Source organism: Tripterygium wilfordii, chromosome 11, assembly GCF_013401445.1.
Source record: "Tripterygium wilfordii isolate XIE 37 chromosome 11, ASM1340144v1, whole genome shotgun sequence".
Taxonomy (NCBI): Eukaryota; Viridiplantae; Streptophyta; class Magnoliopsida; order Celastrales; family Celastraceae; genus Tripterygium; species Tripterygium wilfordii.
In genome coordinates, this window is record NC_052242.1 from 5,391,349 (window position 1) to 5,463,437 (window position 72,089).

General features: G+C 37.1%; 4 protein-coding genes and 1 pseudogene across 9 annotated transcripts; 3 read left to right on the forward strand and 2 right to left on the reverse strand.

Moving 5' to 3' along the window:
* Positions 1–1,806: 1,806 nt before the first annotated feature.
* On the reverse strand, positions 1,807–4,662 carry LOC120008469 (B2 protein). 4 transcript variants are annotated; one of them, XM_038858793.1, is made up of 6 exons: positions 4,495–4,662; positions 3,177–3,742; positions 2,775–2,875; positions 2,529–2,612; positions 2,337–2,447; positions 1,807–2,226 (listed from the first exon to the last, which is right to left on the reverse strand). In XM_038858793.1, the coding sequence occupies exons 2-6, from the start codon at positions 3,739–3,741 to the stop codon at positions 2,176–2,178; spliced, it is 912 nt and encodes a 303-aa protein (XP_038714721.1). In that variant the 5' UTR covers position 3,742; positions 4,495–4,662; the 3' UTR covers positions 1,807–2,175. The 4 variants fall into 4 exon arrangements, with proteins under 4 accessions (XP_038714721.1, XP_038714720.1, XP_038714723.1 ...); XM_038858792.1 differs by having other exon boundaries at positions 3,177–3,752; XM_038858795.1 differs by having other exon boundaries at positions 3,177–3,752; positions 4,512–4,653.
* A 14,678-nt stretch (positions 4,663–19,340) lies between these two features.
* Positions 19,341–21,414, forward strand: LOC120009719. Its single transcript, XM_038860409.1, has 2 exons — positions 19,341–21,025; positions 21,355–21,414. Exons 1-2 carry the CDS (start codon positions 19,361–19,363, stop codon positions 21,367–21,369), a joined length of 1,680 nt encoding a protein of 559 aa, XP_038716337.1. The 5' UTR covers positions 19,341–19,360; the 3' UTR covers positions 21,370–21,414.
* A 440-nt stretch (positions 21,415–21,854) lies between these two features.
* LOC120008719 lies at positions 21,855–30,935 on the forward strand (annotated as a pseudogene).
* Positions 30,936–36,907: 5,972 nt separating this feature from the next.
* LOC120008720 lies at positions 36,908–41,499 on the reverse strand. Its single transcript, XM_038859100.1, has 4 exons — positions 41,359–41,499; positions 37,579–37,618; positions 37,158–37,249; positions 36,908–36,988 (listed from the first exon to the last, which is right to left on the reverse strand). The coding sequence occupies exons 1-4, from the start codon at positions 41,497–41,499 to the stop codon at positions 36,908–36,910; spliced, it is 354 nt and encodes a 117-aa protein (XP_038715028.1).
* Positions 41,500–53,862: 12,363 nt separating this feature from the next.
* LOC120008523 lies at positions 53,863–59,289 on the forward strand. Of its 3 annotated transcripts, none has more exons than XM_038858870.1 (9): positions 53,864–54,163; positions 54,296–54,353; positions 55,223–55,290; positions 56,572–56,751; positions 57,085–57,181; positions 57,735–57,844; positions 57,948–58,081; positions 58,162–58,352; positions 58,974–59,289. In XM_038858870.1, exons 1-8 carry the CDS (start codon positions 53,933–53,935, stop codon positions 58,295–58,297), a joined length of 1,014 nt encoding a protein of 337 aa, XP_038714798.1. In that variant the 5' UTR covers positions 53,864–53,932; the 3' UTR covers positions 58,298–58,352; positions 58,974–59,289. The 3 variants fall into 3 exon arrangements, with proteins under 3 accessions (XP_038714799.1, XP_038714798.1, XP_038714797.1); XM_038858869.1 differs by lacking the exon at positions 58,974–59,289 and adding an exon at positions 58,525–58,782 and having other exon boundaries at positions 53,865–54,163; XM_038858871.1 differs by lacking the exon at positions 58,974–59,289 and having other exon boundaries at positions 53,863–54,163; positions 57,946–58,081; positions 58,162–58,322.
* Positions 59,290–72,089: the final 12,800 nt, after the last annotated feature.

The following is a 72,089-nucleotide window of genomic DNA, read 5'->3' on the forward strand; positions in this document are numbered from 1 at the left end:
CAACAACTGGATAGGGTTTGTGATAACTCTGGCCAACCAATCTATCTAGGGCCGTGGCCATATAACTCTTGAACTAACTGTCTGAGAGTCTCTAGATCAACAGGTGGTATTTGTGGTGGTATAATAAGTTGAACCCTACAAGCAGCACCCATCCCTGTAGTGACGTTGCCTCCTGGTCCAACAGGTTCAGCGGTTGCATAGGCAGTTGGATTGTTCATAGGATTAGTATTTCCATATGCAACAGGCCTGAAACTCTGACCATTACCAGATGGAGAGCGCATTGGAGGAGGAGTGTACTTGCTGTAATCACCATCTGCCTGGTAGTTTGTTCCTTTCTGTGATGGGCATTGCCCCCTCGGTAGTCATATCTTCCAACTTCTGCTCCAATTGTCGCTCAACCTGCTTCATGGCATCTTCAATTGTTTGGTTAGAACGTACCTCCAGATTTTTTATGGTTTTAACCAAATGTTCAAACAAAATGGCGGCTTCATCAGATAAGCCAGCTGGTCATTTAATGAGCTCTTACTTTTCTTCAGTGCTACCATCATTAACAGCATCTTCCATCTCTACCAGTGGGTTTTCCTCCTGCGTATTCTCCCCAGTGATTGGTTCTTTTCCTGACAAGCAAGTGCGCGATGCCATGGTAGTATTCAAATTATTCTTCTTCGGTCCCATCGGGTGTGCCAAAAAAGATTGTTATCACCAAAAAGTGGCCCAAGGTGGTGATGAATTGCAGGTGTGCCAAGACTTATAGTTTCCTACACTAATTTGAATGAAATGCACCGAATGTAAATAAGACTTCTATCTAGATGATTGAACGAACTATCTTGGGACCTCAATAGTTCTATGTTTCCCAACTCCACTGAAGTGCGTTTTGTTGAGATTAAAATAAAGAAAAATATATAGACACCACGAATAATTTACACAACAATGGTTGGCATTGAAACTTGACAAGGAATAAATACAAAAGGAATTTAGAATGAACAACATGATATTTGCTCGAAATTGACAAGGATTTGGAAATTAATTAGAATGCTAGAATGCTCAGAAGCTTGAAAGTGTCTTTGGACTTGAGTTTTTGTCTGTCTGTTTGTTTGACTGTTTTTTGTGTTTTGTCCCTTCCTCTTTTCTGTCTATCTACCAGCTTTTATAAACCCTGTCTTGCACGAAATTCTCCCTCCATAAACCATGATTTTGTTGCAATTATCCCCTCATTTGTGCCATGTTCTATCAGTTAGAAGCCATTACCACCTCTTCATATAAGCTTTTCCCTTACTTCTCTCATAGGCTGCCACGTGGACCACCTTGTTGTAACTGCCACAACCTCTTCCACTTTACACGGGCTATTTCCAACACACTCCTTCTTGGGTCATGCTTCTCAACAATTGGGATTCTCTTTCTTTCCAATATGGGCTTATAGGCTGTAATATTCCAAATAATAATAGGCTGCACCATAGGCTTTGCACATGTTCTAAGCCCATTAGACCCAACATATTTTTGGTGCCAACAATTAGTAAGATTTTATTGGCTCAAAATATATTGACAATAGGTAAGGCTTGAAAGAACTTTTCACACGCACATTCAAAATTTATACATTTTGAAGTTTGTTTTAAAAAAATGATAAAAGGCAATTTTGTTGTTTAAAACTCATCAATTTTATGATACTAAAATTAATAAAAGACCAATTGCATCGATATATTAAAACATGACTTAGGAATTTTGTCTTTTGTGATAATTAGCCTTATCTTTATAAATATTTATTTTTCTTATAACTATGATGTATTCAAATTCCATTGGACAATAAAATCAACTAAATGAAATACCAGCATTATAACAGAGATAAACACAGTACAAACAATGGACAAAAATGGGTAAGGAAGTCCGGTTACATGCACAAAATAGACACCATGAAGGTCTTCATCCTTTGATGAACCCAACTTTCAATAACTTACATATTACACAAGATTACAGCACTACAACACGTTACACACACACTCTCAACCATCTACAATGCACACATGTACTGATTTAATTGTTTCAAAAGCACTCTCTTCTCTCAAGATTATTCACCACAAACAACTTTAAACTTCAAGCTTGCGCTCTATGGAATTTCTTTCAATAGCAGGAAGGCAACAGTGGGAGATACACCACGTATCCCACCATTTTGCTGGCCATTCACTTCTCCGCAATGCCCGCTTGTTCACAAAGGTCCATTAGATTTAGGGTCTGCATTTCACATTAAACTCATTAGCATTCTTTTGCAAATTTATGCAGTAAAAAATTTAATGTGCGTTTGTGTGTGTGAGAGAGTTTTTCTATAAGATAACAAATTGCACCTCAGGAACTGTCAACTCAAGACGGAACTTTGGTCCATCATAATGATGCAATACAGGCCTAAAAGAATCTTCTTCCAGCGCCTTGCATAGTTTCCTGATCCGGATTCTTACCTACACGATAGAAACATGGTTGTAGAAAATCACAGGAGAAACATAGTTGTAGAAAATCGAAAATATCAATTCATGTATTACCTGAGCCGGAAACCTAGATTCGCCTTTACATTTTTTGTCCTCCCAAGCAGTAGGATCAATGTTAGAACCCCCAAAGCTTACAGCCTGTGAAAAAAATTGGATTATAAAAACTAAAGATATATAACTACAACACCGATAAAGAAAGAAGGAAAAGAAGAGCTTCCTTTTTTTCTCTTTTAAATAGAAGAGCTTAAGAGTACTACTGCAAGGCTAAAAGTTATACAATAGTTGAGTTAATGAACAAACCTCAAAAACTCCATGCAACTGGTGGGTAATGTAGTTATAGAGAAACAGAGGTAAGCCAGGTGTTATTGCCCGAACAGAATCCCTATACCTCGGCGGTAAACCTACCAAATGAGAGTAACAATCAATACATAAGAACAAACGACATTGTAGTGGGAGGCTAAATCCAAAATATGATCATGTCTAGGCTTTGAATTTTGTGTTGAACTGCCCATTTATAATACAATCATCACAACATTTCTAATAACCCTGATGGTTTAGATGCAGCAGAGTAGATATGCATATTGTGTGCACAACCAAGTACTCCATGTTAAAGATGACATCTAAACTAGAGGGACCAAACTAACATGAGTAACTAAGTAGACCATGATCAAGAATAAAGTGAAGGAAGGAAGCATTCATTACCAAATAGCTGGCGCTTTAGATCTTCTTGCATTGTATCGTTATTACAAACAAAGATGTATCCTCCAAGGACCTCATTCCGTGGGAGTGTCTCTGTTGCAGGCAAAGTCTTGTACCTTTTGTCAATAACATTTGTTGCATTGTTGTGTTCAATGTTGTTACTGTTGCTGTTGGGGTCTTTATTAGCGTGATTATTGCCCCTATACTTGTTAACAGTCAGGTTTCCTATATTGCTCCCAACGTTTTTTGGGTAGACTGCATTCATATTGTAGATACTGCTCCTGAGAGAACTTTTGCTTTCATTTTCCATCAGCTTGCTCTCCAAGTTCAACATGTTAAAGCTGAGGTTGATGCCTTCAAATTTGTTATCTTCCTGAGATGCAAACTTTTCCCTTGGCCTAATTTCTGAGAGACCCTGTGAAAGATCAAGGTTATTTATTCGTTCACCCTTCAATCTTGTCTGCTGGGCTAATTTCGAAGCAGCCATCAACCATTTGTGATCATCTGAGACTTTCGATTGTCCTCGAAGGTCATCACCCAGTTGCCAAAAGCTGTGCATGCTATCCATCCTGTAAAATTCTAATCAGAAGACACATAGAACCAATAAGAACGTACAGAGAGATGAGTGAAGCAATCCTTCTTTTTTATGAGGGCACATTTAGATAGATGAAAATATTACAGCATACTAGCATGTACCAGACTAATGAGAAAAATAAGGAAAAAAGCCATATGTAGCAGCAAGAACAACTCAAACAACATCGCTATAAAGACTGCTGGACACCGCTGCGGGCATTACAGCTCAAATCTGTAGAGATATATGAAACCCCAATGTAATGCCCCAATTCAATCTTGACTAACATTAAACCAGTATTTCAACCAGAAGCTGTTTTTGAATGCAAAATTAAGGCACACAACAACACCAAATTACTGGTAGACAAAGGCATGTCTCGAATGGAAAAAATAGATCCAAAACTAGCAAGAATGAAAACAACATAAAGAACTCATTTTCAATGTCATGAAAAAATCCAAGACCCCTTAAAAACTAATTTCACACACTCAATCGCTTCAAGCGACAGACAGACGGATAATAAAAACAATGTTCATTTTCTCCAATACTGAACAGGTATTCGAAAAAAAGCAAGTATACATCATAAGTCAACCTAATTCAGCAACACTAAGTCACTAACCACAATAGAAACTTGAAAAATGAACAATCGGAACCCGGAATCAACACCCAAAATGCAAACTAACTTGATACTATCTTATCTCATCAAATCAAGAACATCAAGTCGCAGATTCAGAAGGAAAAATAATGACGGACCTAATCAGTACGCAGACCTTGAACTCAGCCCGACAGAAGTTCAGTGTGGCTAGATCTGCAAAATTGGGAAAGTGATTAAGAAACCCTGGATTTGGGGATCCGAGAGTGGAGAGAGAGAGTGTAAACGAGCTTTTTGCCTTGCTTCGTTGACCCGACGAGCAGATATAGAAAGAGAGACGGTGAGGGAGGATATATGTATTAATTCGGTGTAAACTAAATACCCTTGTAACGTTCGAGTAATTGCACTCATGCCACTTTGGTTTAGATTTTTTTCCCTTTTTAATATATGATGGTAGTAGTAAATGATAGCATATATGACATCCGTTTGGTGCACAATTTTATCAATAGCATATATTACAGATAATAAATTATTGTAATAAATGGTAATATAAATGGTTACTGAAATGTCATTAGGTGTTTGGTTACTCTTTTGCTGGAACAATATAAAATCTTAATATTGTTGTATAAATTACATAGAGGGGCATAACTTTTAAAAGTTATAATAGTTTTTAATAAATTATAAACACAACATAACTCATTAAAAAAATAATAACATTTTTTTAAAAAAAATTGTAAAAATACCCTAACCCTAGATTTGCTCAGTGTGTCATTTTGTTGATTGATTTCAAGATCTGATTGGATTTACGGCTTGGGTTTTCTACATTGAAGAAAACCCATGAAGGAATCGATCTCAAGTACCGAGCCGATAGGGCAAAACTTGATAAAGCTAGTAAGCAACTTTTGATTCTCAGTGTTTATGTTATCGGTGCTAATATTCATTGTGATTGCCATCACCTACTAGCCTCTAAACCCTTGGCTGGAGTCAGCTTCAGCCCTAACGAAGCTATTCATTGAAAATGCCACCTTCAATATTGAAGGTTCTATTCTACAAACCGGCGAGGATTTGGTTGTTGTCTCTCCTGTGTCGGCCCCTGCTGTTGCATCTCAAGAAATTATCACTGAGGCCGTGATTGAGAAGTCTAAAGAGACAATCATAGATGAAGTGGCCGCCGTTGCCGGTCGATCGTGCAGGTCCAGATCTTACGATGGAGATGAAAGCGCAGCTGCAGAGGAGGTTGATATGTCGTGTGCTTTTGGAGTAAATGCGATGACAGGAGTTGTAATTTAAGCAACTGTTCAGGGTATTTCATTCGGCATGAATCCGAATTGTCTTGAAATGGTGCAAAGCTTCACCATTTCGAGAAGGGCATTATATTGTCTTGGTTTTTGTACCCAAAAACATCTGTTTGGTGACTGAATACAATAAATGGTTAAGTGACAATTTATGGTGGCTCCAAAATGGTTTTGTTATATTTTTGTTGGTAGCATATTGGTGTTAAAATTGTTGTGAAAAATTACATGCAGGGGTATTATACAATTAAGTTTTAAGAAATTAAAATAAATAGAAAATAGTTTATAATAATAATAAACATTTAAATAAATTTAACCTAATCAACCAGATCTACTTCTGATATCTCTCCATCTTCAATCGCATCACCATCATCTTTACACCTCATTTTCTTTAATTTCTCTCTCTGTCGTTTCGATTGCAGTCAGATTTGTGGTATGAACGACGACCTCTCTTTATCTCCGTCATTTCGAGTGAAGGTGGAAGGCATTGGTGCTTCTTCTACGGGTGAGTCGATGGGGAAGTCTTTCCTCCCTCATGGTCGGCGCCAAGAATGTGTTGAAGGAGGAAGAGAGAGAATGTTAGAGAGAAGTTGAGGGTATTTAGGGTAGTACAATGAAAAGTTGAGGATAGTTTTGTAAGAAAATGTGAAATGTTAAAAAATGGTCACAAAATTGTTCATTTTAGAACAATTTGGAAATGACCATATTATTGTTCTGAAATTGTCTTGGAATATGGACCCACAAATGGCCGTTTGGTAGAGCATAGTAATTTATTGTTCAAAGACAATAAAATGTTGCCCAAAACGGTCCATCAAACGGCTCCTTAATATCTTAAATAATTTCTTTTGAATTTTAAAAATATTAATTGAATCAATGATTTCATTTCATTTAAATTTTTAGAAATATTGAGTGTGTTTGGTGGAAGTTTAAAAACAATTTTCTGTTTCTGAAACTAAAAATGACTATGAAAATTTGTTTGGCACATGTTTTTACCATCTTGTTTTGAAAAAATTGAAAACTACTTTTTGTTTTTAAAAAGCAAAAAACCAAAACAACTGAAGCATGTTTTGTAAAATTTTGGTCAATAAGTCAAAGATCAATGGCAATTTTATAAATAAAATCATCTTCATCATCTCTCCTCAATGTCCTCCTCTCCTCTCTCGCCCCGTGCACCACCACCTTACCACGCCACATCGTCGTCCAGCCACCGATTTGGAGCACTGGACCACCGAAATGAAGCTTTGGACTTCCACCATCCATTTTCAACGAAGCCCATCCATTAAAAGTGACCATGCTCGTCGAAAATTCCTTCGCAAGGTCAAGACCCACCGTAGCTTCAAACGTCGATCCATATGCTATATGAGTCATCAATGGTCACTACCACACCAGAAAAGGTTGCTCGGTCAGAGCACTACACATTCCATGCCTTGACCGGTCAGAACAGCCACCGGAGGCCGGAGATCCGGCATTGACTTGAACCGGGTCAAAATGACCCATATTTCTGTATTTGGATCTTGTGGTTTCAACAAGAATGAGCCTTTTTGAGAACAAGTCTTGGGTAACAATAATGGGCCTTGGCCACAACAAATTGGGCAAAAAATTGAAACCAAAATTTGTTTTCAAAATCCTTTTTAAAAACTAAAAAAGGAAATAGTTCCAAACACACTCATTATTTTTTTTTTAAAAAAAAAAACACTAGTTGAATCTACTTAATTTTATCTAATAGATTTTGAATGGTATGGGCTATACATTTATTCAACCCATCTAAGCTCAAAACTTTAAAATATTGATTTTTTTTTATTAAAGTGAAGGTGATGGGGTGACTTGAACTCGAGATCTCTATAATATACCACACACATGAATACCATTGGAGCTACTTGTGGTTCTCACAATATTGGTTTTTAGTCTATTATTAATCAATTAAATTTTGATATGGATAAGTATGGTTTTAGACTTTTGGTAGTTGTACTTCAATTTTTTTTGTCAAAATAGCCTTTTACTTTATTTTATCTAAGAGAGTGGTATTGACACTCCATAAATTAGTATTTGCACTCCACTTTATTTTTAGAGTTTGTGACTTGGAATATGTGACCAAATGAGACAAAATGACACATATCTCAAGCTCATCCTATCATTGTCTCAATTTATGTTGTTTTCCCCATAATTTTTTGGAGGGAGTATCAAGTTTCAACTCCAAAATGATAGGAAGCAACATCAAATCTAGGGCACCGGTGGAGCTAGCATCAAGATTGAACAAAGGAAGAAAACGGACAGGGGAGATCGACGGAGGAAAAATTCGACAAAGACAATTGAAAACAGTTGCTTTGGGGGTTTTGGTCTTTAATTGCGATTTTTTGGATCAAATGCAAAACTACGGCCTCACCTAGAAAAAGAAAAACCAAGGGAAAGGCAATCTAAAAAATGCATATAAATAAAGCAGAAACGAAAAAATATATGATAGCTTGATAGGAACGATAAACTAAATAGTAAAAATACACTCGATTGGAATTTCTCCCATTTTTTGTTTGACAATGGTGACGTGGTGATATATGATAGGGGTTGTCAACCTATCATAGAGATTTTGTTTAGTGAAAATTTGAGACGAGATGGCACATATCTCAAGCTCAATATAGTATAATTTATGGGACGCCAATATCCCCTCCCTTCTTCTAAAAGAAACTCTCGTACTATCCGTTTTGGTTCAAAGTAGTCTTTACTGTCAACAAGCGTTAGTTTGTGTGCTGATGTGGCTGCATATAATAGACTTGGCTTTTGTTTTATAATAATGTTGAAACATGTGAAAAATGGATAAATATGGTTTAGTCCTTGTAATTTGAAATTTTTTTAAAAATAAGGCTATGTGCATTATTTGATTCAAAAGCAGCCTTTGTACTATTATAGTTTTGATCCAAAGTAGCCTTTACCATCAACAATGTGCAATTGAATTAGGTAAATACATCCTGCTTCCCTACAGGCTATAGATGAAATCTGTCCAACAATTTGATCTTTATGTATTTGAAATGTATAGATTTATCCAATGCTGCCAAGGCGTTTGAAAAAATCTATGCTAGGAACATATTTCTTGAAATAATATGCTCGCTGGTATGCTAAATTCGGAAGGATAAAGGATATAGAAAGTTGTTTGATAAAATGCTAAAGAGGGATGATGTTTCTTATAACGGGGCGGGGCGGGGACAGGGGGAAAACGTTGCCCCGAAATACGGGGCGGGGTTGGGGCACACCCATGGAGGTGTGGGACAGCCATGATCGACCCCCGCCCCGTTGCCATGCTAAGTGGTAATTCAGTTGAGGGGATCGAGGGGTATGTCATGTCCACATTTTCTGGACAACCCCTCCTATGTTGATTGTTTGGTAGCACGTCTTTCTATTTTGGAGCCGGTAGGTGAGGTGACTACACCAATCCCAGTTGTGGAAGGTTATATGGATGTATTTTCAGAAGAATTATCAGGTTTGCTATCGATGAGGGAGATAGAGTTTGTGATTGATATCCATCCGAGTACTAACCCGATTTTAATTCCTCTATAAGGAACATTTGAGGATTTTTTTGCACACTTTGAGGGAGTATCAGTTGTATGCAAAGTTTAGCAAATGTGAGTTTTGGGTAACTGTGGTGAAATTCTTTGTTCACGTGATTTCTCAAGAGGGAGTAGTAGTTGATTCATCTAAGTGGGGCAGTGTTGAAATGGAAGAGGCCTAAGAATTTCACTGAGATATGTAGCTTCTTGGGATTAACAAGTTTCATTTGTGATTTCTCACGGGTTATAGCTCCTTTGACTCTCTTACGCAAAAGGGAGTTCCTTTCATGTGGCAAGAGAGTTGTGAGCAGGCTTTTCAGGAGTTGAAGATGAAGCTCACATCTTCCCCGGTGTTTGTAGTTATGGATAGAGATGTATGCTATCAGGTGCATTGCATCGCGTCCACCGTCAGATTGGGTTGTGTAAACATGAGAGGGTGGTAGAGTATGCCTCACGGTTGTTGAAGCCACATAAATGGAACTATCCAGTTCATGACTTAGATTTGGCAATGGTAGTGTTCACTTTGAAACAATAGAGGAGTAAGATACGTGGATAGATTGATAGTACCATAAGACGATGAGTTGTAAGAAGAAATCCTTAGAGAGACACATCATTCAGGATTTGCCATGCACCTAGGGTGAACTAAGATGTATAAGAACCGATGAATACAATTTTAGGGGAAGAGGATGAAAGCTAATATGGCGAGGTTATTGGCTAGATGTCAACAAATAAAGGCAGAACATCAGAAACCAACATGGTTTGTTACAACCACTTCCCGGTAGTAGAATGGAAATAAGAGCATATCACCATGGACTTTGTGATGGGATTGTTGCATTCATCACATGGGCAAGACATGGTTTGAGTGATTGTGCATAGATTGATAAAGTCAGTGCATTTCTCACCTATGAGTAAGACCATTCACTGAATTATTTGTGATTTGTATACTCGAGAGATCGTGAGGCTTCTTGGTGTGCCTTGTGTTTTTAGATTAGGACCCGCGTTTTACTTTCAAGGTTTGGGGGAGTTTACAAGAAGCAATTGGGACCAATTTATGTTTTAGTATGACATTCCATCCGCAGACTAATGGGCAAAGTGAGAGGACTATACAGATATTGGAGGATAGACTTTGGTGGTAGTTGGGAGGACTATTTGCCTTTGGTGAAATTTTTATACAAGAACTCCTACCAAAGTAGTATCGAGATGGCACCGTATGAGACGTATGGGAGACCGTGTAGATCACCCTTGTGTTTGGACAGAGGTATGAGAGACCACTTTCTTGAGCTCCGAATTGATTAGGGAGACGACAATGATGGCTCAAAGTAGGCAAAAGTTGTATGCAGATTGTAGAAGAAAACCATTAGAGTTTGTAGTGGGTGATAGAGTGTTTTTGAAGATGAGTCCTCCATAGAGGGATCCCAAGGTTTAGTAGACAAAAAGTTAACCCCACAGTTCATCGGACCTTTTTGAGATTCTAGGGAGAGTGGGATCGATAGCTTATCACCTAGCTTTTCAGCCACGATAGTCCGATGTGCATAATGTGTTTCACATGTCGAGGCTTCGAAAGTATGAGTCGGATCCTTCACAAGTATTGGATTGGTCCACATTAGACGTAGCGGAGGACGCGACTTATATAATAAAGACATTGAAGATTCTGGATAGGAGAGAGAAAGTCACTCGATCTAGAGTCATACCTCTTGTGAAGGTGTTCAGTCAACACCACGGAGTGGAGGAGGTGATGTGGGAATTAGCATCCGAAATGACGGAAAAATATCCTTTCTTGTTTGCTCCCTAGGTACGTATTTAAATTTTGAGGACGAAATTTTTATTAGGGAGGGAGGATGTAATACCCTGTCTTAATAAAATAAAATATAAAAATAAAAATGAAATGAATAAAAATGACCTAGTTATGAAAAAAATGAAATTGTGGGCTGAAAAAAATGTAAAAAGGGCTTAAAAGATTGTTTGAAATAGCTTTGGAGGTCAAAGTATAAAGAGGAAAACAAATTAAGGATTTTAAAAAAATTAATTAAGAAAAAGAACTAAAAAATAAACAAATAAAAGAGAAATTGGTGAATGTCTGATGCCTTCACCGAATTCTCACTTAAAGAGAAAAAGGGACTTTCTTTCCTTTTTCTCCATCCAAGTACTCAACACACACAACGATAGCTGCACTTCCAGCGAAACTCTGACGACCTTTCTTGGAGACAGGGTGTTCCTTAGTGGACTCTACGCACATTTCATTTGCTTACAAGAAAGGAGAAGGGATTATGGTAAATCTTTGAATTTAGGATTTGTAGGTCAAATGGTACATGAGGGTTTTGATTCACATTGAGTTTTTCTTTACCCAATAGCTCAAATTGGACTCTAATCATATTGTATTACTAGGTTCAAGTGTGGGTTTTGAATCAACTCAAGAGGAGGTAGCGCGGATGGATGACTAGTATTTGTTTCTCGGTATTGGTTGGATGCTAGAGAGAGAGGTAGCTTGGGTGGATTCTTGTCGGCTTATCGCCATAGGGCGGGAATATGATCCGTTGGCTTGGGTGTCATTGGAGACGAATATGGAGGTTAGGTTGGGTTGATCGGGTGCATTTGTTATATTGCATTGCATTTTGTTGGGTTCTCCAATTTATGGGGAAATGCTGTCGAAATTTTTAGTGAAATCATAATGGTTTGTGATATAGCACGTGAGGTGCTCGTTTGTGTTGTCTTTTCCTTCACGCTCCCCGGATCGGGACGTGACATGAAATGCTCTACATGAAATATTGATGTATGTGGACATTACATTCTTTTTGTGTATTATTCATGCCATAGTGGATCACCAGGTATGAGCTCAAGGGTTCATGTTAGGTGTTGGTGGATGAGGGTTGTTATGTTTCCGTATGTATGTGATTGGATATGGGCCAAGAGGGTGCTCTGTGTGATTCAGGACTCTTGTGCCTGATATTTGACATTCTCTAGTATTTACTTGTGATCCGGAAATTTGGTACTAGTAAATGCTAGAGAATGGGGATAGACGTGGTTCATTGGCTTTCTATCGTAAAATGAACTTACGACCTGACAGTTGATTGTAGGAGGTGAGTTTGGAGGTCCAGTTGGGTGGGCAGGGTGCATATTATCATTTACATGTTGTTGCATTTACTTTCTTTGAATCTCAACCTTTATTTATACTCTAGATATATCCTACTGGACATTCGACTCATACCCTTTTTCCTTATCGTTTCAGGTGAGTTCACTTCTAATATAGGTCATTCAGATCAGCAGGATAACGCATGACCATGCTGATCTGAATGACCTGGGCTGATGACTCACATGTGTTTTGGATATTGGATGTATCATTTTTATTTGATTTGGATATATGTTTATGCATTTTCAGCTTATATTTATGTATTTATGTTGAATGACCAGGATGGTGCTCCGGGTGATCGGGACTCTTGTGTCGGATAGTACAGAGGTGGATGTGGACCTTGAAGGTCTTTGGTATGGATTTTGTTGGATATTATATCATGTTTGGATTTTCTTTATATGTGTAGGGTGGCATTCTCCAATTTATAGGGAGATGATGTCCGATTTTCTGCTTGAATAGCGTTGTGTTTGTGTTGTTTTGTCATTTGCTTCTTCCCCTCAATCCCCGAGGGTCGAGGCGTGATAGGTTGGGTTTTCGATTTCAAAATCGAAATAAATGTAGTGCATCAAAAATCGGATATATCAAACACCAAATGGCAATTCCCACCTGCAGGCACTGAATGCAAATAAAATATTTCTTCTATAGTGAAACGGAGATTATAATACTAAAATACCCCTTAAATAAGGCACTGACACATGTCAGTATCAAAAAGATTAGACAGGGGAATATCTCAGTATTAGAAGGTCAGTATCAAAAAGATTAGACTGGGGAACACCTCAGTAATAGAAGGTGTCACCTCGATAGGAAGTTCATCGGGAACCGTGAAGATTAGTGGTGTCCACTGTCAATTTCGATTGATTTTTTGACATAATTTGAACCTTATTTTGATTTTTTGATCGATCCTTATTAATATACATTTGACAATAACCGACCCAACAGTCTGTTTGGTGATCAATTATGTTTGGCACGGTTTTTTTGGACAGCCCTAGAGAAGAACACTTTGTATAGAGTGGTAAATAGTTCCCAATTAACTTAAGAAGATTTTCAAGGGATTCACCCCTGAAAATCTCCCCAAAATTATAGGAAATCAATTGCTCAAGAATCATATAAAAAGATACCTTCATTTAGGTAAAACTCTCACTTTTTCACTTTTTCAACTATTAGCTAAGAGAGAGCTTTCAATACCGAGCTATCTGCTACCAAACTAACACGAGCATCGGAGGGACCCCTTGAGGCAAACCTCATGGAACCCATAGTTCATTTTCATTATCTGTGCAAAGAAGAACAATCACCCAAAGATTTCAAGACTAATCAACTAAGGCGATTACATACCTAAGCAAGCATTTACAGATAAATCAATTAGCTGGTCTGATCCTGCACATCATCAGTTTAGCATCATCTTTGGGAAGGAGAAATAACTTTTCCCAAAAAAAAACTCACAATGGTAAGACCTAGGAATCCTCGTCCTACCAATTGGGGACCAAATGCCCAAGATGGGACAAATCCCTAGGGAGCATACCGAGCAATCCCACGCTCCCATTACACATGAGTAGTTTGTTATGCTTACCCAACAAATGAATGTCATGATAGAGATGCTAACCGCACAACATCAATCTAAACAGTACTCCCACCAATCAATCAAATCCCCATCAATAAGGTAGATGAAGGTCACTCACTCTCGGACAATTGAAGACTAGATGTTCGAGATACTACTTATGAGAGGGAAAACTGAGATAAGATCTCAATCATTGGCATTGACAAGGACATCTTCTGAAGAACTTACGAGGGATACCTCATAAAAGAGATGGAGTAGATGATGACCAAAAGATCACTAAGTTGAAGAGGCAAGTCCTCATGAGCACGGTCTATGATAGCTTCCTAGAACATCTTTCAACGGATATTCTCAACGCTGAGATGCCAACAAACTTCAAACCACCCTCTATGGAGAAGTGCCATGGGAAAAGCGATTTGTTTGACCTTGTCATGGGATTCAAATCAATAATGGAGTTTCGAGGAGCCAATGATATGGCATGGTTGAAGGCCTTCCCAACCTCCCTTTTCAATGCAGCAAGGACCTAGTTTTTGAACCTGCCTTGTCAAAGCGTCACTAGCTTCGAGGATATATCCTAAAAATTTGTGACATATTTTGCCAATGCTTAAAAATTGAGAAAGACGAACCTTAGCCTTGTGAATCTTTGGCATGGCCGAGATGAATATTTGGAAGACTTCATCACCAAATTTACTAGGGAATGTCTAGATGTCTCTGATCTCCAAGTTTCAATGGCGATAGTTATGCTTATTCAGATTGTCTGCCATGAAGGATTTTAGAGCTCCCTCTAAAAGAGACCTCCTCAAGATATGGGAAAATTGCTACCCTGAGCCAAGAAGTACGTCAACTCGATAAAAACCATTACTGAGGTGAAAGCCTTATCACCTTTAAGGAAGAAGAATTTTAAGGATATTGGTCAGTTAGACCGAAATCAATCAAGAAGAAATAAGCGAGGACGAGATCCATATTCATCGCCATGTATTCATCCATGTCGATCGTATTTGTATAAATCCAAGTAAAGATAAAAATAAGACCGATTAATATAATCAAGTGATATTTAACTAATGAAGCAAGTACACAATTCAACGAGACTCTAAAGAAAATAAAGTAGTAGAGAAATCGTCTGGATAAAACCAGTAGAAATGGTGGAATCTGGAGAAAGAAGAGCTTCCCATGCCTTCAAAAGCTCCTCCTCGGCCCCTCTAAGTTTGGGTACCTTATTGAAAAGGGCAATGAGAAATTGACAAAGTAGTATTTAAAGGAATATGCTCTCCATTCCTGATTGATAGTCGAACAAAAAGTACGTGGTCTTTCATTGCTTAATCGAGGAGTTGTAATGAGGATATTTGAAACCATTTTTGAATTTTATAAAGACTGGAAGAATGAGAGTTTCGGTAAAGAGTGAGAAAGTGTTGAAGCACCAAAGAGGAAATATTGGGGTGACAAGACAAAGAATGGTACCTAGTGTAGTACCCAGTTTTCGTCCGGCCAAAACAAAAAAAAAGAAAAAGAAAAAGAAAGAAGAATAATAATAATGCAGAAATTCAAAATTCAAGAGCCCGTTTCATAGGCTCACATGCATACAAAAAATTCAAAAACTTGTTTCTTGGACCCATAAGCATACAAAAATCCTAAAGCCTATTTCTTGGACCATAAGCCCATAAAAATTCCAACCCAAGCCCAATATAACTAAACCCTAGAAAATATCTAAAAATAGGACATTTAAATAAATAATAAACAAAAGAAAATCCTTAAGAGAGAAAGGTGGTTCCTTTATTAGGGTTTCACAAAAATAAGGAGAAGACAAAAAAGTAAGTCTTGAGGGTTTTAGAGAATGAGAGGTAAATAGGGTTTTTGGGGGCATTTTGGGATTTTTATGAAATAGAAGATATGTTAAAAAGAGAGGGGCAGCCGCACAAAGGAAGGAGGAGGGGATTTGGTTTCTTTAGGGAGAAAATCGTGTGAGAGGGAGAAGAAAAAAGAAAGGAAAAAACAAAAGAGAGAAGAGGGTTTGGAGAATTTTGGTGTGAAAAGGAGAAGAAGGCAGCCGGCATATAGAAGAAAAAGGGAGGAAAAAAGAAGAAAAGGGGAAGAGAAAGGAGGCAGTAGGATCAGGTGTGAAAAGAAGAAAAAGAGGAGACGGGAGGAAAGAAAAAAAAGAGGAAGAGAGAAAAATCGCACAACAAATTCAAGAAGAGAAAATAGGATTTGGTGTAAGAGAGCAAAATAGCCTACAAACAGAGAAGACGGAGGAACCGTAAAACAGAGAAGAAATAGGAGAAAAGGATTCTAGTTCTTCAAGGGTAATGATTCTATCACTCATCTTGAATCTGGTTCTGTTCTTGTTTCTGTTTCCGTTGGTCTATTCTGGCTTCTATACGGTTTCATTTCTAGTTTGTGGTTTCTTATTTCCTTTGCCGAGACCTCAATAGGTGATGTTATGGTTGGTTGATGTTCTGAGCTGTATGGTATTCTGTTTTTCAAATGAAATCTAGCTGATTATAGATGGTTTCTGCCTGCGTTTGATATGATCTTCTTGCTGGTTGCCGATTGCGTTTGGCTGCTGTTTGGTTTGTATGGTTGCTGGTTGCTGGCTGCGTTTGTATGGTTGCTGGTTGCTGGTGGGTTGCGTTTGATAGTTGATAGTTGCTGGTTGCATTTGATATGTTGATCTAGTTGATTATAGGTTTTTGCTGCTTGTGTTTAAGTTGATTTTTGTGCTGAATTTGGTATGAGGATTTCATGGTTTTGTTTGCTATTGGCTGGTTGACCTTTAACATGTTGATTATGTTTTGTATATGCCTAAGTGCTAGCATGTTGATTGATAATTTAATCTATGAATTTTTTATCCAAACTTGGTTGAAATACCATGTTGGTACAACTCGAAAATGGTTCGCGTTTGCGAGTATTTCACGATGGTATTACTTTGCTAAAATTGCGTTTGTGTTTGTTTGATTTTTGAATATGGATCGGGCTTGATTCTACTTGGGCCGAACTCGATGTCACTCGGATCAGAATACATACTCGGAGATTGGATTGGGCTTAAGTAATGGACCGGGTTTTGTGGCCATATTTGTATTTGTATTATTTATCATTTGTTATTTGTATATATTTTTATCCTATTTTTATTTGGCATACATAACCTTGTAAATGTAAGCCATGTAATAGGATAGTGAAAAATAATGAAAGTAGTGTAGAGTAGTGTAATTTATTATTTATGCATATTTAAATTGATTAGTATGCATGTTAGGGGTATTTAGTTTAGAATGCATGTTTAGAGTGTATAGTAGCATTGTGTGCATAGATCATTTCCCACAAATCCGTCAATTCAACAACCGCGTCTTTACCAAATTTTCACATAAACAAATTAATGGATACTACATTAAAGTCAATTAGGAGGAGGACTTGATGACATTCAGCTCCTGCCTAGACTTTAATTGTGCTATCCTTATTTAAACAAAATGTAAACGGTAATTTAATTTACTAGACACCTAAATTAAAGTTAATTAGGAGGAGGACTTGATGACATTCAGCTCCTGCCTAGACTTTAATTGTGCTATCCTTATTTAAACAAAATGTAAACGGTAATTTAATTTACTAGACACCTAAATTAAAGTTAATTAGGAGGAGGACTTGATGACATTCAGCTCCTGCCTAGACTTTAATTGTGCTATCCTTAATGTAAATGGTAATTTAATTTACTAGATACCTAAATTAAAGTTCATTAGGAGGAGGACTTGATGACATTCAACTCCTGCCTAGGCTTTAATTACGTTAGCTTTTCAAATTAAAGTGTCATTTGTATTTCTAAACACAATGATAAATTAATTTACTAGATACCTAGATTAAAGTTCATTAGGAGGAGGACTTGATGACATTCAGCTCCTGCCTAGGCTTTAATTATGTTATCTCTTCAAATTAATGTATCATTTGTACTCGAAAACATAATGGTAACTAAATTGAAGTTAATTAGGAGGAGGACTTGATGACATTCAGCTCCTGCCTATGCTTTAATTATGTTATCTTTTCAAATCAAAATATCATCTATATTGGACAAATAACTTTTCAAGAAAAAGCACATAGATCAATCTAGGTAACCTTTTAGGGAGTTGTGGGGTGCCTAACACCTTCCCCACACTCAATAGACCCCCTTACCCATTTTCTGGTTCGTAGACCATTTTTTAGTGTCCAATTGCACTCAAATCAATTGGTGGCGACTCTAAAACATTTTTCATCCTTTCATCGCCGGTCCGCGTCGTGACCCCGGTTGCGACAACTGGCGACTCTGCTGGGGAAATTGGTTTTTATACCAAAGGGGTTGAGCCTGTATGATTGATTTTTGTGCTTTTCTTGTATAGTTTTTATGTTAGTTCCTATTTGTATTTGTATATTAAATTTGAAGAATTTGATGGATTTGTTCAATATTGTAGATTTCTTCATCAGATATGGGCCTTGTGAGATTTAAATGTTAGGGATATTGGTTTGTATACTCCCGCACACACATTCACTTATCACTGCACACACATAACCCTATACCCGGGTTACTTAGTGATTAGTGAAGGTTGACCTACCACTTTCATGGGATTCACTTCCCTGTATGGGTGGGGGAAGACACCTTCCTGGATTGACGTCCTCTTATGACATTAAGGGATGGGCTTTTGTGATCCAATGGAGCAAAAGCCACCTGATCCAGAGACCTCGTGATTAGTTAGTTAAACCACCCGTATGCACTATAGATAAACCGTAGTCATAGTTCTAAACCTCCAGACATTTTTAGGTGGTATTACCCATCTTAGGAACAAAGGGGGCGTCTCTATCCCTAACTATTTATTTCGCATGTCCATACTATGTTATATTCCTTGTTATATGCCTTAATCATGCTCATTATTTTTGGTATAACTTATTCCCTCTTGTATATATTGTTTTGCTTGTATCCTAACCTAACCTGTGCAGGTTAATATCTATGATTGTTTTTCTTTTCCTTTCTTTATCATTGATCATACATACACGTTAGAGCACATCTTTGCAATCTAACTAGATAATATTGGCAGAATGATCAAGCCCATAGGAACAAGCACGGTGGAGTTGGGTGATCCAGTAGAAATCAGAGGCAAGTTAGATAAGCTACAAGAAGAGTTGGGAGATAGTTTGAAAGAAGATCAGTCGTTGAGACCAGTGAAGAAGGTTTCATTCCAGACTCGAGCACCGGAAGCTTTGTCTGAGTTTTGGCAGAAGCAGGATATGAATACAAAGAAAGCGTTTAGGAGTATGTTTGGGAGAATTGATCATCTGTTGACTATTCAGACGCCAGTAACTCTCCTGAAGGCGGCTATGCAGTATTGGGATCCAGCATACCGTTGCTTCACTTTTGGGTCAATAGATTTATCACCATTGATGGAAGAGTATGCCGAATTATTGGGGTACACCTTGCACGCTAATAAAATCTATAACCCAGGAGAAAAAACTTTCACAGAAGCAGTTATCTCTAAGCTTTTGGGTTTACCAGTGAAGAAGATTAAAGAAATGGGAAGTACAAAGGGTGCAAGGTGGACTTTTCCAGAAGAAATATTGATGAATTTTGCTAAAGAGAATTTCCACAAGGAAGAAGGACGATTTGCTTTTGCAATTGTCATATATGGTACCGTGATTTTTCCATGTGCTGGTGGAAATATAGATAGAGGTGTGATTAAGATGGTTAATCATGTTAAGCATCAAGCGACTCCAGTGCCTGCCATATTATGTGAGACTTTCCGGTCCCTTAATCACTGTCGTGTTTCTACGGAAGGGAGGTTTATTGGGTGTGCTCAGTTGCTTGGGATCTGGCTTATTAGTCACCTAAAGTATGACAAGACAGTTGGGGCTCCTTTTGTGCAGTTCCAAAAGGATGATTGTCAGTTGAGAGATCCTATTAGTGATTTCGAAAAGGCAAGATTGCAGCCTTTAAAGCCTTCAATGGAGAAGTGGAGTTGTTTTTTGTCTAGTTTGGATGAAAAGAAGGTATACATGAGAGCCCTATGGCATAAAACAGACGGATTGATTTATAGGTGTGGTGATTTCGATTGGGTTCCACTTATAGGCCCTTGGGGAATTACAAGTCAGGCACCGGCCATGTTTCTCCAACAAATAGGTGGGAATCCATGTAGACCAGTCACTTTTCAGTTGAAGGAGTTTGAATTCTCCCTTGAAGAGGAAAAAGCAAAGGCGTTAGTACGAAAGATAGTGGAGGCTTGGAGTGCCCCTCAAGGAGTAAGAAAAGGTCCGCGAAATATTTATGGAACTGTTCAATACAAGGCATGGCACGCAAAAAGAGGAAAATCTTATACAGATTATGATATGTCTGATGAGGGAAGAAGGAAAGGAAAAGGAAAGTTAGGTGGAGGAGATAATGGGGAAGAAAAGCATTCTCAGGAAAATGAAGCCATACTCAAGGAGGTCATTGAGGAAGAAGATGAAGATGGAAGGGTTTCTTATCCAGATTTTGTCCCAGACAGAGGTGAAGAAGTAATGGTGGAAGAAGAAATTCAGGAAATGGATGGAGATTTACAGATGGAGGACACATCAAGTGATGATGAAATGGTTAGAGGACCATCTGGATATCCTGACAAAGAGGCGAAGATAATGTGGAAAATGCTGCAAACTATGACTGAGAAATATAAAAAGTATAAAGGAAAGTTTAGAAGGATGAAAGCTGAGTTTGTCAAGAGCAAGAAAATGAAGCTGCAAGAAGATTTGCAAATGGAAAAAGAAAGGGGCAATCTTCAGGAAGAGTATACCAAGATGAAAGAGCAAGTGAGAAGTATGAAAGGAGAACTTCAAGAGGCGCGAAAGGAAATTACTCAAATGAAGGGAACAATTGTGACATTGGAGGAGTTAAGCTACAATGCTAAGAAGGAGATAGTTGACAAAGTTGATAAGTTAAAGAGGAATAAGGTGGAGATCAACTCTCTGAAAGAACAAATGGAGTATGCCATTTCAGAAAGTCAAAAATTCCAGAAGTTGTATGAGGCAGACGAAGATTTCATTCAGCAAAAAGAGGCAGAGGTAGAAGAATTGAATCAACAGAATGATTTCTTACATGATGAATTGAATGAATTTCAACAGAAGCAACAAGGCATAGAGGACAAGATCAAGTTAATTATGAGTCGAGCATTGCAGTTATCAGAATGGGCTCACAGCTATGAAAAACGGGTACAAGATCTGAAAGTAAATCGGGCATTTAAGGCGCCAGAGTTGGCTGGGATTTCCTTGTTTTTGACAGATTTACACAAAGACTTGTATGTACTTAGGGAAAAGATATTTCAAACGCAGTCAGCTAATTCTGATGTTATTGAGATTGATGATGAGTAAAGATGTAAACAATTTGAGCTACAATATTTTGAATGGAATGATATTTTGCCATTATTATCTTTTTTGGATTGCAAAGATTTCTTAGGATTTGCACAAATAATAACTACATGCATGCATGTTCTTAAATTAAAATAAATGAGAACTAATGTTGTTGTTTTCATAATGCACAGAAAAATCATAAATAATCATAGCGCCCAAGAAGCACCATCGACACCCCTATCAGACTCGCCTACAATCAAGAATTATTGAGAATATGGAGCAAGAAACGGGTGAGCATAGTCAGAATCAGGATATAGCTGAACTGAAAGAGCAGATGGCCTTATTGATGAAGAATATGGCGTTGCTAATGAAAGGAAAGGGAGTAGCTGAAAATTCTGAAACACCAGAGGTTCCTGAGAATCATTTGCACCAAGAAGTACCAGTTTACCCACCCGGGTTCACTCCTGTCCGTAACCAATCTTTGCCTGGTTTGCACCAGCATCAATATGTTTCTCAACAGGCAACGACTCAGAACCCAGCTTACATTCATCAAGTTGATCCTCATGGGCATGAGAATCCCTTCCCAGTCGGTGCTGATATCGCGGGAACTTTTATTGGCGGGGTAGTAACTGAGGGAGTTCAGAATGAAGAAAGTAGCTCAATAGATGCTATCAAGAAGTTGGAGAAAAGATTAAGAGCCATGGAGGGTTTCAATGCTGTAGGGATGCTGAACCCAGCCAATTTGTGCTTGGTGAAGAATTTGAATGTTCCACATGACTTTGTACTACCAAAATTCAGTTTGTTTGATGGCACTGGAGTCCCTTTGGATCATTTAACGATGTATTGTCGGCGCATGCAGCCATATGCAAGCGATGAGAAAGTGTTGATGCATTATTTCCAAGATAGTCTGACTGGGGCAGCTCAAAGATGGTTCAATACCCTTAATCCTTCGTCAGTAGCTTCGTGGGAGGATTTGGCTGAAATGTTTATGAAGCAGTATAAGCATAACGAAGAAAAGATCCCTACCATTTACGATCTGCAGAACACAGCAATGAAAAGTGGGGAAAGCTTTAGGGAATTTGCCCATCGATGGAGGGATTTAGCAGCCCAGATAATTCCACCCCTTTCAGAAAAGGATTTGTTGAACGCTTTCATTGATGCTCTCCATGAGCCTTATACTTCCAATCTAGCGGGAGGCGGTCATAGTAACTTAGCTGATATGATACAAGCAGGGGAGCGAGTTGAACGATGTATGAAGAGAGGTACTCTGTATTATCCCACCCTTGATAAATCAGACCCAGCTAAAGCAAGTAAAAGCAAGAAGGCTGAAGTGCATTCTGTGAATTTTGATTCAAATCCAGCTGTTTATGGTGTGCCTACTTCAGTTTATCGTCCTAGAAGCAATGCCCCAAGGATGTCAAGCCCAGGAGCCTACTATAATCATACCCACACCCAAAATCCTTATCCACCCCGATTCAATACACCATTACCCAGTCAATACTCGCAAAACCCAAACACTTACCAAAACATCCAAAACCCAAACACTTACCAAAATTTTCAAAACCCAAACACTTACCAAAATCCTCGTCCAAATTTCCAAAACCAAAGACCCAGAAGGCCTGTTGAGCATTTCGATCCTTTGCCCATAACTTATGCTGAATGCTTCACGAAACTTCAAGCGCAAGGAGCAGTGGCTCCTGTCCCGGGACGGGTCCACCAACCTCCATATCCCCATTGGTATGATCCTAATGTGTCGCAACCGGGGTCACGACGCAGTCCGACGTTTGAAAGGATGAAAAATGTTTAGAGTCGCCACCAATTGATTTAAGGTGCAATTGGACACCGTAAAAAACCTGCGAACCAGAGAAAAGGGTACATGGATCGATTGAGTGTGGGGAAGGTGTTAGGCACCCCACAACTCCCGTTTGAAAACGGTTACCCGGATTAATCTAATGGCTATCTTATGGAAACTTGCTCTTTGCAAGATATAATTATTTTGAGAAAAAGGTTGGTATGAAAAATACTATCAACTCATGATAGCTTTGGAAAAAGGGTTTGAAATAACACTTATCAACTTATGATAGTGTTTGAAAAAAGGTTTGGAATATTACTATCAACTTATGATAGTTTTTATTTGGGAATACACTGCCAACTTTGGTAGGTTTAAATTTAAATACCAACTTATGGTTTATTGAACAAAATGCCCTACCAACTTTTGGTAAGTTTGATTTTAAATACCAACTTATGGTATAAATGATTATATGTACTACCAACTTTTGGTAGGTTTAATTTTCAATACCAACTTATGGTATAAATGATCTTATGGAAACTTGCTCTTTACAAGGTGTAATTGTTAAAGTTTGAATTATTACTTTCAACACACTTATCAACTTATGATAGTGTTTGAAAAAAAGCTTGGAATATTACTATCAATTTATGATGGTTTTTATTTGGAAATAGGTTTGAAATAACACTATCAACTTATGATAGTTTTGGGAAAAGATTTGTAAGAATACTATCAACTTATGATAGCATTAAAAAAAATTGTAATTTTACTAAAAACTTATGATAGTTTTTATTTGGAGACACACTACCAACTTTTGATAGATTTAGTTTTAAACACCAACTTATGGTGTTAATGATAAAATACCCTACCAACTTTTGGTAGGTTTAATTTTGAACACCAACTTATGATGTAAATGATAAAATGCCCTACCAACTTTTGGTAGGTTTAATTTTAAATACCAACTTATGGTATAAATGATTATTTGGAAAAAATGTCATTTGCCAATTTAATCCATTATTGCCAACTTATGGCAAATTCATAAATGAAATCAAATATGGTCCATAATCCAGATAAGTGAAATCAACTTATGATTTCCTTAATTGAAATGACAACATATCAAAGAATCAAGATTTGCACAAAACAGATTTTCAAACCACACATTGCGCACAGATTTTTCAACTCTGATTTCACCTATCAAATGAGGTCGAAATGCAACGAAATTTTATATACAATGTCACAACACCTCAATAAACACTATATCAAAATTTCAGAGCAAAATTCAAAGTTTAAAGCAGTCTGCTAATCTCGGACAGATTAGGGTCTTGAAAATCCTGCAGTTTGAAGTCCTTGATTGTAGAGGCTCGCATTGGAGAAGATTGTTGTAGCAAAAAAAATAACAGGAAAGCTTGATGATTGATGAACTTGATGGCAAGAAGTTTCTCCCCTTTTCTTTCTCTCTTTTTCTTTTTCTTCCCCCTAGCTCTCTATTTTTGCTCTCTTCCCTTAGCTCTCTCCCCTAGCTCTCTATCTTGCTCTCCTCCTTTAGCTCTCTCCCTTAGCTCTCTATTTATAGGAAATTAGGAGCTACCCATCCATTGAATGACCAACCATGGCAACCTAAGTGGAGTCACCACCATTGAATAACCAATTTGCACTAAGTAAGTGGATTCACCACCATTGAATGTAAATGGAGTCACCACCATTGAATTTGCACTAAAATGATGGATTCACCACCATTGAATGTAAATGGAGTCACCACCATTGAATTTAAGTGGAGTTGCACATCAATTTGCACTAAAATGATGGTGATGCATGGAATGATGTCAAGAGAGATATACATATATGTGTATTTATGTATAGGTGGAAATAGTAATGGGTTTGACAAATCATGTGGTGGGCTTTCAAATGATAATCAAGACATTGGTCAAGATGGTAGTGGACACAAGCAAATTAGCTCTTCATGAAATGGGCCAACAAATGTTTAACATAGGTTGGTATGAATTGGGCTAAGATATGAGTATTTGTGGGCTTAAGAATCCAAGAAAGAGAATATTTATGGGCTTATAGGTACAACAAATGTGTTTTTTTGCATTTTTGTGTTTTTTCTCATTTTTGTATTTTTTTGTATTTTAGCCGGACGAAAATCGGGTACTACATAATGCTACATGCTTATATCATGGAGGTACACCCGGGCACTCAACTGAAGGATGTTTACAGTTCAAAAGGATAGTCCAGGGAATGATTGAAGCGAAATGGCTGGATCTTAGTGCAATCAATAAACCAAATGTCAACAACAATCCATTGCCTAATCATGAGAAAGAGGGGGTGAATGCCATTGAAGAATTTTGTGCTACAAAAAGATGGGTATCAGAGATTACAATGCCGTTGGGCCAGTTGTTTATGGTGTTGAGGAAAGAAGGATTAGTCGAGGAAGTGGCAGTGGATGTGCCCGTTCAACGTGGACTTTTTGATGACATGAAGACTTGTGAGTTCCATAGAGGACAAAGGGGACATGCTATTGAGGATTGTTGTGGCTTTCAGGAGAAGGTACAAGAGTTGATGGATTTGAAGATAATAAAGTTTGAGGTGAAAGGCCAATCGAATGAAGTCAGTGTTATAGGAGGATATTATCAAGGGCCTAGGCCGAACCGTGCTCCGCAATTTGTCTTGCAGTATTATGTGGAAGATGCGCCACTAGTTGGGCCACTCAAACCAAAGATAGATCCTTTGTACAAGAATGACAAGGCTGTGCCATGGAATTATGAGGTTGAAGGAAAGCAAGGAGAAATGGTAGATAATATTTCTGGTGTTAGTGGAGTTACCCGGAGTGGGAGATGTTACATAAGAAATGAGCCAGAAGGGAATCCGGTAGTGGATCTTGAAGCTGAACGCAAAAGAAAAGGGAAAGCCATACCTGAAGTTGAAGGGTCAGGTTTTATTCCAGAAGAAGGTCTTTTTGTACGCCCAGAAGAGAAAAAGAAAGTTGTAACTGAAGTGGAAGTTCAGGAGTTCCTGAAAATTATTCGACAGAGTGAGTACATGATAGTGGATCAATTGAAGAAAACCCCTGCAAAGATTTCGATCTTGGAGTTGATAATGAGTTCTGAACCGCATCGACAAGTCTTGATGAGAATGTTAAATCAGGCGTATGTATCAGACAAGATTCCTACAGACTCTTTTAATGGCATTGTGGGAAATGTGTTGGCCTCTCATTTGTTGTCCTTTACTGAGGATGATATTCCGCCTGAAGGGATGGGGCACAACAAAGCTTTGCATATTTCAGCCATGTGTCATGGAAAGGAATTAGCAAGTATTTTGGTGGATAATGGGTCATCGCTCAATATTTTACCAAAGGAGACTTTTGAAAAGTTGCCAATTGACAGATCTTATTTAAGACCAGTGTCGATGGTAGTAAGGGCATTCGATGGAACACGTAGAGAGATTATGGGAGAAATTGAAATACCTTTACAGGTTGCAAGCGTAACTTTCAATGTACCATTTGTGGTAATGGATATCTCACCAACCTACAGTTGCCTGTTGGGACAACCTTGGATTCACACTACAGGAGCCGTTCCCTCATCGTTGCATCAGATGCTCAAGTTTGTTCATGATGGAAAGGTTTATATAGTAAAAGGCCAGTCAGAATGGATGGTTGCTAGTTTGTCTAATAGTTCTCCTAGTGATGCTCCGGCAGAGGGGGTTGAGAGTTCATTCCAATCTTTTGAAATTGCTAGTGCTAGCTATGTGAAGGAAGGATTCTCTCCCTTAAAGCCACAAGTATCCAAGGTTACGAAGAATGTAGCAAAATTTATGTTGAAAAAGGGGTTTCGCCCGGGAGGACTTGGTAAGAATCGACAAGGAATTAAGAAGCCAGTAGAAATGGTGAAACATCCAGAACGTTGGGGCTTGGGTTATAAGCCAACTAGGGTTGACAGGAACCGTGCGCAGGCAGAAAAACAGGCAAAGAGGTTTGCTCGTCTGGAAGGAAAGGAGCTGGAAGTCGAAAAGAAATCGATTCCTTGGCTTTATGACAGTTTTGTGTATGGAGGGATGCAGAACAAGATAAGTTTGGCTGATACTGGGGCAGTTTTTGGAAAACTGCCAGTTGAAAAACCGGCTGATAAAATTGGGGCAATTTTGGCAAATATGTGTGATCAGTTTGAAGACTTCCAAGTTGCTGTGGTGGAAGAGGAACAGAGTTCGGCTGCTAGACCTTGCTTTGTCATCTCGCGTCCATCAAATTTCAAATTAGGCAACTGGACCAGTCTGGAGCTCCCAGTATCTCTCAAGAACTTGCAAGAGTAATCCCAAGTGCACTACCATCGTGGGCCCAGCTCACGGCCTTCGTTTGGGTCTTTTGTAATGAGCATGCTTTACTTTGCTTTCAATAAATTTTATAGTATGGCGATTGCATGTTCTATCTTTGTACATATTCCCTTTTCCATGAAATGAGAGTCTTTTGATAGTTATCCATATTCATGTTTCTTCATTCCCATTTGAGTTTTTCTTCTTCATTCTCAAAGCCATTTTATTCACTTCTTCAACAGGATTGAAAATGATGATAACGAAGATGACGAACTTAATGAACCAGATTTTGATGCACCCATTAGCAATGTTGAATCTGACTATGAAATAGAGGAAGAAGTTGAGATTTTACCTGAAATGTTAAGACAAGTCAATCAGGAAGAGAAACTAATAAAGCCTCATCAAGAGGTAACAGAAGTTGTTAATTTGGGAACTGAAACGGAGAAAAAGGAGGTTAAGGTAGGAGCTGCCTTCGAAGGAGAGAATAAGAAGAAATTGATAGATTTGTTGCATAGTTACCAGGATGTCTTTGCATGGTCTTATCAGGATATGCCCGGTCTTGATACAAGTATTGTTGTTCACAAGTTGCCATTAATTCCAGAATGTACTCCAGTGAAACAAAAGTTGAGGAGATTAAAGGCAGATATGCTTTTGAAAATAAGAGATGAAGTGAAGAAGCAGTTTGACGCTGGTTTTTTAGCAGTGGCTAGATACCCTGAATGGGTGACAAATATTGTACCTGTTCCCAAGAAGGATGGTAAGGTTCGGATGTGTGTCGATTACAGAGATCTCAATCGTGCAAGCCCGAAGGATAATTTTCCTCTTCCCCATATCGATGTTTTGGTGGATAATACGGCTAGACATTCAACTTTCTCTTTCATGGATGGATTTTCGGGTTACAATCAGATCAAGATGGCACCAGAGGATCGTGAGAAAACGACTTTTATTACCCTCTGGGGAACCTTTTGCTATAAAGTCATGCCGTTTGGTCTGAAGAATGCTGGTGCTACTTATCAACGAGCCATGGTCACTTTGTTTCATGACATGATGCATAGAGAAGTTGAAGTATATGTCGATGATATGATAGCAAAATCCAAAGAAGATGAAGATCATATTGTGAATCTTAAGAAGTTGTTTGATCGATTAAGGAAGCATCAATTGAAGTTGAATCCAGCTAAGTGCACATTTGGGGCGACCTCGGGGAAGTTGTTAGGTTTTATTGTAAGCAGGAAAGGAATTGAGGTAGATCCTGATAAAGTGAAGGCGATCTTGGAGATGCCACCCCCCCGGACAGAAAAGGAAGTTAGGGGTTTCTTGGGAAGGTTAAATTACATTGCCAGATTCATTTCACAGTTGACAGCTACTTGTGAACCTCTCTTTAAATTGTTGCGTAAGAGTAATTCTACTGAGTGGAACGAAGATTGTCAGATTGCATTCGAAAAGATCAAGCAATACTTGAAAAGTCCTCCAGTGTTGATGCCTCCTGTAGCTGGCAGGCCGCTTATTCTCTATTTGACTGTCTCGGATAGTTCGATGGGATGTGTGCTTGGACAACATGATTCATCTGGAAGGATAGAGCATGCCATTTATTACTTAAGCAAGAAGTTTACTAGTTGTGAAGCAAATTATTCGATGTTGGAGAAAACTTGTTGCTTTTTGGTTTGGGCTGCACATCGGCTTAGACAATACATGCTTTATCATACAACGTGGTTGATTTCCAGGATGGATCCTATCAAATACATTTTTGAGAAACCTTCTCTTTCAGGGAGGATAGCTAAATGGCAGATGTTGTTATCAGAATATGATATTTTGTATGTTACACAGAAGGCAATCAAAGGGAGTGCGATAGCAGATTATTTGGCAGATGGAGCAATTGATGATGCTCAGTCTATGGATTTGAAGTTTCCAGATATTGATGTCATGACTGTGTCGATAGAAGAAGGGAATCAGAAGGATTTGGCAAAGTGGACTATGTTGTTCGATGGGGCTTCTAATATCATGGGATGTGGAATTGGTGCAGTGTTAATATCACCCGATGAGAATATTATCCCGTTTACAGCTAAGTTGTATTTCGAATGTACTAACAATGTGGCTGAGTATGAAGCATGTACGATGGGAATTCAAGTTGCTATCGATATGGGGATTAGGAGGCTACAGGTCTACGGTGATTCACAGTTGGTTATTAGGCAATTGAATGATGAGTGGGAAACTAAAGATGACAAGCTCATTCCATATTACCAACATATCAAAAAGTTAGTTAAGTTTTTTGATTGGATTGAGTTTGATCATATCCCAAGAGAGGAGAATCAAATAGCGGATGCTTTGGCGACTTTGGCGGCAATGTTTGATGTAGACCCAAAAGGGGAAGTGCAGCTAATTAAGATTGAGAAACGAGAAGTTCGAGGTTACTGTTCAAATTTAGAGGGAGAGCCTGATGGTAAACCGTGGTATCATGACATTCAACAGTACATTGAAAAGAAAGCATATCCATCAGGGGCATCAGAGAATGATAAGCGCACCATCAGGAGATTAGCGGGATCTTTCTTCTTGAGTGGAAACGTGCTTTATAAAAGGAATGATGGGGTAGTTTTCTTGCGTTGTGTCGATATGGCGGAGGCTAAACTAATTATGGAGGAAATTCATGAAGGAATATGTGGGAATCATTCCAGCGGATATGCAATGGCACGGAAGATTATACGTGCAGGGTATTATTGGTTAACCATGGAGAGGGACTGTATAAGTTATGCAAACAGATGCCACAAGTGTCAGATTTATGCAGACAGAACACATGTTCCAGTTAATCCATTGCATGTGTTGACATCACCATGGCCTTTTTCAATGTGGGGATTAGATGTCATTGGTCCAATTGAGCCAAAGGCTTCTAATGGGCATCGTTTCATTTTGGTTGCTATTGATTATTTTACCAAGTGGGTGGAGGCTGCTTCGTATTCTAATGTAACGAGTAGCGTGGTTGTTCGGTTTTTGAGGAAAGAGATTGTTTGTTGATATGGAGTCCCAGAAAGAATTATCACTGATAATGGCACGAATTTCAACAGTAAAATGGTGAAGGATTTTTGTGACCAATTCAAAATTTATCACCATAATTCGACTCCTTACCGTCCGAAGATGAATGGGGCTGTCGAAGCGGCGAATAAGAATATCAAGAAGATTATTGGGAGGATGACAGAGAATTACAAAGATTGGCATGAAAAGCTCCCTTTTGCTCTATATGGTTATCGGACATCAATACGCACATCTACCGGGGAAACTCCTTTCTCTTTGGTGTATGGCATGGAAGCGGTTTTGCCTATCGAAGTGGAGATTCCATCCCTTCGAGTAGTTCTGGAGGCAGGATTGGAAGAGTCAGAATGGACTCGAATGCGATATGAACAGTTGAATTTGATTGAAGAACGAAGATTACGAGCAATTTGTAAAGGGCAATTGTATCAAAGAAGATTGATGAAAGCACATAATAAAAAAGTTCGACCTCGCAGTTTCAGGGAAGGAGATTTAGTATTGAAGATGATTTTGCCACCTCAAAAGGATCACCGAGGGAAGTGGACACCGAATTATGAGGGACCATATGTGGTGAAAAAAGCTTTTGAAGGAGGGGCATTAATTTTGACAAGAATGGATGGAGAAGAATTGCCTAATCCGGTGAATGCAGACGCCATCAAAAAGTATTACCCATAGCAAAAAAAAAAAAAAAAAAAAAAAAAAACTCGCTAGATTGAAAACCCGAAAGGGCGATCTAGGCAAAAATTAGAGTTAAAAGCTCGCTAGATTGAAAACCCGAAAGGGCGGTCTAGGCAAAAATTAGAGCAATAAAAATCCTGCTGAAGTGAAAACCCCTCGTGGGGGCTTCAAGCAAAAATTAGGAAAAATCTTTACTAAAGTGAAAACCCTTCCTGGGAGCTTCAAATAATATTGAGATCAGAAAGGTGTGGTGAAAACAACTAAGGGGAAGGAGGCAGAGGCCTTTCGAGGATTTGAGATGAATATAAGGAAAGACAAGGAATGACAGATAGCAAGGCTGTACACGGGTGGATTGGTTATGTTCAGGGGTATGCGTGATGAGTCTGCGAAGGAGAAGATCGATATAGAAGTAGTCAGATTCAATAATTGCAAAATAGGGGCGCACAAAACTGGGGCAGTTTTGTGCGGAATCAAAGTTATCTCATTTTATATCTTGTAAAAATTTCTGCTATTTCCTTTATTCCTAACCCTCTTGAATCATATATATACTTGATTAGTCTCTCCTGTTATCTATCTATTCTAAATAAAATTCTCTGAGGTTATTCAGTTCATTTCCAAATTCCTTATTCATTGCTTGTGTTCTTCACGATTTTATTGCTTATATATCTTGCCTTCAGAAATCTCGTGTAGTACAAGCATTGCCATACTATTGAATTTAGTTGGAAGTTAAATAAAGTAATAAAAGAATCATGACAAGTGTATTAGGACATTGTTCTTAGTAGGAACTTGAGAGATTTTGGTGTTCTTGACTGTAAAGGAGCTAAAAGAAATCAAATGACGCTAAAAGGCATGGTGGAGCCGAAGAGATTTTGGTGTTCTTGACTGTAAAGGAGCTAAAGGAAATTAAATGGTGCTAAAAGGCATGGTGGAGCCTGAGAGATTGTGGTGTTCTTAATTCTAAGAGAGTTAGAAGAAATTAAATGACGTTAAAAGACATAGTGGGGCCCAAGAGATTCTGGAGCCGAAAAGCTTTGGGTTTGGCATTAAAGGTATGTCAGATTTGATGGAAATAAGATGGAAGCAGCAAATCGATGGAAAGACCAGACAAAAAGAAAATGAAAGATACAAACATAAGCGTAACATGGCAGATTGAAGATAGGGTGGAATCAAAAGATGCAGTCTTCTCATGATGGATGATTGTAGGATGATAGGGGTGATGGTGCTTACGACAATTAACCAAAATCAAATTTTCAAAATGAGAAAAATAAAAGAAAATACAATTTTCTTCATGCATTCATACACTCATGGATATTTTCTTGCATAAATTCAAACCAACGTTTGGCCAAGCCGGGAATGGCCTTGTGATCCCGTGCCCTTTATTTTTCTGCACAAACATTTGGCCAAGCCGGGAATGGCCTTGTGATCCCGTGCCCTTTATTTTTCTGTACAAACATTTGGCCAAGCCGGGAATGGCCTTGTGATCCCGTGCCCTTTATTTTTCTGCACAAGCATTTGGCCAAGCCGGGAATGGCCTTGTGATCCCGTGCCCTTTATTTTTCTGCACAAGCATTTGGCCAAGCCGGGAATGGCCTTGTGATCCCGTGCCCTTTATTTTTCTGCACAAACATTTGGCCAAGCCGGGAATGGCCTTGTGATCCCGTGCCCTTTATTTTTCTGTATAAACATTTGGCCAAGCCGGGAATGGCCTTGTGATCCCGTGCCCTTTATTTTTCTTGCACAAACATTTGGCCAAGCCGGGAATGGCCACAGTGATCCCGCGCATTTCAGTTCCCGTACGAAACTCGGTTGACTACACCTTTGTTTGCCTTTTATTTCATAAAAGACATACAAAGGGGGGCAGCTGTAGTACCCAGTTGTCGTCCGGCCAAAACAAAAAAAAGAAAAAGAAAAAGAAAGAAGAATAATAATAATGCAGAAATTCAAAATTCAAGAGCCCGTTTCATAGGCTCACATGCATACAAAAAATTCAAAAACTTCCATAAGCATACAAAAATCCTAAAGCCTATTTCTTGGACCATAAGCCCATAAAAATTCCAACCCAAGCCCAATATAACTAAACCCTAGAAAATATCTAAAAATAGGACATTTAAATAAATAATAAACAAAAGAAAATCCTTAAGAGAGAAAGGTGGTTCTTTTATTAGGGTTTCACAAAAATAAGAAAAGACAAAAATGTAAGTTTTGAGGGTTTTAGAGAATGAGAGGTAAATAGGGTTTTTGGGGGCATTTTGGGATTTTTATGAAATAGAAGATATGTTAAAAAGAGAGGGGCAGCCGCACAAAGGAAGGAGGAGGGGATTTGGTTTCTTTAGGGAGAAAATCGTGTGAGAGGGAGAAGAAAAAAGAAAGGAAAAAACAAAAGAGAGAAGAGGGTTTGGAGAATTTTGGTGTGAAAAGGAGAAGAAGGCAGCCGGCATATAGAAGAAAAAGGGAGGAAAAAAGAAGAAAAGGGGAAGAGAAAGGAGGCAGTAGGATCAGGTGTGAAAAGAAGAAAAAGAGGAGACGGGAGGAAAGAAAAAAAAGAGGAAGAGAGAAAAATCGCACAACAAATTCAAGAAGAGAAAATAGGATTTGGTGTAAGAGAGCAAAATAGCCTACAAACAGAGAAGACGGAGGAACCGCAAAACAGAGAAGAAATAGGAGAAAAGGATTCTAGTTCTTCAAGGGTAATGATTCTATCACTCATCTTGAATCTGGTTCTGTTCTTGTTTCTGTTTCCGTTGGTCTATTCTGGCTTCTATACGGTTTCATTTCTAGTTTGTGGTTTCTTATTTCCTTTGCCGAGACCTCAATAGGTGATGTTATGGTTGGTTGATGTTCTGAGCTGTATGGTATTCTGTTTTTCAAATGAAATCTAGCTGATTATAGATGGTTTCTGCCTGCGTTTGATATGATCTTCTTGCTGGTTGCCGATTGCGTTTGGCCGCTGTTTGGTTTGTATGGTTGCTGGTTGCTGGCTGCGTTTGTATGGTTGCTGGTTACTGGTGGGTTGCGTTTGATAGTTGATAGTTGCTGGTTGCATTTGATATGTTGATCTAGTTGATTATAGGTTTTTGCTGCTTGTGTTTAAGTTGATTTTTGTGCTGAATTTGGTATGAGGATTTCATGGTTTTGTTTGCTATTGGCTGGTTGACCTTTAACATGTTGATTATGTTTTGTATATGCCTAAGTGCTAGCATGTTGATTGATAATTTAATCTATGAATTTTTGATCCAAACTTGGTTGAAATACCATGTTGGTACAACTCGAAAATGGTTCGCGTTTGCGAGTATTTCACGATGGTATTACTTTGCTAAAATTGCGTTTGTGTTTGTTTGATTTTTGAATATGGACCGGGCTTGATTCTACTTGGGCCGAACTCGATGTCACTCGGATCGGAATACATACTCGGAGATTGGATTGGGCTTAAGTAATGGACCGGGTTTTGTGGCCATATTTGTATTTGTATTATTTATCATTTGTTATTTGTATATATTTTTATCCTATTTTTATTTGGCATACATAACCTTGTAAATGTAAGCCATGTAATAGGATAGTGAAAAATAATGAAAGTAGTGTAGAGTAGTGTAATTTATTATTTATGCATATTTAAATTGATTAGTATGCATGTTAGGGGTATTTAGTTTAGAATGCATGTTTAGAGTGTATAGTAGCACTGTGTGCATAGATCATTTCCCACAAATCCGTCAATTCAACAACCGCGTCTTTACCAAATTTTCACATAAACAAATTAATGGATACTACATTAAAGTCAATTAGGAGGAGGACTTGATGACATTCAGCTCCTGCCTAGACTTTAATTGTGCTATCCTTATTTAAACAAAATGTAAACGGTAATTTAATTTACTAGACACCTAAATTAAAGTTAATTAGGAGGAGGACTTGATGACATTCAGCTCCTGCCTAGACTTTAATTGTGCTATCCTTATTTAAACAAAATGTAAACGGTAATTTAATTTACTAGACACCTAAATTAAAGTTAATTAGGAGGAGGACTTGATGACATTCAGCTCCTGCCTAGACTTTAATTGTGCTATCCTTAATGTAAATGGTAATTTAATTTACTAGATACCTAAATTAAAGTTCATTAGGAGGAGGACTTGATGACATTCAACTCCTGCCTAGACTTTAATTACGTTATCTTTTCAAATTAAAGTGTCATTTGTATTTCTAAACACAATGATAAATTAATTTACTAGATACCTAGATTAAAGTTCATTAGGAGGAGGACTTGATGACATTCAGCTCCTGCCTAGGCTTTAATTATGTTATCTCTTCAAATTAATGTATCATTTGTACTCGAAAACATAATGGTAACTAAATTGAAGTTAATTAGGAGGAGGACTTGATGACATTCAGCTCCTGCCTATGCTTTAATTATGTTATCTTTTCAAATCAAAATATCATCTATATTGGACAAATAACTTTTCAAGAAAAAGCACATAGATCAATCTAGGTAACCTTTTAGGGAGTTGTGGGGTGTCTAACACCTTCCCCACACTCAATAGACCCCCTTACCCATTTTCTGGTTCGTAGACCATTTTTTAGTGTCCAATTGCACTCAAATTAACTGGTGGCGACTCTAAAACATTTTTCATCCTTTCATCGCCGGTCCGCGTCGTGACCCCGGTTGCGACACTTAGGAACAACCAATTTGGATAATGACAGTGGAAGACAAATTGAACTTGTGAAGAAAAGAGGTCAAAATGAGAGGAAAAAGATTCCTAACCCCAGCTTGCCCAATAAGAAATGATAAATTCACCAAGGCAAGGGCGAAATTAAGATTCATCATCACCAAATGGACGACAAGGCCAATGAATTTTATAGTTTTCTCAGGTGGCATCTAACTACTCTTGAGATCTAATACAAGAAAGGTAAGATGATTTAGACTCCTCTTGGGGGGAGGAAGATCTCATGGAGTGAGCTCTATTGGGACCTTAACGTTGGTCAACTACAAAGGAAAAACCATCACTCCGAGGGGGGTTATAATTTTGACATCTGAAGAGGATGAAGCTGAATTGTCAATACTAGATAAGAAAACACCTAGGTCATTGGACGAAGAAGCCATATTGACTTACTTAGCAAATTGAGAGGAAATTGATCGATAAAGGAGATCAACTATTATCAGTAACCCAACAGAGATTGTGAAAGGTAATTAAATAAAATTTTACTTCATTATTTATAATGAGAATCGAGATTAGGTCTATGGTCAAAGGAGCATAAATCTTGAAATCATTCAATCTAGACCACAGATCGAAGAGTTCCTCTGAGGCACACCTCGGGAAACCTATAGTTCATTTTTATTACTTCTGTAGATAAAAATAGCGACACAAAGACTCCAAGTCTTATCAATTAAGGCGACTACAGACTTGAGCAAGTATTTATCGAGCAATCAGTCTGCTGGTTTGATTATGCACATCATTAAGGCACTTGGGTTCTATGATAAATTCCTCCTTATATGATAATATTCAGGTTTCTACGATTGAGAGTGGGAATGTGAATGTGAATGTGAATCTGAATTGAGAGTGGGGAAAGTGACTATTGAGACCTAAATTGATGAAAAGAAAATTGTTATGGAAGTATTACCATAAGCACACGGTTGAATTTTTTGATAATTGGAAGAATGATTGCACACAATATGAATATATTTGCTTCTTTCTATTACCAATGAGGTAGCTCTTTGCTCGTTGTTGTGAATTATTCGCAAGCGGACAAGTCGCACAAGTAATAAAGAGTGAATAGAGTATCGTTCCCACGAAGATATTTTGACAATTCCAATTCAATGACAATCTAAGTAATTAACACACTAAAATGGCAATGCGAATTGTTGATTGGGGTTTATCTAATGCTAAGCAAGTAATTAAAAGGCTACTAAGTAAATGACAAGTTGAGTGATTAACTGTAACGGCCCATCTCCAAGCCGGGCCCATGGGCCGCTACCCCCAACCCCTCTCCCCTGAGTTTATCACAGCAGGTAGGTTGTTGGTGGTGAGAATCGTACCCCCGACCTCACCACCCTTTAACATAGGGGCTTTGCCAACTTATGCCACCAACTAAGCCATGGCTTGATAAACTCAGGGGAGAGGGGTTGGGGGTAGCGGCCCATGGGCCCGGCTTGGAGATGGGCCGTTACATAAAAACTGTCTTTTTATAGAGTTCCCCTGCCAGACACAGGCCCCAGGGTACCTCCAAATCCATGGACCAGACAGCCCAACCCATCTTCTTTTTCCCCAGGAAGGTTGTTGGTGGTGAGACTCGACCCCCCGATCTCACACACCCTTTAACATAGGGCCAAAAGCACCATATGCTACCAACTAAGCCATCACGCCCCTCTCTCCTAAGGTCTACCGAAGTGTACCTATACCCATAGAGACGTGACCGGCAGGGGACACCCCATCCCCCGAACCAATTCCCATACCGATAATTAAACCCAATAAACATATGTAATAATAATAATGATAACCACCTAAACCACCGGAGTAAATATACAACAGCAGATCCGTAAAATATATCCACTCGATACCAAACCGTGTAATATACACAAAATACAATACCAAAATCCACGCCCCTACTAGAATAGTCGGCTCGAGGCTACACATCAGCTCACGCAACCCGTCACTGACCACCATCTCCCGCACCGAACTTACCTGAAAGGGAATAAAGAAGAGGGGTGAGCTACAAAGCTCAGTAGGGCGTAGAAAGGAAACACCGATATCCAAAAAAATATAAGAAATCCAGGAATATGATGCAGAATAAGCAATACAATAAATAAGCAATCATCGACAATCCAATCAGGTAATATAGTAGCCGATAAGGCTATATAGCACTGTAACCACGAACCCCGGCCACCAGAAATCCATAATCCACTCCAAAATCCATAATTCATAATCCGTAATCTATAATCCACCCCTGGACCCACCCTAATCCCCGTAGGGTGTCTCCCAGTCCAGGTCCACACCGAAACTGGATGAGGATCGGATCCCAATAGCATAGCTTACACCAGAGAGCGTCCCCTGTGATGCACCTCATCTCAGTCGGTCTACAGGTACGTACCCGGTCTATATATATATATCATCCATCGTAAATCCATATCCAATAAATTGGGCTCCTATATGGGCCCCACAGTCTACATCAACCACCTCCAATCACCTCCAACCACCTCACTCCTAAAAACAATCCAATAATCATAATCAACTAGGAATATAAATAAACATATAACAAGCCGTATTTCCACCCCCGGAAACCGATAAAACCACCATATAATAAGAGTCCGTGAAACCGGAACTCTAGAATCACAAGTAAGAGTAAGGAAACCCCTACCTGAAAATCGGAATACAAATACCAAGCACGTGTCTCTGATTAACCCCTGACTCCGAAAGTCAACTTGCTCTGAATCTCAATCGGGGTCACGTCTACACCGGAAAACATAAAATACGAAAATCCAGTGAAAATACGTTCGGTCAACTGTAAAAGTCAAACAGTATCGAACCGGGTCAAACAGTGTAAAACCGGGTCAAACAGTGCCAAACCGGGTCAAACAGTGCCAAACTGGGTCAAATCGATCAACACACCAGTCAACCGAGTCAACTCGGCCTGACTCGGCCAACTCGGCCGAAACCCATTCAACACTACCGCCGGCGATCCGACCACCAAAACCGACCAAACCACACACCAAATTGAAGAGCTCGAAGAAATGAACTCATAGGTACCTGAAACAAGCCAAACCGTCGCAGGAATCGGCCGGATCGACCAAAAGAAATTCAAGGTGACCGGAACTTCAAACTCCGATATCTCCCTAACCGTAACTCCGATCGACGTGATTCCACTTGGGTTATGTTGCTGCCAACTGTGCGCTCCTTTTGGTACCGGTGGTGTCGCTCACTGTCGTCGGAAACAGTAGATCGCCGAAGAACCCGTGTATAAGAGAGAGAAATAGGAGAGAGAGTGAGTTGTGTAGAGAAGAGGGTGTATTTGCAAATAATACAAAAGTTGTGAATTTAACTTATTAATTTAAAACTTCACTGTAGTCCCTACAGTTTTTACGGAAATGCCATTGAACATTTACAAAACATGTATACGTATTAAACTTTATAAAATCATAACTAATTCAATTTAACTCCAATTAAGGTGATTCTTGTCCCAAAAATTTTCTTTTTAAATCCCCCATTTATGAAAAATATTTCCAGATTTTTATCTTAATTTAATTTTTATTCTCCTCAAATCCCGGTTCGCGATCATCGAAGTTCACTCTACCTCGATCAATGCGTCAAAAAAACTATGAATAGTGTAAAAATCAGGTCAGGATATTACATTAACAAGCAACAAACAAGAAATTTTTGTTTTCAAGAGATGTAAACACTAGGGTTCCTAACTTCACCACCTCTTATCCGAATGAACTCCATTGATTCATTAATTCTCACGTCTCAATTTAATTGTTGACAATCGATTTCCCACACTATTCAATGTTTTATTCCTAGATACACTGAAAGTATTTTCAATAGAAACCCTGTTATTCCTAACATTCGGATTCATATCAAAAATCCATTAAGAATAATGGAAATCAATTAATGATTGCATAAGTCATAAACATATATTCCTATGGTTCATGCAACCTATGTTCTCTATGGATTCTTGCAAACCTAGGTTTATCCTTCCGATCTCAACCTAGGTTAAAAATCATTCAAATGGTGATCAAGCATTTGAAAGCAATAAGTATATCCACAGAAAATCAACAACATAAAAAGAGAATCAAGAACAATAAACCGATTTCATTCAATCCTTAAAGAAGGGTTTCCATTAGGACCCCTAGTTAGAGGATTAGTTCCTCATAACCAAGGAATACAACACAAAATCAAAAAGGGCAGCCATTAAATACAAGAACAAAGAAGAAATGAAGGAAAACCCCTTAATCCCCTTGCGCTTGCGTCGATGGCTGCTGTAGAGAAACCTCCCAAAACCCTTGGTTTTGCTCCAAAAGTCCAAAAGTTCTAAAAACCCTAAAAATCTGAGCTTTTATACTCCTAACAACCCTCCAGTCATTTTTCTTACAAGCCTGAGTTGTTTTGAATTGGACCCACTGAGGTTTAGGACAAGTTCAGGCATTTAAAAATCTTTAGAGTCGTTTCGCGATTCTGGCCGATCGATCGGAATTTCTCTCTGTCTCTTCTCTGCTTCAATGATGTCCGATCGATCGGACATTGGGCCGATCGATCAGATTTCTTCTTTGGCTCCAATTTTTGGCTCTTTCTCTCCAATTCACTCCTTTTCTTCCATATTCGCCCTTACACCTGAAATACACAATTAACACTCTTTAGGCAGAATTAATTCCAAAATGACTCTAAACAATGCAAGATTTCATGTAAAAGGATGTACAATTATATGTATATAATTGGCACATCACTCGTCTCAATGGAAAATTGATAATATTATCAATTATTCAATATGTTAATACTTATATGTCATATGTGTTTAGTTTAGTGGAAGAAGTGGAACAACATTACAGAAACCACCTTTGAAAGTGGTCCCCCTCCATGATTTTTTAATTATTAAACCCATTTTCCATTATCCCTTTTGAGCGCAAGCCTCTTATTATCGTATCATATGTATGATGTATCAAATATCAAAGTTTGAAATAATACCATTTGTTTTCATGTCATGAAAGGAATCAAGAGCCAAAATTAACATCATTGATTTAATTAATTGATTAATTTTAATTTAAGTTTTATCTTCAATTTTTGTCAAGATATTCGAATTTGAAGATGCGTAAATAAGATTTTGAACATGCTAAAAGATAAAAAAAAAAAAAACAGAAAGTTAGATGAACTAACTCAATCTCAAAAATGAGAAATTTATAAGTTCTTTTCAAAAGTTAAAAAATCTGAGTCTTCTAGTTAACAAAACTAGTTATTGGACTAGTGCGATGCACGAATAATAAAAAATTTATAATTTCATTGAAATATTTGATCATAAAAGAACCAACACAAAGTGGATTTAACAAAAGTGAAGAGACACTCTAAAGTCATGACATTAACTTTAACTTTCTTGCTAGAATTTATTGAAATCGATAATCATAGAAAGTTGACAATAGTATGACATGCCGATATTAAATTATGAAACAAAATACTACATACATTGCTTGTATGTACGTAATATTACATAATTGTCCTTCATCATTTACAATCAATATCTTCAGTCCATTCATGCTTTTTACCCTTGTGACTGCAACATATAATTGGCCATAACTTAAAACCGACATTGGTAAATACAAACCAACATGAGAAAGTGATTATCCTTGACTTTTGTTTATTGTCCTAGCAAAATTAATAGTCAATTGATACTATCTTCTTTGGAGTTTAAATGACAACCAAGAATATGATGGAGATAATACCATTCGAGATATAAATATCTTGTGACCCACATTGATTTCTGAAATAATCTTAGCTTCTATAATGTGTTTTCTCAATTGTGTTACTATCAATCTGGTTCCATTGCATGCACTAGATTTCTTATCAATATTTGTAAACAGCATTACTGGAATACCAATCATCAATATTGATTCATGGTTTAGAAGACCAGAAGATGTAATGGAATTTAAGAATTTAGTTGTGTATAAATATCTTCATGACTATCGAGATTCATATCTACTTTGCAAACATTGTCAGAACTAAGATAAGTTATTTCTTCACCTGACACTAATGAAAACATAAAGTCATTCACTCTTTCCACAATTTCAAATGTATGCGCAAAAATTGTCTTCTCCTACATATACTTAGAATCACTCATTTGCTGAAGTAAAGAAAGATATGTGCTATTAACAATTGTTGTCAAAGGATTGTCTGAGTTCTTGATAAGGAGATCATCTAGAATTTCTACAATTCTCTCATAAACATTATGATCTCCAATTTCACTATCACCGATTTTTAATATCCATTATGAGAACTCTCTTATATTGTTTAATGCAAAATCATGGTCACTTATATGATGAAGCCTCATATTTTTTTTTATCAATCTTAAGAACTTGTAAAATTCACAAATATAAAAATTTTATCATTAAAAATACGATGTCTAGTCTTCAACATGCAAACCTGCAAAGGACAGAGATAAAAAAAAAAATTTGTCAATCAAAATTTTTTTTCATTTTTGCAGCAATTTGTAATTATTCTTCTTTTGCTGTACTTTGACCGTTATAAGATATTCTCATACGTTTGTCTGAGTGGTATTTACTCATCTTGATCAAGTAAAGGTGGATCGTGAGAAGAGTCTAAATTTTTTTGGTAAGTGAGTAGAGTCTAAACAATGCAGTGAAAAATATATGTGCATTTAAATAAATTTTTAAAAGACTCAAACAACAAAAAATTCAAATATGTGTATCATATATCCAAGATGATGAAAAATTCAAATTTGAGTGTGACTATTATTATCATGTAGAATTTTAAAATATATATTATAATTTAAATTATTAAACTAAATATAATAATTTCCAATAACTTACAAATAAATGAAAAAATAAAAAAATATATTTTGAATACTTACCCCAAACAATGAAATCGAGTTCTCGTGTTGCTATGGATTTATATAGTCAAAAGTCTAACACCTTTAGTGCTAGTTAAATTTAATTTAAATGATTAAATGCTATAATTCGTAATAAAATGAAAATTTAAATTTAATATTAAATTTAATTACTTTTCATGGATATATATCACAAAATTTAATTTTACGTATTATATTTAATTCCAATTAAAAAGTGGTTGTAAGTTGCTTGGATATGATTTAAACTATTTAATATAAATATTTAAATTAATTTTTGAACAAATATTTAAAACTTATTAACTAATTTGCTTATTTAATTTGAATTTATTATTTTAAATTCTAACCATCTAACATTTATATTTTTTATAAATTTAATTTGATTTAAAAAGTAAAATAGAAGGTGGCAAAATTATTAAATTATGATTTATTATTGTAGAATTTTCATTTAAAATTGTAGAAAGATGGCAAAAATTTTTATGTTGATAAAGATAATCATATAACTTGTTATGTGTAGAATTTCAAAAAATAATTATTACGATTATAATTATTATATTGTGAAATTTTCAACAATTTCATATTAATCAAAATTATATTCAAATAGTGATAAAGTGATAAAGATAATAACTAAAAAATGATTGAGGATTAAAATTTCAAATACAATTAGTATTGTTATTCATTTAACTGAATAAAATATTTATTCACAAGGATGACTCATGGTTCGTGGGACAACTATAATGTATATATAAATTGAATAAATAATACAACTTATAAATATTTTTATTCATCAATGTCACGGTGTAATCATAGAGGTGACACATGAAGTAGTTATAGTATTTAACATCCTTGTGAACAAATATTTAAATAATAAAAATTATCAATTAATAATTTACCTAGTGATAAAAGATAATGATCATATTTATAATTAAGTAGTGACAAAAGATAATAGTTAAATAATTAAATTATAATTTATATGATTATAAAGGGTATTTATAAATGTTGTTGGAAGAATAAAATGATAGCAAATTCAAATATGTTTAGAATCCTGAGAAAATTATTAAGGATTAAAATCATGGGTAAAGTGATAAGGATAAAAATAATATTGTGAAATTTTCAAAATTTTCATATTAATTGAAATTATATTCAATCAAACATGGTAAAGTGATAAGGATAACAACTAAAAATATAATTAAGAATTAAAATTTCAAATACAATTAGTATCATTATTCAAATATGGGTAAAGTAATAAGGATAATAACTTAGTATTTTTGGTTGAGAGAATAAATTAATAGATTAATTCTCTAATAAATTAATAGCTTAATTCTCTAATTCTGAGAATTAATCAAATCCAAGTGAGCAATATTGCTTATTTCGTAATATTTAATATTTATGTGTATTTTTTTATAATTTACATATTCATTCATGATTAGAATTATCATAATACATACTACTTTGCTAACGAATTCATTGTTTCTAATTAAGTTAACATAGTCTATTTCACTTCGTGAATATCAAAATTATATGACCGCAAATTATCACTCGCTCCAACAACAATGAAAATTAATGGAAATTATAACACCTTATCGCGGAATGACTACTCTAGTCACTGGTGGAACATAAAGAACCGGGTTTCAATTCTTCTTCTCTATCAAATTTTTTTATTATTTTCTAGTTTCAACATAAAATTTCCATTTGATTTTCAGTTCCAAGAATGTTGTCACTTGTCAAACCCTGATAAAAGAAAACAAAACATTTTGATTTTGAACCTATTGAAAACACAATTACAAAAAAGAAAAAGAAATAGTGTACAATCCTAACCTACAATTTCGTAAGTGAAATTGACTGAATCCGTAGCAGCCCTTGAAGGATATTTCTGAAAAAAATAATCAATAAAGTTATGTTTAAACTCATCGTAATTAGAATATCTATGAATATTAAAAGAGATTGATGCACATTGAATTGTGAGAGGGCAAACCATATGAATAAGGTGTAAAACCATAATCAAATCGCAAAAACGATTGAGTTAAACAAATTAAAGCTCCCCATGAGAGAGCTAAGTATATAAATATTAGTGGGTGGGAGAGGAGAGAGAGAGAAATTGAGATGTAATTTTTAAATATAGTTAGAAATATTTGAAAAATCTTTGAAATATTGGTTATCAAAATCTTTTTTCAATATCTTTAAAATATTTGAAAAAAATCTTGAAATATTTCTTTGATTTAAAAATATTTTATTGTTGGTTTAGGAAGAATAAATTATTTAATTAATTAAGACTAAAAATCTTGGAAGTTTGGGAGGGAAAAAAAACTCAGGTGTATCCTACTTTTATATATATATATATAGATGTTTAGATGTTCATGTTTAAGAGTTCAAATCATATTCAAATACTCACAATTTTATGATTATAATTATAATTATATATATAGGGGAACCCAATTGGTCGAAACAAACTAAATCAAATCCAATGTTAATTTTGAAATTCAAATTTTTATGTGTTTTAAAACACATAATCACTTAATTTAAATTTGATTTAAGAATTTGACAAGTACTAAAACTTTTGGCTATATAAATGAATAGCATATTGGTGAAAATGAGTTCTATCGTTGAGGTAAATACGCTACTCATATTATGGCGAAATTGGCTTCACGATCTGAGGGTCCTTTTGTTTGGATTGTTGATCCACCTGAGTGCAACGTGCTGGCTTTAATTGATTTTCTAAAATTTTTGGGGTAATTAGTCTCCACGTATCAATCTGCAATGGGTAAGCAAAAGCCATTGGAATTTATGTCACTAAGTACCAATTTCGAATTGTATCATTTTGATTCCTCTATGTTAGTATTAGCTCATCTTTTCAATGGAATTCAACCTTAATTTTATTAAGCTAACTTTTTCCACTTTTTTTTGATTAATCATTATTCACATCTTTTTCTAGCCTTATTTTGTAGAATTGACTCATTGTGGTCTCAGTACTTTGACTCTATCGTTACTAGGAGCAATTATCATGAAATTTATTGAACTTGATTATCGTTGATATTCCTAATAGGTATGGATCATGGGTTTAGAATGATATCATTGAAGATGGTTGAGAGATGAAGGTCAGAATGCAGATAATTATTATTCATAAACCTGAAACAAGGAAAACCAAAGGAGAGTCTGAGGTTGAAGGTCAGATGTTGAAGTGGAGTCTGAAAGCTGATAAATGGTTTTGGATTTTTGTGGTGTATGTCTTAATCTTTGTAAGTGTAAATTCCTAGGCTACATCGTGTTAAGTGGTTGATTTGATTATATTGAAATGGTGATGGGGTATTTTTCCTCTTTTTCAAAAAAATATTCATAAATTATTTTTTTGCGCTTATTTATAAGTTGTCATAAATTATAATATTAAACTGACATATTTTAATTATTATTTCTAATTTATGTAAACGATATATTAATACTTAATACGTCACTTGAATGTTGCTTACAAAAAAATTTGCATTTACAATTTTATTTTTAATTTATGTTGTGAATTTTTAATCAGTCAAAAAGTATATTTGATAAAAAAATTATTTCCTTTTAATTTATTACAAGCACTAATTTTCGGTGATTGTTTGCATAAATTTGATATTGTTAGGTCAAGTTCTTAAAAGTAAATGTTGAGATAAGAGCAATCATTAGCTAAAATGATTTGATCATTTATTGTTAACCAAAAGTAATAATCAACAAATCATTTGGCATCACCCAAAAAATTCATGTTTTTATTTATTAGTTTCTTGATGTATTAAGTTATTATTTTTATAATTTTCAATTATCTTTCACACATATTCAACATAATTTGTATTTATTATTATATACAATTAGTCATACGTATTACAATAGTTTTTCTTTTTTGTTGGTAAAAGGATAAATTTGTAACACCCCTCCTTCACCCGAGGTGGTTACACGGCACGATAGCTATCCACGCGTTCCCACCCATTTGGGTCCACATGCATAGCCCCCGTAAGCCTTTTTGGAACCATACTAAAACATCAATAATAACTACCACAATATTTAATAAACTTCCAACTCTTTTAGTTACATCACCAAGATAAGTTGATCATCACTACTTAGGTTGTTCCTTACAACTTATTAAAAGTAAAAACTAACATAAATATAAACATAACATCCAAACCTTGTGCGAGTTCAAACGCGTCCTCTTAGCTTGTATTATTATCTACATGTATGGAAAACATGTAAGAGGGTTAACCAAGCTAATCCAAAGAACACTTAAATTTTCAAAAAATAAATATATAAAGTAAATCTTCCTTGCATAAGTCATACCCTACAATTGAGGCTTAAATCAAATAATTCCGGGTTTACGTAAGGAAAAAAAAAAAAGAAATTCCATGGAGGTCGCTTTATACACAATTATATATATATGAATAGAAGAAATATATGCATGTATATGTGTTTTCATAAAATAATTCCCATTCATTCCTCCACATATGATCCACAAGGGGACCGCGTCCCTCGTACGGTTTAACCCGAAGTTGTCACTCCGGTTTGTAGGGAGGGAACACCACGTGTGAGCCTCTTCGTCAAGAAAGTTCGTGGTACTTTTATGATGGGCGGTGAGTAGGGTCAACACTTCCTACCACACCCGAACACATCAAATTGCCAATTCAATTAGTCCCCACAACCGGGCCAAGGTTTGGGGTTGTCGCGTGTACCGACTTTCACAACATATCCCATAACTAAATAATAATCCATCAAGTACAACTCACCAAGAGTGTGGAATAGGGAATTTCAACACATATAGTTAAAAGTAGTATTACTTCAAAGTTTAAATATGAAGTTCCAAAACATGTCATCACATTCCAATGACCCATAATCAATACTTCAAGTTTCAAGTAAATGCCAACTTTCCTTTTATCAATCCAAGGTACTCAATGACTTTTCTTGCCCGTTTGGGCAAACAACATGTATAAATATATATCCGGGACAGCACATGTATGACTTACAAATACGCAAGAGATTAATCATAAAAATATATATAATATATAATCTTTTCTATTTTGGCCGTGCCCTATCCCGTGTTCATATCATACGACCATATATATATATATAACTATATATATATACATACACTTACATACATAAGAGGAACAATATTGCCACATTGGCCGGACATATGTATATATTGTACAAATTATTTAATATATAAAAGCAATAGGTATACATTTCAGCAGCCTTTAAACCCAACCAAAAGCTTCATCAAAATTTCCAAGTAGCAACATCAATTCACACAAAATTATTGGATATTTTTGGGGAAATAAATTTACTAAAACGAATACTATATATATGTGTCGAATAGCAATAGTTTCATAGAAATCATATAGAATGTTTTAGCGGTGGCAACCCTCACCTTAGTCGATATCCCTACTAAAAAATCGGAGCTTTTCCTTTGCGCTTGTCGTAAATCAAGTCGGGTTCGGTCCCTATTAATTTTCTTCTATTAGAATCGGTGGTGATTCGGCCAGTACTGAATCACTTGAAATTTGCCGAGTCTGATATAATAATAAGGGATAAAGGAATAAGAAGCCTCTCTACCACACCACTTTGAACTTTAAGCCCCTCTATAACAAAATGTAAACTTTAAGCCATCCAACTATGTATTTGGAAAATAATAAGCCCTTCATGTGATTCTTATTGCGTTATCCCTAGTAATGAACACTACTTATACCAAATAACATCAGACAATGCTTTTGGAAGGCCACAACAGGGAAACAGGGAAAACACTGCTGGAAAGCCACAGCAAGCAAGCAAGGATAGTCTATTCTGTAACTACTGCAGAATGACTAATCATACCATTGACAAATGTTTTAAAATACATGGATTTCCACAACAGTTTCCTAAAAGACCAAGATACAACAATGACAATGCAAGGTACCAAGCTAATCAAACTACTGCAGAACCTGAAACTAAGCCAACAGTGGAATTCACACCAGAACAATGTCAACAATTTATGAGCTTCATGCAATCCAGGACTTCTCAATCAGATAATTCTCAAAGCATGCAAGCACAGGCTGGTTCTGTGGCTTCAGTTTCAGGTACTCTATCTCATGATTCCAAGCAAATTTTAAATAGATGGCTCATAGATAGTGGTGCATCTGATCATATAGTATGCCATGCATCATTATATGAGACTTGTCATGAAATGCATCACTCTTTTGTTCACTTACCTAATGGACAGAAACACAACATTTCTCACATTGGCACAGTAAAAATTACACCTGAAATAACTTTAACAGAAGTTCTTTGTGTCCCTACTTTCAATTTTAACCTCATCTCAGTAAGCAAATTGACCAAAACCAATAAATATGATGTGATTTTTACCAAAGGAAAATGTCAATTGTAGGACATAGTCACTTTGGAGAAGATTGGCTTGGGAATGGTGCTTAAGGATCTCTACATACTCAATCCTGACCATCTTGTCCATTTTGATCACTCTGTCTCTATTAATGCCATATTTAATCCTACTGTTTTGCACAGAAGGCTTGGACATCCTTCTCTGAATGTACTTAAGTTGATCTATAATGTACCTAAGGAATCTATGTTAGATTGTCAAGACTGTGTTATTGGAAAAATGAAAAGAACATCTTTTGGTTTGAGTAATTCTATTACAGAGCATTGTTTTGATTTGATCCATATAGACATTTGGGGACCTAACTCTACATCTTCCATAGAAGGTTATAAATATTTCTTAACCATAGTGGATGATCATTCTAGAATGACTTGGATTTTTTCAATGACTACTAAATCAGAAACCAGACATTACTTGAAAGGATTTATAGAATTTGTTAAGACACAATTTAATAAAACAATCAAGATCATTAGATCAGATAATGGCAAGGAGTTTCATATGCCAACCTATTTTCTAGAATTAGGTATCCAACATCAAACTACTTGCCCTTATACTCCTCAACAAAATGGAGTGGTTGAGAGGAAACATCAACACATATTAAATGTAGCAAGAACTTTAAGATTACATAGTGGTTTACCAGAGAATTACTGGTCCTTTTGTACACAAACAGCTGTATTTCTAATAAATGGGATGCCTAGTAGAGTGCTAGACAAACAATCCCCATACAGTATACTCTATAAAAAGAATTTTGATTATAAAACCTTAAAGGTTTTTGGTTGCTACTGCTTAGCAAAAGATAACAAATATCCAACTTCTAAATTTCAACCTAAAGCTAAGGCTTGTATTTTCTTAGGATATCCTTTAGGAACAAAGGGATATAAACTCTTAGACATAGAAAACCAGGACATATTTATATCAAGAGATGTGCATTTTTATGAATCTGTTTTTCCTTTTCTTCACAAATCACAATCTCCTAATACAGACACAAACACACAAGTTATTCAACAATATAACAACACAGAAAATTTACCACCTGTTTCTTCATCTCAGCCACTGTCTGGCAGACCACAGAGACACACACAAATGCCCCTTTATTTAAGGGATTATCATTGCAATAACACTATGCTAAATCATCATGCATCTCATAAGCATTTCATTGCATCTATTGCTTTACACAAGGAACCTAAACACTACACTGAAGCATTAAAAGATAGCAAATGGTGTGAAGCCATGAATTTAGAGCTGCAAGCTCTAAGTTCAAATAACACATGGGAATTAACCAAACTACATCTAGGAAGAAAAGCCATAGGTTGTAAATGGATTTACAAAATAAAATATAATGCCAATGGGACATTAGAAAGGTATAAAGCTAGGTTAGTGGCTCAAGGATTCAATCAAAGTGAAGGCTTTGATTACAAAGAAACCTTTGCACCAGTTGTAAAAATCACCACTGTTAGACTATTTTTAGCCTTGGCCAGCATGCATAAATGGCACATACATCACATAGATGTACACAATGCTTTTCTTAATGGAGATTTAGAAGAGGAAGTCTACATGAAGACTCCTCCAGGGTACACTAATTTAGATAAAACACTAGTATGCAAACTTAAAAAATCTATTTATGGTCTTAAGCAAGCTTCTAGGCAATGGAATGAGAAATGTAGTAAAGCCTTGATAGCCTTTGGTTTTACACAAAGTAAATCAGACTATTCCCTATTTTTCATTCATAGAGGTAGTAGTACTTTACTACTACTTTTATATGTCGATGACATGGCCTTAGGGGGAAATGATATAACTCTCTTACATCAAGTCAAAACTTACATAGCTAAATGCTTTAAAATAAAGGATTTAGGACCTTTACAATATTTTCTAGGCTTAGAAATTTATAACACTAACTCAGGTCTTCATCTATGTCAAAGGAAATACACACTTGATTTAATAAGTGATACAAACCTTACCAGTGCCAATATTAGTCACACACCTTCTGACACTAATACAAAACTATCACTAGAAACAGGAACTCCCTTAGAAAACCCTCTGCAATACAGAAGGTTGATTGGCAGACTAATGTATTTGACAATCACTAGACCTGACATTAGTTACTCTGTTAACAATCTAAGTCAGTACATGAAAACACCTACAGACATACATCTAACAGCTGCTCACAGAATAGTGAGATATTTAAAAGGTACTACTGCAACAGGGATTTTCTATCCTTCCACTAACCAAATGCAGGTCAAAGCTTACTGTGATGCTGATTGGGCGTCTTGTCTTGACAATAGAAGATCTGTTACAGGGTTTTGCATCAAATTAGGCGAATCTCTCATCTCTTGGAAATCAAAGAAGCAACCTACAATCTCTAAGTCTTCCGCTGAAGCAGAATATCGGGCTATAGCATCTACTACAAGTGAGATAACCTGGATTTCTCACCTCCTCAATGAAATCAGATTTCAACCCAACTATCCCATGAATTTGTTTTGTGATAATCAAGCAGCTATCTACATCAGCCACAATCCAGTGTTTCACGAAAGAACAAAGCACATAGAGATAGATTTACACTTCATTCGAGAGAAGATACAAGCAGGAAGAATTAAACTTTCTTACCTAAAATCTGAAGATCAACCCGGAGATCTTTTCACTAAACCACTTTCAGCTCCTCGCCAGCAACATTTGATCTCCAAGTTGAACTTGTTTGACCTCAAACTCGTCCAACTTGAGGGGGGGTGACAGAATCTCCGCTGCGATGCGTCCATCTCCGTTGCGATCTTCTATGACGACGAGCTCTGGTTTCTTGTTTGGACTTTCTGGCCTTCTCCTTGTAGGCTTGTTCTTATATCCTATTTGGGCCTTTATTCATTCTTCAGAAGTATCACTTACTGGGCTAGCCCATATTGTATTTAGGCCCACTTTTCTTTTATATCCATTGTTTACCTTTATGTCTATTCCAAGTACTGTATCTGTAAGTACTGGTTTATAAGCTCAGATTGAGCCGTTGCCTTTGTAAGGTTTTTGAATGAATGAATTCTTTGAATTTGTCTTCACCGACCTCTCCTTCTTCTTCCTCATCTTCTTCTCTTCTTATCTGATTTCTGGTTCTTGTTGATTAACATCACCTGCAAACAAACACAGAACTTTGTTATTACAAAGTATATCATGCTGGTGCCTCCTCTGCACAAGTCCCATCCATCTATCTGAACTTCAAACCCATGGACACTCTGCCACTAATTTACTTCTAACCTTCTTTCCCACTGAATACATATACATATACATATAGATGCATAGATACATACAATCCGCAATCAGGAATTAAATTTAATTAAATCATGAATCTTTGAATGACCAAGAGCACAATATGCAAACAATAAATAAATAAAAAGAAACCTGCAAAGAGCTTTCATTTCATCCTTCCAGCCACATTCGATCAGTTTCTCTCTCAAAAGCTCCATCAGTCTCTCTTTTTCTCCGCTCTCAATCAACTACCAACATAATAATCAGTTGAAGAAAAAAAAAATCAATCAGTTACATGCAGTTGATCATGATGCATAATTACATAAAAACAAAAACAAAAAAAACCTTGATGCTGAGAATTTCTTGTAAGGCAGGCTCTCTTTGTTGATCCTCCACCGCATCTGATACCCGCGTCGGAGGTCGATTCACCGATTTCCTCCTAAAAAACAAATAATCATCAATATTTCACGCTTGTAAAAAAAAATATTAATCAAGCCTTAAATAATTAACCATAGAATAGAATAGAATAGAATAGAATCTACCATAGAATAGAATAGAATCGAATCTAACATTTACTTAAAAGTATACGAACGAAGGCGGTGATCAGGTGACGAGTGGCGATGGTAGCTTATCATCGGAACTAAACGGCACCGTTTATGTTAAAATACAACTTCCGGCTGCAAACTTTTTGATTGCCGCTTTTGTTCCTAGTCTTGGTTCGTATTCACAAGAATGCCACTAAAAAATCGCCGTCGTCAACGGAAAACGAAATGGCGCCAATGCTTAACCAGAAAATACGGCTATGGTCACAAACGTGCATACGCTATTAAATAGACATTAAGAGATTTAGGCTCCGTTTGGTACAGCGGAAAAATTGATTTTCAATGCTAGCGGAAATGCTGTGAAAAATATGCTGAGCTTAAAGCTGTGAAATATGCTGTGAGCTGTTTGGTGAACTAAAAACTGACGCTAGCGGAAAAATGGTTGAAATAAAGTATTATAATATTAGTTTTTTTTATATTTATATTAAAAGTAATCTAATAAATATAATTCTTATTAAAATTAATTCTAAGTATTAGTTTAATTAATCAAATATAATTTATATTTAAAATTAATTTGAAGTATTTTTTTAATTAATCAACTTAATTTTCTTATATTTATTGTATTTTTAATTTACATTTAATTAATAAAATTAATTTTCTTACATTTATTGTATTTTTTAATTTATCATTATGTATTAAAATTAAACACCTATAAAATTAAAAGTCTTAAATATAAATATTTTATTTGTATTTTTAAATTTTAATTAATTTATTTCAATATTAAATTTACTGTTATAATAATTATAACTGCATAAATATAATAAATTCATAATTTTTATTAGAATACATAAACATAAACATAAATATAAATATTTTTATTAGAATACATAAATATAAATATAATTAATTCATAATATTTAAATCATTAAATAGTAATACTTTATATTAAAGTGTGGGACCCACACATTTAAAATTTTTAAAAAAATAACAGCTGCAGCTTTTTGGCGTGGGACCCACGCCAAAAAGCTGCAGCGTTTCATCCGCTGATGAAAGAAGCTCCCTTAGGGAGCTTCTTTTGCGCCAGCGGATCCGCTGGCATGTGTCAGCGGATCCGCTAGCGAAAATGTGCCGTTTGGCAGTGCATTAGCCTCCAGCGGATCGCTTAGCGGATCCGCTGTGGCCGCCGCCCTGCCAAACAGGCAGTTAAAAAAAAAAAAAAAAATTTATTTAATATTTCAGGCGTCAGGATTGTCTTCTCTGGTTGTGTTGTCTGTACTTCACTGATGGCCTTGGTGCCTCCCTCCGCTCTCTGGTTCCCGCAGAGGCCTTCTTCTCTCGATTTCAGCTTTTCACCTTCGAATGCATCGATCTTTGTTGCGTCTCGTATTGGATTTGGCGCGGTAAAGAAGAGGGAGAGGAAGAGCTTTTTTTTTAGGGTTACTGTTTGTAGTGCTGCTCCTGTTGTGTTCCACAATCTGGACGCCGATGATTTCAGGCATCCACTCGATAAGCAGGTGCTGTATTATTTGTCTTGATGTTAGGTTTTTTCATGCTTCTATAATTTTCATTCATTTGTGGTGGAATCTCGTACTCGAAGCTCAATTTCCTTGGTTTTATTTTTCCTTATTTGATTTTCTTTGGTTCAGAATACGCTGATATTGAGGGTGATTCCAGGGTTGAACGATCTGGGAAAGGCTATTCTTGGTATTTTAAATGTGTTTAAGTCTTTAGTTTATGGAAAATTAGCTTTGAATTATTGCACAAAATAGTAATTCGCTTTGGTTGATCAAGCATGTATGTTTATGGGAGGTAGCTTCTGTTTTTATTGCAAGAGCTCTGGTTATTTTACACAAAAAAAGTATATATATTGGGTGAATGTGTATGCTGAGCATGGTAATACTTCATTGTATACATGTGAGAGTGTTGTTTGTAAAAGCTTTAAACTACTGCTTTCTGAATTGTTTGACTTTCGCCTTTCTGGTGACAAACCCGTCTATATTCACTCAACTTTGAGCCTCACGCCATAGAATGCACATATATTTTTACATTGATAGAAGAACCAGACAGCACTCAGACAGGTGTAGGGGCATGTTAAGATAGATACATAACAAGTATACTAATTATAGCACTATTGCTCTCTTTTATTTTTTCAAAAGAATTTTGCTTTTGTCAATTTCTGTACAAAATGGTACACTTTTGATTTATAAGTATTGACTTTGAAATCTAAACTCGATGAAATGCTTGTAATCTTGTTTTTTTTTTTAAATGTATCTTTTTATTTGGCAAATGTATTCCTTCTACCCACATAGAAGGGTATCAGGTCTGAATATTCTTGATATAGCACCAAAAAGATCTATCTCTCACATACTATTAATGGCAATGGGCACATAAAGGTTTGGAATTACCCTAATATCTCGTGCAAAGTTTAATTATTCACATCTCCTTGACAACACACCCTTTCTTTCTATTTCCAGTTTCCATTGAAAATGATTTCTTGTGGTTGGGGGAAATTTTAAAGGTATTCTGGTGAGGTTTAATGTATTGACATTTTTCCTTTGAATGTGTCACTTCAGGATCTGTGACAGAGCAAATAATGCTTCTTGAGAACATAGGGACTTCAGTTCTTGTTTCAGAAAATCAGGTTTGTTGACATCAGTTGCGAAATGGTAGAGGAAGATATAGATACAAAACAATATAAGTTATCAGCTTTTATAAATCCTCTCCGTGGAATTATCACGACCTGCAATGAGATTTCTTTTTCTTTATAATGGAGGTACATGTTAGTAAACTAGAATGCTGTTAGAGCTACAATACTTGTGACATTGGTACAAAGTGGTCAGCACACAAGGAGTCATGATGAACCTTTTAGTTTGGTGTTCTGTTCTACATTTTCTTATTCAAAAACTTAGAGGGTGCTCTATTATTAAATCTACCACAATAGAGAATAGGAAAATAAAGCTCTAAGGTTTTGGCTTGGTCGGTAACATGGAGATGATGTGGGTTGGTGTATGTTTGGATTATAATAGCATTTCTCATAAGCTATCCCACAATTCCTAAGATTTTTTCACAACTTATACTCCAAGCTAACCTCTCACGGCTAGGACATGAGAGAAAAAAAGAAGGAAAATATAGGGTTTTTTGTTTAAAGACTTTGCATCAGTTGAGATAACAGATGCCACCGATTTTGAAAAGTTAAAGTCTACATACTCTGCAGATATGAGAGAGAACAATGTTTCTTCGAATACTGAACTACCAGTTTTTTTGGATACGTCATGTTTTTATTATTAGCATGAGAGTGGACCTGAACCTGGGACCTTTCCCTGGTTGTCCTAATGAGTAGGCTACCAGTAGGTAAGAGTCCTTTAAATACTGAACTAGCATGATTTTGTATATTTTGTGCATATTCTCCTTTAACTTATCCCTATGTCTAACTGATTTGTTGTTGAAACATGATGTAAACACCCCTATATATATTCAATGAATGAACCTTTTAGGTAATCTAGCGAAAACGGCATTCTCTCTTTTTTTTTTGCTTGAATATATATATTCAGAAACAATTTTGCTTGAATGTGCCAGCATTATCCAATACTTTCCTTCATAAGAAGTTGATACTTTTTCCTTTCCTGGACAATATAGAAATTCATTTCTAAAAAAATGAATTCAATAAATATCTTTGTGTCATCATGGACCTTCTTGTCAGATTTACATCTGACTGTATTCAGGATATGCATTTGGCAAATCATTTAACCATATAGGCATATACATGTGTATGGAAATGCAATTGTTTTTATATTTATATGAGTTTTGTCCAGTTAAAAAATTTATTTCTAAATTGAGCCAGATATACAGTCTCTGTGTTGTAGGAAACAGCATTAACTTTTATCAGCATATTTAATTTTTTAAAATTTTCCTGTTGTATCAGCTTTCTTCTCTTCATCAGTTAATGTTGGAGGCTGCTCAAATACTGAATGTTGAGGCTCCGGATCTGTATATTCGACAAAGTCCAGTACCCAATGCATATACTTTAGCAATAAGTGGTAAAAAGCCATTTGTTGTTGTTCATACTAGCCTTGTGGAGCTTCTTACTCGGAAAGAGTTACAGGTCCGTAGTGCTCACTATCTGGAAGATGCATTTGCATTTATCCATAATCCTTTGTTTTCAACATTGTCATTATTCATGTATCCATTGACCTTTCTGCCTAGTAATCTGAAACAATATTATGGGCAAGTGGCCTTGGGAAAAGTAATCATTTTTGCTTAGTTTTGATTGCACTTCTGTCATTTTTATGCTAATCCTTATTTCATTATGTTTATTTTAGCCTACGTAGATGTATTGATTAAACTGAGTGATTTTGTATGCATTTTATTTTTCACTGCTGTAATACCTTTCACATTATGAATCACTACTAACTTCGCACCTTTTTAACTTAAATAGGCTGTTTTGGCTCATGAGTTGGGCCATTTGAAATGCGATCATGGTGTTTGGCTCACGTTTGCGAATATACTTACCCTTGGAGCATATAGTGTACCTGGTAGGTGATCTGGTGTTTTAATGTTTAGCTGAGGTTGGTTGGCTAGTTTTAGTCACATTTATTCGTCAGAATATTTTATGGACTGTGCCCACAGTCTCTATCCTTGTATCTTGTGTGCAAATTCTTTGCTGATTTTCCCTTATTACGATACAAAGAGAAGCCTCAGCATTCTAATGATTTCATGGGTTGCTTTGTTGTTTGTAATCATGACCCTCCTCCTATGTATGTTTATAATGGATCTCAAGTTCTGATTCTGCCTATATGATCATTTCATTGGACTTTTCTTCACTGCAAATAAAAATTCTCATGAGTTTTAGCACCATGACAATGAAGATTTCCAATTGCTAGAATAGTATTTCAGATTCTTATACTTCCATCATTTTTCCTTTATTGACAGAAAATGTTCCCTTGAAGAATTTTGCCTGGAAACATTGAAAAAGTGATGCAAATTTTCCATGTCTCTTATTTCATTTATGAACTGTTGTTATTCACTTTCACCAGAGATTGTTTGCTCATCTGTACTCGGGGTTTTGGATACTTGTGTCATTTGCAGGACTTGGTAGCTTAATAGCTCGGAGTTTAGAAGAGCAGTTATTACGTTGGCTGCGAGCAGCAGAGCTAACTTGTGATCGTGCAGCCCTTCTTGTTGCCCAAGACCCTAAGGTAAAAAAAGTTTCCCCAGAACTGCAGAATTTATCTTTGATTTGTTTGTGTCTTGGTCGGTTCATTTGGTTTTCTAATCTGTATTATAATGCTCCTACAAGAGGTGGTCATTTCTGTTTTGATGAAATTGGCTGGGGGCAGTCCATCTTTGGCTGATGATCTGAATGTGGATGCATTTCTGGAGCAAGCTCGCTCTTATGAAAAAGCATCATCAAGCCCACTGGGGTGGTATATAAGGTTAGCAGTAGTATGAGTAGAAAACAAAAGGACTGGGTTCTTAGTTTCATTGCATTGTCTAATTGACTCGTGCTGTTCAGAAATGCTCAAACTCAGCAACTTTCACATCCTCTGCCCGTTCTACGAGCTCGTGAGATTGACGAGTGGTCAAGAAGTCTAGAGTACAGAAATCTTCTAAAGAGTGCATTACAAATGAATGCCATACAGAAAGAGTAGGATGCTCCTGGAAATAGTCAACTCCGAAGCATTATCAATGCTTACTAGTTACATGGTTAGTTCCTATCTCCATTAGCTCTATGTTCCGATTATACCATCATTGAGTATTGATGTGAATAAGGCAACATACTAACTTGCACATAGTTGACAACTTTGATATTGGTTTTAAATTTAATTATGTCTGAAATCACTGAGATACAAGTTATAATGACAAATATGCTGAACAGGATACTGCACATTCGAGACATTGAGAATTTGTAGATGGTCCTCCCTGATCTTCTATTTGTTGCCGCTGGAATACTCAATCAATCACATACTATACTATAAATGCATACAGATGGAATCATGTGTTAGCTTGTCATGTATAGTAATTCTGTGTAATTAGAAACATCTGTGAATTTGAAGTCATCATTATAGTTTGTTAAAGTTGTTTTATGATGTGTTATCACTATGCATCAAATTTATAAGATAATCTATTAAGTTCCTGTCTTTATATAATTCCAAAGGTCCTTTACTCACACACACACACACACACGGAGGGAGAGTGACTGTTTACCGATTCATGGCGCTGCTAGAACATTAGGGGGAATTGGAATTTCTGACGCTCCATAAGTTTTTTGGGTTGTAGCATATCTGAAAATAACTTCCTCAGCGTACCGGTATTTGTTCTATGCAGTGCACATAACTACTCCAGCAGACTACCAAGGAGATTCTAGTATTTGGCTTTTTTGCATTCAGCCATAGCTTTTTAGTCCGGAATATCCTTTGTTGCTATGGGATATGAAGGGCTCGAACGAAATCCTTACTGCTGGATTTCTCACAGATAAGATCCTCTTATGTGAAAAAGGAAGTTTTTTCCCCAACGAATTATGAGGATACATTTCTTAATTTTGCACTTTGTGGTTTGTCCAAGTATAAGGAGTTAGACTACACTACACTAGAACGTAAGCTCCTTTTTGAGTGCTACCTTCTGTTAACTGCTTTCACCTTTATATATCCTTTGAATTGGCCATTTAAATTATCAGTTGATGTTGATTTTAGTCTGGAAAGAAATTAATTCTTGGTGCTGGAAGAAGGTATTCAAATATTCAAGTTTCACACATGCATAGCACCAGAAATGTCAATATTTTCATGTCCAACCTGCTAGTCATGTGCTATCCTTTTTTGGAATCATGTCTCGTTCTTTTCGAGCATGCAAGTAAAGAAGCAGAGAGTGCACAGAAAAACGACAAAGAGGCGCTCTGTTAAAATTGATGTTCTTCACTCAAGTGAGTTTTTTGGTACAGAAGGTGAGATAGCTCCTCTAGAATAATCTGAACATAAATATAAAATGCATAAAAATAGTCAAACACTTACGGGGCATTTAGTTGCTAATCCAGTGGGTGTGGGTGTGGGTGTGGGTGTGGGTGTGAGATGAACATTTTCTTGTTTGGTATGAAATGAAGAGTGAGCATGAGTGTTGGAATTTTAATTGTATAATTTTTATACTATCCAAATTTTTTGTACATAAAAATAAGAGTATATTAATTTAATGATTGTGATTACTTCTTAATAAGGGGTATAATAGTCTTTTGAGTATCAAACTCATTCTTACTTGTGGAGATTAATCAATCTCACCATTTTAATGAGCTTGGCTAAATTTCATGAGGGAAAGAGGGTGGGATGAGTTTGGGATTCCACCCTCCCAAACAAAACCAAATGAGGAATGAGTGATTCTCTCACTCTCGTCTCTTCTCATTCCCCCCTCAAAATGCCAACCAAATGCCCCGCTATTGACTAACTAAAAAAAAACTCTACAAAACAGTCTAATACCAACTTAACAGAGAAAACACAACTAGACAACATACTCAGTCAAATGGTTTGATTAGATGCTCCAGCCATGATGCAACATACTCAGCCTTAGTTGTGGATTGAAGCACCACTTCCCTTTTTTTGATCAAGAAGCACCACTTCCTATTTTCTTGAATTCCGAGAAAAACTACCAGAACCAAAAGAAATAATATAACCTAAAGTGCTCTTGAAGTCATATTTGCCTGTGGATGTTTGGCTCGGTTTCTACGCTCTTTGGATGCTGATATATGATTTTAGGTGCGTCTGTCCGGACACCCTTGTGATCTGTCCAGGCAGCACTCGTGTTGTTGTGCAGTTCTACATTTTTTGAAGACAGTAGCATATCCCGATCGATCGGGACCCATTCTCATCAATCGGACTTTAATGTCAGGGCCTGCAGTATAAATTTGAAATTGTAAGGGTTTTTTACCCTAATTCGCACACACACTTTGAGAGTTGACTTTTGTGAGAGAAAACACCCTTTTTGAGTGAGAGAGAGCTCTAGAAGCTTGATCTTGTTGTATCAGGATTCTCCACTTTGATTTCTCTTCTCCAACATAGTGCAAACAATCTCTATCGCCCGTGGAGTAGGCTTTCCGTCAAACCACGTAAATTTCATGGCTCTTTATTTCTTGCTTGATTTACTTGCTTATTTGGTGATTAAGTGCTTGATTGATCAACATATTTGGTGCTATTGTGTGGGTAATTGTTCGTTTTAGCACCACACACTCCCTATCCAATCACTGTCTGCAAACCTTCAAGATCACTTCAGCGAATTTACCATGTTCTATAATTTGAAGTTGTTTACACCATATTTGTGTAGGCTTATGGGCAGGGCTAAAGTCAAAGTATGGGCTTGACAGACGTGTTGGAGGTTGGGCTGCAGTCTGGTCACACGGGCTAGACAGAGTGAGGTCTATTTGGGCCGAGTTTAGTTGCAGTATTTGGGCTGTCAATTAAGTGGTTTATCTGGCCCAAATTAGGTGCAAAATCATGGAGATAAGATCAGTTATTGAGTTTGTTCCTACAAACATGGGCTTGTTCCTATTTACAAGGTGATTGGTTGCTTAGTTGCCTATAATCATGGATAACTATTTTCTGCATGAATTCAACAGCATGGAGAGTTTCTGGAGACATGGAGCTTCCAGAAGAGACGGTTGAAGAAGATGGAGCATAATGGAGTGAATTTCGGGCCACTGCAGTCATGACAGTTATGGCCATTTTTCTAGTTGATATGGGCGAAGTTCTAGCTTACATGAAGGTATTAATGCAGTATAAAGCAAGAAGAGAAGAGGATAGATCAAACACACACACATCAATCAAAATACAAATTTCAGCCCATCGGCTTAAACTCTCAAGCATTCAAACTTTCAAGCTCTTAAACACTCAAGCTCTCAAGCATTCTTGTTAATATTCTTATTCTCAAGCTTTGTTTTTACACGCTCTTGTTTTCCAACCTCAATGTACATCTTTGTTCATCAATGAAGTGATACATTTTGGCATTTTCGTTCATTTCTGATTTTTCTAGTGAAGCGCGCTTCAGTGGATCTAGAGTTCCTTGGAGTTTTCATTGAGACCATGATTTAAATCCTTTCTCCTTACAATCGTTTGATTTAGAAGTTAGATTGGCAATGCAATCACAATACATTTTGTTTTTACATTTTGAGACTGACTGCAAGTCTCTAGCACACTCAGAACCGTCTGATCGTCACAACGATCCTGTCTCCGTAAAGGGCAGGGGTGACCTTTTTGGCATCTATAGCCAAATAGAGCCAAAATCCTTTTTGGCACGCTTGGTGGAACTCGAAAATGTGATAAAGATATTGCAACAGAAAGCGAACTTCCTGAGGGAGATCCTATAATCGTAGGACTCAATCAATCATTACCACTTTTGAAGGAGAGCCACTTCTTCAAAGTTCACCACCAATAGTGCAGGCCACCACAAGTAGGCCTTCAAGTCCAGTTCAAGCCATGCAGACCAATGCATGAGATGCAAAGTTAAAGGAGTTGGAAACCAAACTCATTGCCGCAATGCAAAATTTGATCCAGACTGTAATGCAGACCGTTGCTCATTCATCCATTCCAGCTGAGCCAGAGGAGATACTTGCTAAGAATGGAAGGAAAAGCAAAAGAGTTCCGAACTCGGGGGGCATGTGTCTGGATCCTAGGATTTCATCGACGACCAAAATCAACAAAATCATTTAAGGTACACTCCACCTCACAAGAGGGATGAAACCATTCCATCTGTTGCTAAGGTTGGCATTGGGTGGTCACCAGCACCAAAGACGTTGTCACATGTTTTTGCAAGCACCAACCCAAATGTCTTGCCTGCAGTCTACCAGCGGAATGAGGTAACCAATAATAACCATCAAGGAGGCTCTTCCCGAGTTCCTGGGTTTACTGCTTATGACAATCCTACTATTCAAGCTCCACCTGTAGATGTTGATGCAGTCAGGAATGTTGTTCAAGAACTCTATGGACCGGATTTTAGACAGGTTGGGCGTCTTAAATATCACAAGCCATACATGGAGTACATTGATCAGGAGAATCCATACCCTCGACGTTTCAGAGTTCCAGGATTCACCTTATTCCCCGGAGGAGATGAAATCCAATCTACTGTTGAGCATATCAGACGTTTCAATGTCTAATACGGTGGTGAGCTTGCCAACTTTGGGAACTTTGACAAATTCAAACTTCATCTTTTTCCAAATTCCTTGACCGGACGAGCATTCATATGGTTTTCGACACTGCCAAGAAACTCTATTGGGTCTTGGAGAGAGATGGAGAGAACTTTCAACACCCAATTCTTCAGAGCTGAGCCAGAAGTTTGTATTGCTGAACTGTCTAGGCTGACCCAACGACCGGGAGAAAGCTCTGATGCATTCCTAGCCAGATTCAAAAAAATGAGAAACCGGTGCAAGATTGTCCTTCCTGAGACTGAATACCTAAAGATAGCTCAGCGGCGTCTCGATTTAGAGCTTTGTAAAAAATTTCAAGGTATGGAATTCTGAGATTTCTATGAACTTGTAGCCAAGGTTACAGAGTATGAAGACTTGATTAAGGAAGAATCTCGGAGAAGAAAGAATTCAGCAGACACTTACTATCAAGAAATGTAGCACGATGTGGAAACTACAGTGATAGTCAAGAATGCAAGCCCTATCGTGTGTCCTTCCCTGACTAAACCAAAAGATGGATTGAAGAAATCAACCAACAACGGGATGCAATATACCTTTGATACGACCAAGACTGAAGAGATCTTTGACTTCCTTCTTGCGGAGAAATTCTTATCGCTTCCTTTTGGTCATAAAATGCCTACCAAAAAAGAGTTGAAGGGCAAGGAATACTGTAAGTATCATGATCTTTGGTCGCATTCTACTGTTTGTTGTTGGGGTTTGCGAAATATGATACAGGAAAATATCAAGAAGGGAACCATCAAATTTCCTAACAAGGAAACTATGCTGATAGAAGAGGATTCGTTCCTACCCGTAGCAATAATCAATGCAGTCATGGTTGACTTGAGGAATTTGCTGAACAAAATTCAATATGAAAGGAAGGTCAATTGGGAAAGGACTCAAAGGCTTGAATGGAGGTTGAAATGTATACACAAGCCAAAGGATGCGTAGATTTTCCTTACACAGAGATGTCCTTCAAAATATTTTCAGCAGAACCACAACCTAAGGTATGTCATTCCTCCTAAAATTGACCATGATGGAAGGTGGCATTGGGTGCAACATAGAAAGTCCCCTCTACCATTAACTCAGACTCAGAAACGTAGACTATAGAGGCAGACTCTCGCCACAAATACATAATTGAAGCATTCAGAGCAGTAGGTCACATAAAATGATGGGAGTCGTATTATCCAGAGCAACATCACCAAAAATTCAAAGAAGTTCGTCACTTGTTCAAGCGGGATGGACCATCCAAGTATTTGATGAAGGTGGAATATCAGGCTCCTCCAATCAAGTCCATTCAGCTAATTCGGATGACTAAGCCTAAACCAAAAGAGGCCAAACCTAAAAAGTATCCTGACAGACAAGCAACTGAAGATGTTGAATCCATGCGTAGCTCTTCTAATGAGGTTGGCCATACTTTTCATTGTTTCATGGTAGGAACTATTCTTGTCAAATATCAATGCAATGCAATCATGTTACCGCTTGCATAACAAGCACTCGAGACTTGCAAGCCAGCCTAGTAAGTTAAAATAGAAGGGAAAAGTGTTGAGAAGAGTCAAAGTGCAGTTATTATCCAGACCGTTGACGATGATAAGCCTAAAAGGGTGATTTTTGAGAAGCCTTCCTACGATATGACCCAACACATCCGCCCACTGTACATTCAAGCTCAAATGAATGGCCGTCCTATTAGAAAGGTGCTAGTGGACAACGGGTCAACTGTCAACACAATGTCAGTTATAGTCTTGAGTTCACTTGGGCTGACAGAGGATGATCTAATCCCAATGGATGTCACAATGGCAGGGTTCACTGGAGAAGTCACCAAAGCAGTAGGAGTGCTGCCAGTTCAACTGACTGTAGGTAGTAAGACCTCTTTGATTGCATTTTTTGTCATTAAATCTCAAGCCAATTATCATGCATTACTTGCCAGGGACTGGATACACACCAATTGGGGTCTGTCATTTTCTTTGCACCAATTTCTGCTTTTTTGGAAAGACAATGATGTGGAGGTAGTATGGGCAGAAAATCGTTCAAAGCCAATGCAGACAGTGTAGAAGTTGGATATTATGATAAAGACATGAGACCGATAAAGTTTTTTGGTCATACTAATGAAGGAGGTCCAAAGTATCTATCTACATCCAAGACAAAAGTCAATTTTGTTCTAAAAAGAGCAATAGAGATGCTCAGGCCAAAGGCAATTGTGCCATATAGGCCACCTCAGTTCCGATCATTGAAGAAGTTCTTTGATGTCTTTCTCCCTAGAAGAGAAGGGCGTAGTGCTGGCCACACTCAGAAAAGCCCAGATGCAGGCCGCACTAGATAGACTAGCAGGAGATCAAGTGTGGGAGTAGAACGGAGCAGAAATGATCTTTGAAGAAGAAGAGTTGGTGCCTGAAAGTGATGAGATTCAGACGGATGATTTAAAGAAGGCGCCAAAGTTAGAAGATTCGAAAGCTGAAGTGCAGGATCCTCTAGAAGATATCAACTTGGGCACGAAAGAGGATCATCGACCTACATACATCAGTAAACTTCTAGACAATAATCTGAAGGTACGAATGATCAAACTACTGAGAGAGTATAGAGATTGTTTTGCTTGGGATTATAATGAAATGCCAGGTTTAAGCCATGATCTTGTTCAGCACAGGCTTCCTGTCTATCCTGATTGCAAGCTGGTCAGACAAACTCGAAGGCGATTGTCAATTGAAGTGGAGTTAAGGTTAAAGAGGAAATCCAGAGGCTGCTCTGAGCAGGCTTCATACGACCAGTCAAGTACACCGAATGGTTGGCTAACATTGTATCGGTGGTCAAGAAAAATGGAAAAATTAGAATTTACATAGACTACAGGGATCTGAATGCAGCTACACCTAAGGATGTTTACGTGATGCCTGTAGCAGATATGTTGATTGATGATGTTGCCCAGATTGAGCTTTTGCCTGTGATGGACGGTTACACTGCATTCAGGTGTCCTGGGGCTCTTGGTATCTATGAGTACGTAGTAATGCCCTTTGGTCTGAAAAACGTAGGCGCAACGTATCAAAGAGCGATAAATGCAATCTTTCATGATGTGATAGGCTACCCTCTTACAGTCTACATCGATGACATTGTAGTCAAGTCCAGAAAAGCAAAAGACCACATTGAGCACTTAAGGAAAAGTCTTGAAAGGGTGAGGATTCATCAATTAAAACTCAATCCACTCAAGTGTGCTTTTGGTGTCAAGGCTGGAAATTTTCTAGGCTTTTTTGTACACCAAAGAGGATTCGAGGTTGATCAAAATAAAGCAAAGACTGTAATGGAAGCTAAAGTCCCAACGTCAAAGAAAGAGCTTCAACGGTTCCTAGGCCAAGTAAACTATTTGAGAAGGTTCATTTCTAACCTGGCAGGAAAGACCAAGGACTTTTCAGACTTGCTGAAGCTAAAGGCTGAAGAAACTTTTAGTTGAAAGGAGAAGCATCAGCAGACCTTTGACAAAATTAAGAGATATTTGTGCAAGCCACCTGTTTTGGTTCCTCCTGCATAAGGAATCCCGCTGAAGCTATACCTGTCAGCATCTCACGATTCTCTAGGCTGCTTGTTAGCCTAGGATAATCTAAACGGTCAGGAACAGGTCATCTACTATCTGAGCAGATCGCTGACAGACACTAAGATCAGGTATTCTGCTATGGAAAAAATGTGTTTAGCTTTATATTTTGCTTGTACAAAACTCTGGAATTATCTAATCAGGTCTAAGGTCTACATTGTATCTAAGACCGATTTGTTGAAATACATGTTATCAAAGCCACTCTTGACAGGAAGGGTAGGGAAGTGGTCATTGGCTTTAACAGAATTCACTTTGATCTGGAAGCCTCAAAAAGCAATCAAGGGTTAGGCCTTGGCAGATTTTTTGGTCAACCACAAGACAGTAGAAATGTCAGACGAAGAGGTGCAGTCTGTCTGTTTTTCGTTGGAAGCCCCTTGGATCCTGAAATTCGATGGATCAAGTACTGACCAGGCAGCAAGTGCAGGAATAGTGATTGATCACCTAGAGGTACAAAATCAACACTTTCCTTTAATCTCGACTTTGATTGCACTAACAATCAGGCAGAGTATAAAGCTCTTCTGATCGGACTAGAGATCCTGAAAGAACTCGGTGCACAAGAAATTTGTTCTAGGGATTCATAGCTGGTCTTGAAACAATTGATCAGAGAGTACAAGTGCAACAACTTTGCACTAGCAACATACTTTGCTGCGGCCGTTCAGTTACTTGTTGAATTTGAAGAAATTACTCTCAATCATCTATCTCAAGAAGATAATTGGGAAGCAAATGAATTGGCCCAGACCGCATCAGGATTATGGATGTCAACTGATCTTACACGTAAGATTATTCTAGTGGAGAAACGTTTTCACCCATCAATCAGAGAAAGAGGAATGTCGATAGAAGTACTGAATATAGATGATCTAGCAACTGACTGGAGGTAGCCGATTTGTGGAGTACTTTAAGAACCCCAACCTCAAGACACCTATAAACGTCAGAGTGCATGCTCAAAGCTACATCCTGATCGAAGGTGAATGTTATAGAAAGGGGTCTAATGACTTACTTCTACGGTGCCTAAATTTCACAGAAAGCATGGAAGTGCTGAGACAAGTACATGAAGGATTGTGTGGGGATCGTCAAGCTAGAATCAAGATGCGATGGTTGATGAGACGACATGGTTTTTTTTGGCCAACCATCCTGAAAGATTGCATCAGATATGCAAAGGGTTGCAAGCAATGCCAGCATTTTGGAAGCGTTCAGATAATTCCAGTGACTGACATCCATCCGATTGCCAAGTCATGGCCATTTCGAGGATGGGCCATTGACATAATTGGTAAGATCTATCCCACTTCTTCTAAAAATCATGGGTTTCTCGTGGTTGCAACAGATTATTTCACGAAATGGGTAGAGGTCGTTCCCATGAAGAAAATAGCATAGAGCGATATGGTGGAGTTTGTCAAGGAACACTTGATTTATCGCTTTGGGATCCCTGAGTCAATCACAACTAACCAAGACACAATGTTTACTGGGGGAGAATTCAGATTGTTTACTGAAGATTTTGGAATCAAGCTGATTAACTCAACTCCCTACTACCCTTAGGCCAACGGTCAAGCCAAGGCAAGCAACAAGGTCATCATCAGTATGTTGGAGAAGATGATGCGTACTTCCAATGGAGATTGTCATTCCTTCTCTAAGGGTGGCAAGACAGAACAGCTTGACCGTAGAGGATTATTCAGAGGCAATGGTGATGGAATTGGGGCAGCTAGAGGAAGACCATATTCAGGCTTTCAATATAATGTTGGTCCAGAAGAAGAAGATTGCTAGGGCTTACAATAAACGGGTAAAGAAGAAGACCTTTCATGAAGGTCAGTTACTATGGAAGGTTATCTTACCATTGGGTACCAAAGACCGAGAGTTTGGAAAAAATGGTCACCCAATTGGGAGGGACCTTTCAAGGTTCACAAAGTATTGAAAGGAAACTCATATTGGCTCTGCAGTCTAGAGGATCAACCACACAAAAAGTTTATCAATGGCAAATATCTCAAAGGATACTTTCCCACTATTTGGGAGAGGAATCCTTCTGTACAAGGATGAATGTAAATTGGGCCAACATATGGCCCAATAGCTTATCTATTGTCAGAAATGTTATGTATCAAAGAAAGATAAGTTATATTAATAAAGGTCGAGTCACGGCCAGTAATTTCAAAATCATCTTGGTTAAAGGCCGAATCACGACCATCAATTCCAAAATAAGGCTGACCTGCATACGGACCGACTATGATCTGGAAAGATTATTACAGTCATCCAAAATATAGAAATAAATTATTCATGTAAGGAAATCAAGGGATTTAACGGCTATCCATTGTGCAGAAAGAGTTGTTAGTTGTTATTGTATCTTTTGCTGCTAGGCACTTCCTTTCTGGACTGCAGCATAGGAAGATCGGATCTGATCAGCTACAAGATTAACCTTGTCGTATCTGAGTTGACTTAAAAAGCTGCAAACGGATGGGGTAGCAGTAAATGCGGTCAGTTTGAAATTTGAATTATCTACACCAATTCAGGATGAGATCTCAACCTGATTGGCGAGGGGGGCAAATGTTTACACCATATTTGTGTAGGCCTATGGGCTGGGCTAAGGTCAGAGTATGGACTTGACAGACGCATTGGAGGTTGGGCTGCAGTCTGGTCGCACGGGTTGGACAGAATGAAGTCTATTTGGGCCGAGTTTAGTTGCAGTATTTGGGTCGTCAATTAAGTGGTTTATCTAACCCAAATTAGGTGCAAAATCATGGAGATAAGATCAGTTATTGAGTTTGTTCCTACAAACATGGGTTTGTTCCTATTTATAAGGTGATTGGTTGCTTAATTGTCGATAATCATGGAGAACTATTTTCTGCACAAATTCAACAACATGGAGAGAGTTTCTGGAGACATGGAGCTTCCAGAAAAGACGGTTGAGGAAGATGGAGCATAATGGAGTGAATTTCGGGCCACTACAATCATGGTAGTTATGGCCATTTTTCTAGCTGATATGGGCGAAGGTTCTAGCTTATATGGAGGTATTGATGCAGTATAAAAGCAAGAAGAGAAGAGGACAAATAAACACACACATCAAACAAGTACAAATTTCAGCCCATCGGCTTAAACTTTCAAGCTCTCAAACACTCAAGCTCTCAAGCATTCTTGTTCTCAAGCTTTGTTCTTACACGCTCTTGTTTTCCAACCTCAATATATATCTTTGTTCATCAATGAAGTGTTACATTATGGCATTTTCGTTCATTTCTAATTTGTCTAGTGAAGCACACTCCAGTGGGTCTAGAGTTCCTTGGAGTTTTCATGTTGAGACCATGATTTAAACCCTTTCTCCTTACAATCGTTTGATTTAGAAGTTAGATTAGCAGTGCAATCACAATACATTCTATTTTTACACTTTGAGACTAACTGCAAGTCTCTGGCACGCTCACAACCATTTGATCGTCACAACGATCCCATCTCCATAAAGGGCAGGGGTGACCTTTTTGGCATTTGTAACCAAATAAAGCCAACAAAAGTATCATTCAAAGTACCTTAGAACTCTCTTGGCTATTCCCTTGTGTATTTGACTTGGAGCCTTCATAACATGAAATGGTTTTGAAGTCATCTTCACTCTCTGCCCCTGCCCAATCACTATCTTTAAACCCCTCAAGATCACTATCAACAGATTTCAAGTACCAAATTGCATAACTTAAAACTCTCCTGGCTATCCCCTTTTGCTTGTATCTGACTTGGAGCTTTCATGAATCTAGACAAAAGGCTTGCATAATACATCGACTATGGTCTGTTTGTTGATAAATACATCAGACTACCAATCAAGCTTTTGTAAAGTGTAACATCCACCTTGGGACTGCCATAATTCAGAGACAACTTCTCATTCACAACTAGAGGAATTGTCATTGGTTTATAATTTTTCATTTTAAATTTTTTTAAAACATCCATAGTACACTTCATTTTTGACATGAAAATATCACCACCACACTCATAGACCTCCATCCCAAGGATCATTTCTCTCAAATCTAACATCTCAAACTCCTTTATTGAGCATCCACAGTGGGCTGTGTATGGAGCACTCCAAAGATGTCTTTTTGAATAACTATAGTGTTAGTGACCTTCAATGGGAACAAAATGACATTGGTAATGGGCTGAAAAATTTGAAGACACTCCTTAAATGGAGTGCACTCTAAAAACCAAAAAGTGCACATAAGGGGGCCCACTATCAAGAGAGATAAATGGAGAAGGTGGAGGGAAGGTTGGTAGTTGGTGTGCTATTTAATTTTAAGTGCCAGATATTGTATGCCATTGTGGGTGTTGCTTTATCTAGTGCTTGATATTAACAAGAATGCACAACTTCTCATGGTGATAGAGTGTCTCTCGAGTGCATCCCACGTGGTTGCTTATCTCCCTAAAATTTTGAATAAAAATGAGTACTTTTCGTGATTAGAAAGTCCTCCACTATTAAGGGGACAATGAGATGTTTATCATCATTCCTCACATAAAGAGTTGTTGACTCATTGTCTTTTCTCCTGAAACCATGTTGGATGAGACATTCATCTATTTTGTTGTACTAGGCTCTTGGAGCCTGTTTTAAGCCATAAAGAACGTTCTTCAATTTATAAACTTTAACTTCCTATCCAAAAACCACAAAATCTTCAGGTTGTAAAACATAAATATCTTCATTCAAAACTGCTTTAAAAAAGACTAATTTCACATCCAAATGGAACACCTTCCATTCCTTTTGAGCTGCCAAAGCTATCAATAGTGTAAAAATATCATTTTCGGGCTACAGGAGCAAAAGTATCAGTGCAATCAACTTCAACCAGTGTTTTGAAAATCGGACCGGACAGATCGATCCAACCGGTGATCGGGCATGCATTCGATCCGGTCAGCACATGTAAAACCAATGAATTTTGAAACCAGCGATTTTTCATGGAAACCAACCGGTTTTCAGTTGAACCGGTTGAGCCGGACGGTTTGCATGAACCGGTTAACCTTGAATAAATGACGAAAAGAATATTTTTGGTAAGAGTCCATAACCTTTACTCAAAATCTAAAGATCTTATCAACTAGGCTACTTCACATTTTTTGTTTAGGAAATGAAGTGAATTCAATATAATATATTCAATTATGACCTCTACCTTATTGAAAAATATAATATATTCATTGTGTCTGATTAAAAACATGATATATTTAATAAATACATTAATTGACTCATTACTTATTAGATTATATGTGAATTTTTTAAAAAAACTTCTTATTGATGGGGTTCGAACTCATATACTCTCATTGATAACACCAATGTTTAAACCCTATTGAGCATATCCCTTTACCACCAATCTAGCTTTATATTTGTTCCTAGTGTTGTCATGATTCAACTTGGTTCTATAAACCACTTCACCCCAATGACATTCTGATCATGAGGCTTTTATGTGAGCTATTAGGTTTTGTTTTTCTCAATCATTGCTATCCTTCATTGCCACATTCCACTCCTTATGTTTTGAAGCTTCTTCAAAACTTGGAAAGCTCTGCAAGTGCCACATTACAGCTTTCATAAATGTATGTAAGTGCCTTCATTCTAATAGAAGGAGACTTACCATCTAATTAAAATCTTCAAATTTAGCTAAACCTTGAGTTCTACTGCCATCAACTTGCAATTCATGTGACGTCTTCACAACTTCTTCTTTGCCCTTTTTAATAAATTCGTTTCGGTTCTTCTCATTAGAAGATATTTTTCCAATTGTGTCCTAAT

Excerpts from the sequence above, each read along its gene's own strand:
- LOC120008469 (XM_038858793.1), bottom strand. The coding sequence starts at position 3,741 with ATGGATAGCATGCACAGCTTTTGGCAACTGGGTGATGACCTTCGAGGA. Across the intron at positions 2,613-2,774 it reads AGTTGCATGGAGTTTTTGAG|GCTGTAAGCTTTGGGGGTTC; the intron begins GTTTGTTCATTA and ends TTTTTTTCACAG. Across the intron at positions 2,227-2,336 it reads TTGAGTTGACAGTTCCTGAG|ACCCTAAATCTAATGGACCT; the intron begins GTGCAATTTGTT and ends TGTGAAATGCAG.
- LOC120009719 (XM_038860409.1), top strand. The coding sequence starts at position 19,361 with ATGGGAAGTACAAAGGGTGCAAGGTGGACTTTTCCAGAAGAAATATTG.
- LOC120008720 (XM_038859100.1), bottom strand. The coding sequence starts at position 41,499 with ATGCTGTTTACAAATATTGATAAGAAATCTAGTGCATGCAATGGAACC. Across the intron at positions 37,619-41,358 it reads AGATATTTATATCTCGAATG|GTAAGTTCGGTGCGGGAGAT; the intron begins GTATTATCTCCA and ends ATTCCCTTTCAG. Across the intron at positions 36,989-37,157 it reads TCTGGTCCATGGATTTGGAG|GGTGGTGAGGTCGGGGGTAC; the intron begins GTACCCTGGGGC and ends CCTATGTTAAAG.
- LOC120008523 (XM_038858870.1), top strand. The coding sequence starts at position 53,933 with ATGGCCTTGGTGCCTCCCTCCGCTCTCTGGTTCCCGCAGAGGCCTTCT. Across the intron at positions 55,291-56,571 it reads TTCTTGTTTCAGAAAATCAG|CTTTCTTCTCTTCATCAGTT; the intron begins GTTTGTTGACAT and ends CTGTTGTATCAG. Across the intron at positions 57,845-57,947 it reads TTGTTGCCCAAGACCCTAAG|GTGGTCATTTCTGTTTTGAT; the intron begins GTAAAAAAAGTT and ends CTCCTACAAGAG.